Source organism: Bidens hawaiensis, unplaced genomic scaffold (assembly GCF_021521415.1).
Source record: "Bidens hawaiensis isolate Kalapana, Puna unplaced genomic scaffold, B.hawaiensis_p1.1 tig00010770_1, whole genome shotgun sequence".
NCBI classification, from domain to species: Eukaryota; Viridiplantae; Streptophyta; class Magnoliopsida; order Asterales; family Asteraceae; genus Bidens; species Bidens hawaiensis.
In genome coordinates, this window is record NW_027491826.1 from 433,462 (window position 1) to 505,550 (window position 72,089).

A 72,089-nucleotide genomic window follows, 5' to 3' on the forward strand; every position below is an offset into this window, starting at 1 on the left:
ACTTATTGATAAGGCGTACTCGGGAGTACATACCTTACTTGAGCAGAACCTTACTCGAAATAACTTAGAGATATTCTATTAACTCATCAAGTATACTCGGACCATAATTATTAAAGAATACCTTGCCCGGTCTTCCAATCACTTGGCTTCATGGACTTGGTTGACCAAACCTTACTCGGAAGAGTAAAATACTTGGTCTTGAAGAACAACCCTGCTTGACAAAGTGAACCTTACTCGGATATGCTAAATCAATGATCCTTACTCGGAAATCACTAAAAAGCATACCTTGCTCGGATATCCACTTAAGAAGACTATTTGAAGTAAACCTTGCTCGGGAGGCAAAATCTCGTACTCGGCTAAGTAAAAGCTTACTCGAAGGTCCAAGGTGTGCCCGGATTCAATACTTAGCAGTTTCTGAGGAGGTTGAGAAGATTCCAATATTCCATATTCTTCGTTTAGGTCAAATCTCCTCATTTGGATCAAATTCTTGACCCAACAATCTCCCCCTAGATTGGAACACCTCAGCTGACCCAAAACACTCTATGGTTACTTACACTTAGCAAAATACACATCAAATTTCATAATCAAATTACATAAGTAAAAATTACATAAGCAAAAGTTGTCCGAAGACATTACATAGCATAGCCTATTCTATCTATTTTGTCTTCTTCTTTCGTTGTATGCTGCTTGTCTTCTCAGCTGGATCACAGATGCTGCTCTTTCTCTGAAGATATTGAGCACTTGGTAGTGAGTGTGTCCTTCTGGTATCACCAAGTCTCTTATATCAGCAAGATCATCATTGTGTAAGCATGTCAGATCTGCATCCTTCTTGATTGTTGCCAAGGCCTTTCCATCAGAGTTCCTCAGCATATAGTAACCAGTGTCTTCTTTGTATTCAACTTCAGTAATGACACCGTTCTTCTGCACTGTGTAGTTTGGCCTTCTCATTCTTCTTCCCAATCTTATACATGTATCCATGTTGGACAGTGGATTCTGGTCTCGGACACTTATTTGGTAGTTCAATTCAGCTCTGTCCATTCTCTTTAGTTTTTCTGACCTTTTTGATCTGTGAAGTTGAATCATTCTCCAACTTCTTTTTTCTTTTAAAAACTTGAATCCCTTATCAGCTTCTTCATGTAGATACTTTGACAAGTCATTCATCTGTCTTCCTGCTGATCTGTCCCTGTTTCTGTAGTCATACAAGTGAAAAGACTCCATTCTTCTTAGCTATTCTTCATTATAATCCCTGAAGTCACTTCTGACCACAATCTCTTTCAATAGCCTGCTCTCCATGATCACTTTAAGAGAATCAGTGACTAAATCATAATACAGCTCTCTGGGTAGATCCATATCAGATTGTGGTCTTGTTCTGTGTTGTACTGAGCTGCTTGATTCTCCTCTTCCACCTTGACCTCTTCCTCTAGAAAATCTTTGATGAAACAGAGGTCTGAATGGAACTGATTTCTTGGGCTTTTGAGGTCCCAAGTTAAAGGTCTTCACATACATAGCTTCCACCATCTTAGTAGGAAGGTTGGCTATCTCCACCATGTCATGTCCTGCAGCCTCCAGTTCAATTAACATTTTTATCATTCCTGGAGTTCTTGCCAGTCCAGCAGGTACAAATCTGCCATCAGCATAATATCTGGGATTTTCTCCTTCCCTCAATGCCTTTTCCCACTCATCTTTTTGCAGATAGAAAAGAGTCTTCAAATCCTCTTTCTCCAAAACATTAAAATCTGCTTCAGTCATCCCTCTCTTGTTTATCATTATGTTTCTTAGGATGCTGATCATTTTCTCATTCTCCCAAGGCATGAATGGTTCATTATCAGGTTTAACTTCAGGCTGTTCTGGCTGAGGGATTGGAGGTTGATCAGTTGTCTTTTCTTGTTCCATCTCCTTTTCCCTCACAGTCCTGAGTCTTCTTGTTCTTTTAGCAGGTGGCTCATCAGATGTTTCTTTTAAGATTGAGCTCTCAGTATAGACCCTTTTTAATTCTTTCTCTTTCTTTTTTGGAATACTGGTCAAATACTGCCTCTTTACTCAGATTTCTTACAACCTCAGGCTTCATGCCTTTCTCAAGCAGGTATTCACACATACCATCATATTTCTTCTTTAATTCTTCCAATTCAACCTTATCATCCTGTTTTACAAACTTTTCTGAAACTATCTCTCTCACTGTTGTAAAGATCTTGAATTTGGTCAATAGTGTATTTTTCCAAGGCAGCTTCAGGATAGCCTCTAACTTTCAAATAAGTTTTATAATGCTCAGCATTTTTCTTTCTCTTCTCAACCTTCTTTAAGACTTCCTCTGCATTGATTTCAATGTTGCCTCTTTGAATATAAGTCTTTTCAGCTTGAGGGGTCTCAGCAATGGAGCTTGTACCAACTTTCTCTCCTCCTTGATCAGGGTTGTTATCACCCTCTTCATCAGACTCCTCAGAGTCATCCTCCTCATTATCTGATAAATCAATCATGGCATCTATTTTGGGTTCATCAGAGGCAGGATGCTCTGGTTCATCATCATTTTCATCTTTATCAGAAACATTAACATCAGGGACCCCTGGTAATTTTTCTCCTGGTTTCAGTGTTTGTAGGGGGATTGCCCTGATTGGTTCATCATCTTCTGGGGTCTCCACATAACATTTATTCTTTTCATCCCATATACTACTCCTATCAGCTCTTTCAGCTTCAGCCTGCTCAGCAGATCTCTTCCTTCTTTGATAAGTCTTTTCAAAACTTCTTTCTGGCCAGTTACTAGTAGGGTTCTTTCTCAAGTCCTCTTTTACCTGTTCAGCCCATTTCTTGGCAGCCATAGATGCAATTGACTCACCAACTTCCTCAGGAATAATCATGTCAGTATTTAGATTGGTTGATGGTTTAGCAGTCTCAGATTGTTGCTCCTGAAACTTGCTGACCACCCTTCCCAAAGAGTCATCAAACTCTTGATTTTTGTTCATATTTACCAAAATTTCAATCACCTATTGATCTGCCACATCTTGAAATATCTCTTTTGCTACATTGACTTCTTTGATCAATAGGTCCTGCTGTGCTAACTCTTCTTCTGTCAAGGAATGGGCAATTGCTTCACTTTCCATTGATTCTTTAATAAGTCTTTCTTTCTCAGCAAGAGCAGCAGCAGCAGCAGCAGTATCTACAAAGGATACATCCTTCTCAACATATACAATAGGTTCATCATCAGTTGCTAAACCTTTTCCCTTTTCTTTCCTTTTTCTCACCTCTTCTTCATCCTCTTGCTCATCACTTCCAAACTCATCAATCTCTCTAAATAAGTTTTTCAATTCAGATTCATGCTCTACCCTCTTGGAACTAGCTTCTTGATCATCATTTGGCTCAGTGTGTTCTAGTTCCTCAGTAGCAGCATTCATATTTACATTCTCCAGACTCATCTCCTCATCCATAATCTCTGTCAATTCTTCTGTTAACACATTCTCATCATCATTGGTTACTTCTTCTCTCACATCCATTACAGATTCATCACTATCATCATACTCATTCATGATCATCTTCAAACCATCAACATTTTCAACACTTACAGCATCAGGCATAATCACATCATTATCATCTATATTCTCCCCCTGTTTTGGGGCAGCTGAGGTCTTCTCAACCTCCTGCACCAGTGTGACAACCGGTAATTTCCCAAACCCATAAGCTAAGTAATCAACCTAATAATTAGGTGATTGTAAATATTAAGCGCGTGCATTTGTTATGTGCGCCCTGCGCGAGCGCGCCATGTTAGTCAGCGCGTGCAGTTGTTATGTGCAACCTGCGCGAGCGCACCATGTTAAGAACCAGCGTGAGCATATGTTATATGCGCCATGCGTGAATGATTTGGCTTTATGTTTTCATGTAACTTAAACGTTATGTTGTCTATGGGTTGACCATCCCGCATGATGCTAAGGCGGGTGCATCCTACATCGTTTATGCGCGTGCGGAAGGGAACTAACCTACCCGCATGGCGGGAACGTTGAGAGCTAGTTTGTCTGAAGCTCCAAGATGGAATTGACTTCAACATGACTGATCACTATGTTGAAATACCAAGACCACCTGGAGAATCTACAAATGAAACTCAAATGTCCCTAACTGCGAGAAGGTTACGCACCTACCCGCAGCAAAGACATGTCCTATACGCAGAAAGCTATGCGCACCAAGTTATACGCGCAGAACACTTGGTCTATTCTCCAGTTAAGGAGATTACTCCCGCCCGAAAGGAAACAGTAGCGTGTTTCAGAGATTTTCCACTTTTTACTGTACACTGACAAAAGTACCTGAAAAAGCACACTGTAACATGAAAAGTCAACTGTCAGCCACCCTATTCTCACCAACCCCAGACCTGCATGTTCTGTCCAAATCAAATCAAAATCTTTTATCCACCACTCCACTCTTAAGTAAATAATAATAACTTCCATACTTTATCATCATTACATTTAGATATGAAAAGATTTCAATCCCCTAAAGCAAGGGATTGTGTTCCCTTGAGTTTGCCTATAAATTTGTAGCCTAAATTATCACCCAAAACACACTTCAAAGAACTACAAACTTGCACTAATCCTTTCCCAAGCATCCATTGTTTCCAGCTCCGATCCTGTTACTAGGTAAGCCGAGAATATAACCTTGAGACCTACTATCCAACCCTTATATTCTCCTATTTCTTGATCTTAATATATATATTTGTTATTTAATCGTGTTCTAGACCTTCGATTCCGAGGCCAACACCAAGAAAACCCGAATCTCGATTAATCCCTTAACAAGAACCACAGGTGAGTCTCACAGCCCCTATTTTCACTGTTTTCACTGTTTTTAAACTGCTTTCGGGGCGAGGGACACGTACTTAAATAATGTTTTATCATGGTATACTTACAAGCTATGCAAGCGATTATGTGTTTAAGTTATGTTTCATGATGAGCAATGCAAACGGTTATCTAAGGTTTTCAATGTATGTGCGCTAGAACTCGAGTAAGTGATCACTTTACCATTGGAACTCTAAGGGTAGGGACTGCTGGTTTGATCCGCCCACTCGTAGGGGTCGCACCTCTTTGCATGGACGAGTGCCTGGCATGGGGCAGTACTATGGGGTTGAGCCCGCTCGTAGGGGTCGCGCCTCTTTGCATGGACGAGCGCCTTGTGTTCCGGCACAACGTCTGCGCGTAACCCGCGGGACGGTATCCTTAGCTCGTAGGGGCAATGCCTCTTTGCATGGACGAGCACAGTTTCTCAGAATTGTTCGCGCGTAACCCGCGGGACAGTATCCTTAGCTCGTAGGGGCAATGCCTCTTTGCATAGACGAGCATAGTTTTCCAGAAACGTCTGCGCGTAACTCGCGGGACGGTTTTACGTTATTTTAGCTCGTAGTGGCTGCGCCACTAACATAGACGAGCACCGTATCCAGAATTTGTTCACGCGTAACCCGCGGAACGATTTTTATCAGAATATTGTCAGAATTATGTGTTAATACGATTTTACCAAGCAGATGTTAATGAGGTTGCCAGAAATGTTTCAGAATGATTTTATCAAGTTACTAAAACTTGTGAACTCACTCAGTTTATACTGATTCAAATGTTTTTACGTGTCTTTCAGGAGATAACTAGGTAGCGCATGGAGTCACACTTAGAGCACCACACGCTGAACATCTAAAACAAGCTTTTTGGAAGATTTTGGTTTTATCCCCTCGATGCGCACGGTTACCCGCCGCGCAAGGGGATATGGCGAGGAAATCTTCAGTTTTATACTTGGATGTTTCTTTTTGAAATCTTTGAACAATGTAATGTGTTTGTAATAAACTTCTCATGCGCAATAAAAATCTTTGAATGTTTTGCAATGGCCCGTGCTTAATTATCAATCCCCACTCGTGCGCGCCCGGCTGTTTCCGCCGCTCAGGGCCGGGTGTGACAGATTGGTATCAGAGCACTGGTTATAGCGAACTAGGAAAAGAAGTTTTTAACCTAGACTATAACCTTTGGGGAATCGCATGAAATATTTTTCAAAGAATATTTTCAAAAGAATATTTTCAAAAGAAAAATCACACACGCACTTAGGAACACGGGTCACAGTGTCTAGAGATAAGAACATTATGTGCTCTAAGTACATGCGCTAAGTTTGTTATATTTTCTTTTTATGAAAAGAATGCCTCCAACCAGATCCAAGGGAATTACCATGACACCCGAGGAGCTCGCAGAAATAATCGCGCAGGCGATTGCAACGCATGAGGCCAGCAAGGCCGAATCTAGTCAGGGTCGCCAAGAGAACGAGACCCCAGAACCCGAATCAGGAGCCTTGAACAAAGGATGCTCCTATAAAACATTCATGGCCTGTAGGCCTTGGCCGTTCAAAGGCACCGAAGGAGCCATTGGGCTCTACAATTGGATTGACAAGATGGAGACCGTTCTCTCCATCAGCGGATGTAGTGAAAACCAGAAGGTCCTTTACGCGACCTGCATGTTCCAAGAAGCAGCTTCGTCTTGGTGGAAGCTCCAAGTAAAGACTTTGGGGCGAGAAGTTGCTCTTCACAAGACCTGGGAAGAATTGAAAGAAATGATGATGAGAAAGTTCTGCTCTCGCGCAGAAATTCAGAGCTTGCAACAAGAATTCTGGAACCACACCATGATAGGAACGGATATCGATGCCTACACCAATCGTTTCAACGAGCTTTGCCAGCTGGTGCCAGACATGGCAAACACAGAAGAAAAGAAAATCGAGAGGTACATCTTTGGGTTACCTCCTGTCGTTAGAGTCCCGCTCAACGCCGCCGCACCTCCGACCTTTGACGAGGCGGTTGCGCGAGCCATCACCCTTACAAGGGATACGGTTCGTGCGGGTATGTTGACCGCTCGCTTGAACGAGCAGCGAACCTCTGACTCCAAGAGGAAATGGAACTCCCACCGAGGGTCAGACTTCAAGCAGCCACCGCCCAAGAAGCAGGAAAGCACAAGGGTTTACGCGATTCAAGCCGCGGAACCATCAAGGAAAGGATACAGCGGGCCTCGCCCATGGTGCAGCAAATGCAAGTATCACCACGAGGGTGAATGCGCAAAAATCGAATGCGCCAAATGTGGCAGACCAGGACACAAGGCGATGAATTGTCGCATCAGAGAAGCTGGATCGAGCGACAGCTGCTACGCATGCGGGAAGCCTGGACACTTCAGTCGGGATTGCCCACAGAAAGGAAACCAAGCTCGCGGGAGAGCTTTTGTGATCGGCGCGGGTGAAGCAAAGGAAGAGCCGAATGTGGTAACCGGTACGTTTTTGCTTAACGGTCATTATGCATCTGTCTTATTTGATACTGGCGCTGACCTAAGTTTTATATCCCATGAGTTTAAAAACTCCCTGGGCTTAGCGACCAGTAGGCTAGACAAACCTTATACTATAGAACTAGCCAATGGTAGGCAGTTATGCGCGAATGAAAGGACTGAGCAATGTGTATTAGTCATGGGAGGTCATGAGTTCAATATAAACTTGTTGCCAATAGATTTGGGAAGTTTCGATATTGTGGTAGGTATGGATTGGTTGGTTGAGAATCTCGCGGAGATTGTTTGTCATGAGAAGCAGGTTCGGATTCCACTGTTGAACGGAGAAAATTTGATGATTCAAGGGGAAAGAAAGGGAGTTGCGACGAAACTGATTTCGTGCCTAAAGGCGCGCAAGTGCCTAAGGAAAGGGTACTACGCCTTCCTGGCGCATGTAATAGAGAAGGGAGATGAGCGAAGAATTGAAGACTTACCTGTAGTGCGCGAATTTCCAGAAGTTTTTCCTAAAGATCTGCCCGGATTGCCGCCACCGCGACAAATCGAGTTTCGAATTGATTTGGTCCCAGGAGCTGCGCCAGTAGCCCGAGCGCCTTATCGATTAGCTCCATCTGAGATGCAAGAGCTATCCAATCAGTTACAGGAACTTTTGGATAAGGGTTTCATACGCCCAAGCTTTTCACCTTGGGGAGCTCCAGTACTGTTTGTTAAGAAGAAGGATGGTTCGTTCCGGATGTGTATTGACTACAGGGAGCTGAATAAGCTGACAGTCAAAAATCGGTACCCCTTACCGAGGATTGACGACTTATTTGACCAGTTGCAGGGATCCAGTTATTATTTGAAGATAGATCTACGGTCAGGATACCACCAACTTAGGGTCCATGAGGAAGACGCGCCAAAGACAGCCTTCCGAACCAGATATGGCCATTATGAGTTCTTAGTGATGCCTTTCGGGCTAACTAATGCGCCGGCTATATTCATGGATCTGATGAACCGTGTGTGCAAACCATACTTGGACAAGTTTGTGATTGTGTTTATAGATGATATTCTAATTTACTCTCGAACCAAGGCCGAGCATGAGCAACACTTGAGGTTGATTTTGGAATTGTTAAGGAAAGAAAGGTTGTATGCAAAGTTTTCTAAATGTGAGTTTTGGCTTAGAGAGGTTCACTTTCTCGGTCACGTTGTAAACGAGAAAGGAATACACGTCGATCCTTCTAAGGTTAAAGCCATCGAAAACTGGGAAGCGCCAAAAACCCCAACTGAGGTGAGGCAATTCCTTGGACTAGCTGGCTACTATCGACGCTTCATTGAGAACTTCTCCAAGATAGCTCTACCTCTGACCGCGCTAACTCAGAAAGACAAGGCGTTTATTTGGGGCGAGAATCAGGAAGCGGCATTTCAAATGTTGAAACAGAAGTTATGTAGTGCGCCAATTTTATCTTTACCAGAGGGGACGGATGACATCGTCGTTTACTGCGACGCTTCACACCAGGGACTCGGATGTGTCCTTATGCAGCGAGACAAAGTTATAGCGTATGCCTCGCGCCAACTCAAGACCAATGAAAAGAACTACACAACGCATGATTTAGAACTTGGAGCGGTTGTCTTCGCGCTAAAGATTTGGCGCCATTACCTCTACGGTACGAAATGTGTAATCTTTACGGATCATAAGAGCCTCCAACATATATTCAATCAGAAGGATTTAAACATGAGGCAACGAAGATGGGTTGAATTGTTGAATGATTATGATTGCGAGATCAAGTATCATCCGGGGAAAGCGAATGTGGTAGCAGACGCGCTAAGCAGAAAGGAGCGAATAAAAACACTACGGGTCAAGGCCCTAAAGCTAACAATTCACGCAGAGCTCTCTACGCGCATCCGAGACGCTCAGCAAGAAGCCTTGAAACCAGAGTTTGTTAAAACTGAATCCCTTGGGGGTATGATTAAGAATTTGGAACTTAAAGGGAACACTCGATATTTTGCCAACCGCATATGGGTCCCTCTCAAGGGAGGACTGCGCGAGCAAGTATTAAACGAAGCTCACAAGACGCGGTATTCCGTACATCCTGGCGCAGACAAGATGTACCAAGATGTTAAAATGTTGTATTGGTGGCCCAATCTTAAAGGCGCCATCGCGACACATGTCAGTAAGTGCCTGACGTGTTCAAAGGTAAAGGCTGAATACCAGAAGCCGTCGGGGTTACTTCAACAGCCAGAAATTCCCATGTGGAAGTGGGAACAAATCTCCATGGATTTCATCACCAAACTACCAAAGACACCTGGGGGTTACGACACGATATGGGTTATTGTAGATCGGCTAACTAAGTCAGCGCACTTCCTGCCGATTAAAGAAACTGATAAAATGGAAAAGTTAGCCCGACTATATATTCGAGAAGTAGTTTCAAAACATGGAGTCCCAGTGTCCATCATTTCTGATAGAGATAGTCGGTTCACCTCAAGGTTTTGGAGATCATTACAAGAGGGGTTAGGTACTCGACTGGACATGAGTACGGCTTATCACCCCCAAACGGATGGACAAAGCGAACGAACGATCCAGACATTGGAAGATATGCTGCGCGCATGCGCGATCGATTTTGGAGGTAGTTGGGATACCCACCTTCCGTTGGTTGAATTTTCTTACAATAACAATTATCACACAAGCCTCAAGGCAGCGCCGTTTGAAGCGTTATATGGGCGCAAGTGTAGATCCCCACTGTGTTGGGCTGAAGTGGGCGACAAGCAAATGACTGGTCCAGAAGTGATCCAAGAAACAACAGACAAGATTTTTCAGATAAGGGATCGCCTTAAGGCAGCACGCGACAGACAGAAAAGTTATGCTGATATGAGAAGGAAACCGTTGGAGTTTCAAGTAGGGGATAAAGTACTTTTGAAAGTCTCTCCATGGAAGGGAGTCCCCCGTTTCGGTAAGCGAGGAAAACTAAATCCGCGCTACATTGGACCATTTGAGATCCTGGAGAGGATCGGTCCAGTTGCTTATAAACTCCGTCTACCCGCCGAACTCAGTGGAGTTCATGATACGTTTCATGTATCCAACCTCAAGAAGTGTTTATCTGACGAAACGTTGATTTTACCATTGGGAGAAATTCATATTGACAAACAGCTGCACTTCGTAGAAGAACCCATAGCAGTAACCGATTGGAAAGAACAAAAGTTACGCAGAAGCAAAATCAAGTTAGTAAAGGTTCAATGGAACTCGAGGCGTGGGCCTGAATTCACTTGGGAAAGAGAAGACCAGATGCGCACAAAATACCCACACCTCTTTCAGAACATGGCTTCTGCCAGCAACGTCTCCTAAATTTCGGGACGAAATTCGTTTAACGAGGGGAGAATGTGACAACCGGTAATTTCCCAAACCCATAAGCTAAGTAATCAACCTAATAATTAGGTGATTGTAAATATTAAGCGCGTGCATTTGTTATGTGCGCCCTGCGCGAGCGCGCCATGTTAGTCAGCGCGTGCAGTTGTTATGTGCAACCTGCGCGAGCGCACCATGTTAAGAACCAGCGTGAGCATATGTTATATGCGCCATGCGTGAATGATTTGGCTTTATGTTTTCATGTAACTTAAACGTTATGTTGTCTATGGGTTGACCATCCCGCATGATGCTAAGGCGGGTGCATCCTACATCGTTTATGCGCGTGCGGAAGGGAACTAACCTACCCGCATGGCGGGAACGTTGAGAGCTAGTTTGTCTGAAGCTCCAAGATGGAATTGACTTCAACATGACTGATCACTATGTTGAAATACCAAGACCACCTGGAGAATCTACAAATGAAACTCAAATGTCCCTAACTGCGAGAAGGTTACGCACCTACCCGCAGCAAAGACATGTCCTATACGCAGAAAGCTATGCGCACCAAGTTATACGCGCAGAACACTTGGTCTATTCTCCAGTTAAGGAGATTACTCCCGCCCGAAAGGAAACAGTAGCGTGTTTCAGAGATTTTCCACTTTTTACTGTACACTGACAAAAGTACCTGAAAAAGCACACTGTAACATGAAAAGTCAACTGTCAGCCACCCTATTCTCACCAACCCCAGACCTGCATGTTCTGTCCAAATCAAATCAAAATCTTTTATCCACCACTCCACTCTTAAGTAAATAATAATAACTTCCATACTTTATCATCATTACATTTAGATATGAAAAGATTTCAATCCCCTAAAGCAAGGGATTGTGTTCCCTTGAGTTTGCCTATAAATTTGTAGCCTAAATTATCACCCAAAACACACTTCAAAGAACTACAAACTTGCACTAATCCTTTCCCAAGCATCCGTTGTTTCCAGCTCCGATCCTGTTACTAGGTAAGCCGAGAATATAACCTTGAGACCTACTATCCAACCCTTATATTCTCCTATTTCTTGATCTTAATATATATATTTGTTATTTAATCGTATTCTAGACCTTCGATTCCGAGGCCAACACCAAGAAAACCCGAATCTCGATTAATCCCTTAACAAGAACCACAGGTGAGTCTCACAGCCCCTATTTTCACTGTTTTCACTGTTTTTAAACTGCTTTCGGGGCGAGGGACACGTACTTAAATAATGTTTTATCATGGTATACTTACAAGCTATGCAAGCGATTATGTGTTTAAGTTATGTTTCATGATGAGCAATGCAAACGGTTATCTAAGGTTTTCAATGTATGTGCGCTAGAACTCGAGTAAGTGATCACTTTACCATTGGAACTCTAAGGGTAGGGACTGCTGGTTTGATCCGCCCACTCGTAGGGGTCGCACCTCTTTGCATGGACGAGTGCCTGGCATGGGGCAGTACTATGGGGTTGAGCCCGCTCGTAGGGGTCGCGCCTCTTTGCATGGACGAGCGCCTTGTGTTCCGGCACAACGTCTGCGCGTAACCCGCGGGACGGTATCCTTAGCTCGTAGGGGCAATGCCTCTTTGCATGGACGAGCACAGTTTCTCAGAATTGTTCGCGCGTAACCCGCGGGACAGTATCCTTAGCTCGTAGGGGCAATGCCTCTTTGCATAGACGAGCATAGTTTTCCAGAAACGTCTGCGCGTAACTCGCGGGACGGTTTTACGTTATTTTAGCTCGTAGTGGCTGCGCCACTAACATAGACGAGCACCGTATCCAGAATTTGTTCACGCGTAACCCGCGGAACGATTTTTATCAGAATATTGTCAGAATTATGTGTTAATACGATTTTACCAAGCAGATGTTAATGAGGTTGCCAGAAATGTTTCAGAATGATTTTATCAAGTTACTAAAACTTGTGAACTCACTCAGTTTATACTGATTCAAATGTTTTTACGTGTCTTTCAGGAGATAACTAGGTAGCGCATGGAGTCACACTTAGAGCACCACACGCTGAACATCTAAAACAAGCTTTTTGGAAGATTTTGGTTTTATCCCCTCGATGCGCACGGTTACCCGCCGCGCAAGGGGATATGGCGAGGAAATCTTCAGTTTTATACTTGGATGTTTCTTTTTGAAATCTTTGAACAATGTAATGTGTTTGTAATAAACTTCTCATGCGCAATAAAAATCTTTGAATGTTTTGCAATGGCCCGTGCTTAATTATCAATCCCCACTCGTGCGCGCCCGGCTGTTTCCGCCGCTCAGGGCCGGGTGTGACAACCAGGGTTCGAATCATCAGTTCAGCATCAGCTAACCTTTTCAATAACATTTCATTTTCACTTGTTATCTCTTCATTCTTTCTTCTCAACTCATCATTCTCATCCCTAACCTCCTCAACTTGTCTTTTCAATTCATCATTTTCTAACATCAACTCAGCATTTCTTTGGAACATATCAACATGTGGACTTGTAGGGTTTGATGTAGTAAATGGTTCAAAATCAGGTTGGTTGGTGGTAGGTGTTTGTGGTGTTGGTGATTGATGTGAGTATTGCTGTGTGGATGTTTCTGGTTGGTCTAGGGTAAAGGTTTGAGGTGGTGATTGATGTGGTGGGGTTGGTGGTGGTGAGTGTGGTAGTGTAGGGATAGGTTGTTCAATTTCTTCTCTTTGCTCCCCCTATTCAGGTTTCATAATCTCCATCTCCAAACCATTTTCACCTTCATTGCCATCAACATCATCATCAGAATCTCCTTCATCACTGTCATCATCACCCCCTTCTTCCTCCTCTAAGCTCAGCTCAGGCACAGGCATTACAGCCAGATCATGGTTTAACAACCAAGGTAAAATTTCAAATGGAACACTTGCATCAAATGTATTAGAGACACCTGGATTTTTTATTCTCTTGTACGCATCAGGATCTTGCAGTTTATGTGTGTCTCCAATTGTTGGTAAATCTTTTAATACACTATTGAATATGATCTGCAGGAATCTTGGGTACTGTAAAAATCTCCTTCTTTCTGGTTTCTTTAGATTCCCCACTAACCCCTCAAATATCATCTTGGAAAAATTAAATGGCAGATCAAAGATTGTACCAACAGTGGCATTTGCTAGATCATGACTCATCAGAGTCCATGATCCCTTCCTTGGAGCAAATCCATGAATAATGTGGTGAATCAGAAATCTGTACAGCATTGGAAATAAACCTTTCTGAAACTGTCCTTTATGGACATTTCCTTGATACCCCATAGTTTCTTTAAAAATCTTCAATAAGTGCTTTGTATTGAAGTTTATGTGATTGTGATCATCGTCATTCAACCTTAAACACCTTCTTATCATCCTTTCAGTGATCTGAATCTCCTGTCTGGCCACGGTTGCTTCTATTCTTTTTCCATCAACATCTTCAATCAACTCTGCTGATCTCCAGAAATCCAATGAGTGATTTCTGTAGATAATCGGGCTTTCAATGAGTGCAAAATTGATGTTCGACCGCGCCATCCACGAAATCATTCGAGCCATTGGTGTATTTTCTGGTGTCACTTGTAGTAATGCGCACATATTGTGCTTCGGCTCAAAAACATACTTCGGCTCGTTGTCTGCCATAGCTGAAATTCACAAACAAACATATTCAAAGTGAAATTAGACATAAAGTTTAATACTTTAGAAAATTTCAAGTTATAAAAATGAAGAAGAAAGAAAGAAATCTTCAAGAACCTGTTCTTCGACAAATTAATAACCTAAACACATAAACAGAGTGTTAGTACTCGAATACATAATCAAGTCACATTACAATCTAATCGTGATCGGAAAACATAATATTTAATGCATACCGAGTCGGAATTAGAAGGCTGACAAAAATTAGGGTTTGGATTAATGTTGAATTCGATAAGTCGGTTATGTTTCTTAGTGAGGAAGGATTTGCAGTGGAAGGAGAGAGAGAAAGGGAAATAATGTTGAAAAAATTTGCCTAAGTCCCTCTTTTATACTTATTTTGAAAGTGGGTTTTAAATGCTTTTTGTCTTTTTGTGAATTATTAGCTGTCAACCAGTAACATTATCCACTTGTTATATTAAAAACATTTAATTTCATTTAAGTTTATAAGACCTTACTCGAAAAATTAATATATCCACAGTCTACTCGGTCTTCTTCCACTAACAAACCTTACTCGGTCAAACTTTACTCGCTCAAATTTTCAATTTAGAATATACAAAGTTTGCCCGAATTCTTTTATTTTCAAACCATGCTCGATCAAGTAAATTAATTTAAAGTTAAGACTTAATGAAGAAAGCTTACTCGAAATACTTGACATCTTGAGAAATTAATCACAAGGCAAATAATCAAATATAGTTATCAAATAAACATTCTTACTAAGAATCAAGTAAGATCCTCACATAGATTTCTCAAACTCAAATTAAAACTTATCTAGCATGAACCCTAATAAGAATCATAATCAAATTTTATCACACTAACTAACATATTCAGGTAACACATTCATTCAAGTATGAATCTAAGTAATATCATCATACCAACTCACATATTCAATCAACGCATTCATTCAAGTATGAATCTAAGTAATATCATCATACCAACTCACATATTCAATCAACGCATTCATTCAAGTATGCTTTTATACATAGTGTGCTCGAGCACTCTTTCAAATGTAAAGTGTGTTCGGACAACAATCTTATGTAAAGTATACCCGAATAACTTTCATATGGTACAAAGTGTGCTTGAAAAGAAATTCTAGAAGACAGAGTACTCGGAAAGTTAAAGTTTGAAATTACCAAGTATATTGAAGGAACACGAGTGTACCCGAAATATAAAGTGTGCTCGGTAAACAAAGTTTGCCTGAAAACACTTGTAATTTCAAATAAATCATAAACACACATATCACAGAGCATGCTCGGAATGAAATTAAACACATAAACATTTAAGTATGCTATAGTCTAAAATTTCATAGAGCTTGCTCGAAAATCCTAAGTTAGCACTAAGCTTGCTAGGATAAACACATTCAATCATCAGGTATGCCCTTGCTCGAGGGAACTTATCATATCAAACCATACCCGAAAAATGACAAACTTAAACAGTAACATCTAAGCGTGCCCGGAAAGACTAATAAGTCCCTCCTAACAACATATTCACACAAAGCTTACTCGGTGTACTTACTTAAGTTCACAAAGTTTGCTTGAAAACACAATCAGCATGTAACATGCATAGCTTACTCGAAACTAGCATATAACATGCATAGCTTGCTCGAAACAAGAATTTCTTGTTAAAAGATAGCTATTTCAACACATAATCATCTCAAGACTTCAAGCTTACTCGGGAAAGTGAGTGCAACAGTGTACTCTACCCGAAAAGTGTAAACACTTCAAAGTATGCTCGAAAATCAAAAAGTTAGTCAGAAATGACTAAGCTTACTCGGAAAGGTTGAAAACTGTCAAACCTTACCCGAAACAACATATTCACACATAGACAACTGTTTTGTACTCGGAAAGGTTAAACCTTACCCGAAAATACATATTCAAACAGTTTGTGCTCGAGAAGGTTATAAATCATCAAACCTTACTCGAACTTACATATTCACACATAATCAACTGTTTTGTACTCAGAAAGGTTAAACCTTACCCGAAAATACATATTCAAACAGTTTGTGCTCGAGAAGGTTATAAATCATCAAACCTTACTCGAACTTACATATTCACACATAATCAACTGTTTTGTACTCGGAAAGGTTAAACCTTACCCGAAAATACATATTCAAACAGTTTGTGCTCGAGAAGGTTATAAATCATCAAACCTTACTCGAACTTACATATTCAACCTATTTTAGGCAAAATGCAACACTTTTTGACTTAAACCACTTGTCAAAGACATTTCTAAGTTATGTATCATTTCAGAACATAGTTTAAGTGCAAATGGTGCATTTAGAGATCAAATTTCAGTTATAATTCATTTCAAAACAATTTCTTTATTAAACTGAAAAGATCTCAGGAATGGGATCATATTGACTAAGTAGCTATCTCATTACTTCACTCTCAGCATTATTATGACAACTTAGATAGGTTAACAGCAGGTATAAACTTAGCATGATTTTCATTTCTTTGGTGATATTATTAAAGTTCAATTTGAGCATAATGCAATAATGGTCAACACTATGCTATGATGCCTCATATCTCTTCTCAAAGCTTATTTGGCTTTCCCCAGATCACCCCAATTTGACTCCAACCTCCTGTATTTGGTCAAAAATAGTTTTTGTATGACAGAACTTATTGTATTTTTGCATTTTTAGATTCAAACATATATAGAGGTTGAACGTTGGACTTACAGTTAGCAACATGCCTTTCATTCAAGATGAGACAGATTTTGCCAAAATCTTTGTAGTTCTTGTTGTAACCCTCTTATTTGATAAAATATTTAAAACACTTATCAACTTTTGGTTGATTTATTCCTTCTTCCCCTTGTTTTTTGATATTTTCTCAAATTTTCTTAAAGCATGTTCTTTGTCATATTTAAAAATGTTTCAGTTTGGTTGACCAAATAACAACATGCTCATGTATGACTGGGTAATCACTTTTCTGCCATATCATTCGGAGAGATCTATCTTGAGACATGCATAACAACTATGCATCTCCACATATATATTAGCATTTACATTATGTTTATATCACCTTAGATTTTACATCATCATGGGAAAGTAACTATACATGTTAATGACTATACTAAGGCCTTTTTAGCCTATTAATTCCATATGATCAGCTAAGTAGTCAATGTACTATCATTTCCCATAAACACAGTTTAATATTCAATCACCCCAATATCTCTTTCTTATCAGGTTAATGGCTATCCTGTTTTGACCAAAAGTGGTCAATAGGACCAAACATACATATGAATATATGTCCTGTCAAAGTCAGAGTTATTGACATAGTTTTAAGTGAAGAAATAAGAAACAAGTCATAATTGCCCCAAATGCATTCAGTTTTCCGGTCAATGGCTATCCTTTGAATCTGTAGAGATTTAAGGACCAAACATACACAAGTGCATGTCCTTCTAACTGGGCAGATGACATAATTTTCAGCAAAAATAACTACTTGAGACTTTCCCTTTTAAAAGAAACCTTCTTTTAAGCTTCTTAAAAGCTTGAACTGAATAATCTTATCATATCTCTAAACCATTAATCAACTTGCTCATGTTTTGACCAAAATATAGTATTTATGCAAAATTCATAATAAATTTCATTGAATCACTTAATTTTGACATAAAACACATTTTGACACAAACAGTTGCATCACACACTCAAATCTTAATCATTCTTAATATCATCAAGAAAAACAGACTGTACTAACATTCAATGTCTATCCTATCTTAACAACTTCAGAAGATCAGATTAAGAACATATTCAAGTAACCATAAACATGTGATTACTCATGACATCATATAAGCATTCAGTTTCACCTTAACAGATCAAACTACTTATCATAACATCAGATCAGTTAACTTGATAGTCAAGAATTACTATCAATTTCAAGCAAATTGCACAGATAGTTACTTAGGCACCTATCAGTTAACATCAAACTTGTGACATACTCAAAACATATTCAATCAACATTCAGTTGAAACATATTCAATATGTGTAATCTCTAATAAAATAAACAGTTATCACAGAGAGACACACATACAAACAGTTAAGTTACATAATATTTAACATGCTCAGTAACAATTTCAGTAACATACTCAGTAACATATTCAGCAACATACTCAGTAACATATTCAGCAACATACTCAGTAACATATTCAGCAACATACTCAGTAACATATTCAACAACATACTCAGTAACATATTCAGCAACATACTCAGCAAGTGTAACCTCTAACAAAATATTCAAGAAGCACATAGAGGTACCCAACCAAGCACACATCCTTAATCAGATTTCATCAGAGTTGATCATCCCCAGGGCTTTCAAAAGAAAGTTGAATCTGGTTCTATCAAGTGGTTTGGTGAATAGGTCAGCCAAATTATCACTTGTATCAACTCTTTGCATTTCAATCAAACCTTTTTCACTGCAATCTCTGATGAAGTGATGTCTGATTTCAATGTGCTTAGTCTTAGAATGTTGCACAAGATTCCTAACGGTAAAATATGCAGCAGTATTATCAATCAGAATAGGGGTGTTTAGAAAATTCAAACCATAGTCCAGCATCTGATTTTGAATCCAGAGAACTTGAGCACAGCAGGCAGATGCAGCAACATATTCAGCTTCTGCAATGGAGATTGATACTGTAGTCTGTTTCTTGCATTGCCATGACACTAGCCTTTTTCCCAAAAACTGGCATCCCCCTGATGTTGACTTTCTACTCATATTGCATCCATCATAATCACTGTCTGTATATGCAATCAGATCAAAGGATTGGTTCTTTGGATACCAAATCCCTAAGTCTAGTCTTCCCTTCAGGTATCTGAATATTCTTTTAACAGCATTCATGTGGGAGACTTTTGGATTTGACTGGAACCTAGCACACACACACACAGCAAACATGATATATGGTCTTGTTGCAGTCAGATACATCAGAGATCCAATCTTGGCTCTGTATTCATGCTCATCAACTGACTCCCCCTTTTCATCAGCTATCATCTTTTCTTTGGTGTCCATTGGAGTTGAAGCAGTCTTGTAATCATGACACTTGAACTTATTCAAAATGTCCTGCACATACTTAGTTTGATGAATGAAGATCCCTTCAGCCTTTTGTTTAACTTGTAGCCCCAAAAAGAAGTTCATTTCACCCATGGAACTCATGCTGTACTTGGACTTCATCACCTCTTCAAACTCCAAACACATATTTTCATTTGTAGATCCAAAGATGATATCATCAACATAGACTTGTAAAAGCAGCAAATCTGACCCTTTTCTTTTGTAGAAGAGTGTCTTGTCAATGGCTCCCCTTGTGAAACCATTTTCAAGTAAATGAGTTGATAGCTCATCATACCATGCTCTAGGAGCCTGATGCAATCCATAGAGGGCTTTGTTTAACTTATACACCCTGTTTGGATACATAGGATCCTCAAAACCTGGTGGTTGAGCCACATACACTTCTTCATCAATCTTTCCATTTAGGAATGCAGATTTAACATCAAGTTGGAATACTCTTATGTTCTTTGAGGCAGCATATGCAAGGAAAATTCTTATGGCTTCCAGTCTTGCAACTGGTGCAAATACTTCCTCAAAGTCTATCCCTTCTTCTTGAAGACATCCCAGTGCTACAAGTCTTGCTTTGTTCTTAATCACCAAACCCCTTTCATCCCTTTTGTTTCTGAACACCCATTTGATTCCAATTGCATATCTGTCATGTGGCTTGTCTACAAGATCCCATACATGTAAATCTCTAAACTGGGCCAATTCCTCTTGCATAGCCTCTACCCAACTATTGTCTTTTAAAGCTTGAGCAATATTCTTTGGTTCTAATTGGGATAGAAAGCAAGAGTAAAGACAGATGTTTGCTATCTCAGAATGACTCCTTGTTACTCTTTCATGCAAGTCACCAATGATATTTTCAGCAGGATGATTCTTTTCAACAGTAGGAGTTTGTATTATCATATTTGTAGACAGATTTGTGTCAAGATTTGATTCATTAAGTTCAGTTTCTTCAATGACCAAATCAGCTTCTGCATCATGAAACTCTGGTGCTTCATCATTGGTTTGTTCTGAAGTAGATGCACCATTGTTTCCCAGATTCAAGCTTTGAAACAAGTCTTGAAATCTTGCTGTTGTTGCAGCTTCATCTTCATTTGATTGGTTGCCTATGTCACTCCTATTCTTAACATGATCATTTTGTACATTAGGACTGTCTTGACTCGTTATCTCCTGATCTTGTTCAATTGCATTGCTTGAGGAGCTCTTCACAAAAGTGTATTCCTCTTCTTTTCTAGCAACCTTCTTCCACAATTCTTCCAAGTCCAGTTCTTTCTTCTTATTCTCTTCAATCACACTGGTCTTGTAGAATGAATCATCAAAGTCTTCAGAATAAATCTTGAATGACTTTATTAGTCTCTCATGATCAAACAACCATGTTGCACCACTGACTGTATTGAATTGATTTTCATTAAAAATGATGTCAGATGACTCTATCACATTCATGTGATCTTTCACATAAACTCTGTATGCCTTTGAGTGAGTAGAATATCCAACAAAGAAACAATCTAGTGACTTAGTTTGAAACTTGTTCAAATAATCTCTAGTGTTCAATAGAAAACATTTGCAACCAAAGGGCTTGAAAAACTTGATGTAAGGCTTTCTGTTATTGAAAATTTCATATGGAGACTTGTTATGCCTTTTGTTTACAAGTACCATGTTCTGAACATAACATGTTGTATTGATTGCTTCAGCACAAAAAGTGACAGGCAGATTTGCATCAGTCAACATGGTTCTGGCAGCTTCTATCAAAGTTCTGTTTCTTCTTTCTGCCACACCATTTTGTTCAGGAGTTCTAGGAGCTGAGAATTGTTGAAATATTCCTTTCTTTGTGCAGAATTCTTCCATAACTCCATTTTTGAACTCTGTACCATTGTCACTTCTCATCATTTTGACTTTCTTATTCAGCTTGTTCTCAATCATTGTAACATAACCCATAATCAACTCAGCAGACTCATCCTTGGTACTTAGAAAATAGACCCAAGTATATCTTGAATAGTCATCAATGATCACCAGACAATATCTTTTCTTTCCAATACTTGGCACACTCATAGGACCAAAAAGATCCATGTGAAGTAACTCAAGTGGTTGATCAATTGAATTGATGAGCTTTGTCTTATGAGTAGACTTGTGTTGCTTGCCCTTTTGACATGAATCACAGTGATCATCAAACTTAAATTCTCTTGTAGGTAAACCAATCACATGTTCACCCTTGACCAGTCTATTCATGTTCTTTAAGTTTACATGACACAATTTTGATTCATTTTCAGTGGCTTTGGAAACAAAACATGCACCACCTCTTGAAATGGCTTCTTTCATATTCAACTCATATAAGTTGCCATTTCTGGGTGCCATCATCATAATCATCTCATGTGGAATTACAAATTCAAGTTTTAAGATGAAGCAATGAGAATCATCAAAACTAACTTTGTAACCCTTATCACACATCTGTGATATGCTCAGAAGATTGTATTAAAGTCCCTCAACATGAAATACATTATCAAATGACACCTTTCCATTTGTCAAGATTCCTTTACCCACAATCTTTCCACCATTTTCATCACTCCCAAAGGCAACAGGACCTTCATATTTCTCTTCATAGTTCACAAGTGACCTCTTGTCACAAGTCATGTGCCTAGAACAACCACTATCTATATACCATATGTAATTCAATGGAGTGGCCTGTTCCTGCACAAAAAGAAATTTGATTAGTTAAGTGATGAGGTGCAAGTTTCATCAACTTGCAACTTATCAGTGTCAATTTCAGTGACAGCCTGGGAAGTGAGTGTTGTAGATTCAGGATCTGCATGAGTGATTTCCAGATTATCAGAATAATCAGTTTCGTAGCCACATTCTCTTGGTGTTTTGAAAAGTGAAACTGAACATTGAGGCTCATCTGAGTCAGTGACATTCTCTTTCAGGACATAGTCCTTTGTTTCTGAGTAGTCTCTTACATCAGCCACAGCTTCAATGTTAGTTTCTGCTTTAGGTTTCCAAGTGAAACCTTGTGGTTCATATCCATGTTTCATCAAGAACTTCTCATCACCAGAAAGCTCAGTTGATTTCATTCTCTGATAAGTATCTTTTCTTCTTGTCTTTTCACTGTTTGATAATCCATATGATTCATCAGACTTAACTGATTGAATGTCTTGATTAATCTTCAATGACTGATTTTTCTTTTTTGTCATCTTCTTGTGCTTCTGTGGTGACTTACTTCTTCTTGCACACTTAGTCACATGTTTCTTTCCTTTGTTTTCAACATTCTCTTCATTAATTGTCTTCTTTCCACAGACATTCCCTTTTCCCAGATACATTTCATATTTCTGTTTGTACAATGCAAAGTCTTGACCATACATTTTTCCATCTGGTACATGAAATGGTTTGAGTTTGAATCTTTCATGACATGAATCTGTGTGGTGACTATATTCATCACATTTTCTGCACCAAACCTTTCCTTTGAAGACTTCATGTTCTTTTGGTTTCTTGAATCTTTCACTTGGCTTAGGTGTATTGACTCCTAAATTCTTCTGATTCTTCAAACCATCAAAGTCGATTGAAAAAGGAAAAAATTCCTCAATCTTGATGTCTTGTCTTTCAACATTGCTTTTGACAAAGACAATCTTCTTCATAATCATAGGTTCTTCATCACTGCTTTCTCTAACCCTTGACTGTCTTTTCTCATATTCTTCCATTGTCTCCACTTCTCCAACATCCAACACTTCATGACTAGAAAAGATTGGATAAACTGGGATAAAGTTTTCTGTATCAGTCTTTTCATTCACCTTCTTCTTCTTGTTGTTCTGCTTTATCCTATTCAAAACAGTCTTGCTTGGTGGTCTGACTGCATTGTAGTTTATCTTCCTCCTTTCATAGATATCAAAAGAGACATGTCCCCTTTTAATGTTATCATTTTGCTTCTTTGATTTTGGTGGGACTGGTGGATACATTGGAAGCTTGTCAACAGATTCATGTTTTTTATACTTTCCTCCTTTTTCAGCAGCTTGAATTTCCTTTTCAGTAATTTGATCACTCAAATCACTCAGATCATCTTGATCCAACTCATCTGAATCAAAGTCATCCTCAGAGACTTGAACTCCAATTGACTTTTCCATTTTCACTTCTTTCTTAATCACAAACTCTCCATCTTCATTCACTTCTACCTTTTTGTATAAATCAACAACTTCTTCCCTGTCTTGAAAGACATCGTTGAATTGTTGTAAATATGCATCTTTTTTTTCTTTGTCAATCTTTGGCATAAAGTTGTTGAATGGAGGTGGAACTGTTTTATACTTGTCTTGGTCTTTTACTTGATTCAGAATTCCACAAATGTTGCCAGTTGAGACCAAATTCTTAAGGAATTCAGTTTCAACCTTTAGTCTTGTGTTTTGCACCTTTTCTTCAATCAACATTTTCTTTAAACCATCAATCTCAGTGATGTATCTTGTTTGAGATCTATAAATGACCATACAATCATCTTCAAGGCTCTTGATCTTTTCATCACTTATCATCTCACTTGCCTCATACTCATTTATGATACTTTGTTTTCTGAAACACTCAACTTCCAGCTTGCCTACTTTTGTTTTCAGTTCACTAATAAGTTCATTCAAGTCAACTGTAGGAGCAGAGTGTACCTTAGATGAAGATGCAGAGTCTATGGCCATGAATGCCACATTAGCTCTTCTGATATCATCTGCTATATCTTCCTCATGGTTACTCCAGTCAAAGCTTCCCTCATGCTGAGTTGTTACTGCCACATTGCCTTGATTTCTTGGTTGATTTTGGTTTGCTGGAATGTTGTTAGTTGCAGGGTTTTGAACAGCTTGATTCTGAGTGTTGTTCATTGAATACACTTGATTCTGATGCATACCCTGCTGGTTGTTCATCTGAGGCTGATATTGGTTGTTAAAATTGGGATTGAAGTTGTTGTTTGGATGGAAGTTGTTCAAGTTGTTGTTGTTGGGATTGAATCCTTGGTTATTGTTGAAGTTCTGCTGGTTGTTGTTTCTTTGCACATTCTGCTGGTACTGTTGTTGGTTTCTTGGCTGTTGGAACTAATTGACTTGAAAGTTCCTTGGCATATTGCACTCTCTTGCAAAGTGTCCAAGCTGTTGACAGTTGTAACAGATAGCCTTGGACTTGTCAAATCCTATTCTCTCATTTGGGCCAGAAACCAGAGATCTACCAGTTCTATTGTACAGCCTTCTACTTCTCAATCCCAACATAGCAGCTTGCCATTTCAAATCCATGTCTTCTAAGTCATCTGCATCAATCTGTTCTAAATCATCTTGAACCACACTTGTGTGAATCATGTTCTTTGCAACAAATGCATTATATGACTCAGTGAACATAGAAAACAAAGCTTGTGTCTCATTGCTTTGAACATGTCCTGTTCCAAGGTTAGAAACATTTCCATTAGACACAGAGGCAGAGTCAGAATCATCAATCAATTGCACATTGAACCTTTGCTGATTTCCTTGAGTGCTTGTGCTACCCCCAATGAAAGATTTTGGAGTCACAACATTATGTTCAGCTGGTTCTTCTATTATGGGAATCTGCTGTTGGTTCTTGATAGACAGATTTCCCATTGGTGCAATCAAAGCATTTGAAACATGAAAACTTGGTCTATCTTCCTTGATCATCTCATTCTCAATCATTTCAAGTTCAGCAGCTTGAAGAAAACATACCACATCATCCAATTTCAATTCATTGAAATTCTGCTTTTGAAGGATGAATTTGCAAGCAGTATACCATTCTTTTGGCATTGAGTTGAACAACTTTGTATTCAAATCAAATTCAGTCATTACATAATCAGTTGTTCTCAACTCATTCACAATACTCAGAAAACGTTCTAGTATTGACTTCAACCTTTCTCCATCTCTATACTTGAACCTTTCCAACTGTTGCTTCAGTCTTTGCTTCTTAATATTCTTCAATTCAGTGTTCCCTTCATACATCTCAAGGATGGCATCATACATTTGTTTAGCAGTTGTGTGATGAGCCACCTTGGTCAGAATCTCCCAAGACAAACCTAGCTTAATCATAGCCAAGGCTTTGTCATCCACCTTTCTCATCTTTTCTCTTATAGCAGCAGTTGCAGTAGCATTTGCACCTTCTTCAACAGTAGTTTGTGGACCATTCTTGATGGAGTTCCACATGTCAATGTCATTGTAGCATACGGCTGCTTCAAAGAGTACCTTCCATTTGATAAAGTTTTCCTGTCCATACAACCTAGGTATCTTGTTAGTAGACACCTCTTGTTCCTCATATCCAGACATTTTGAGAAAACAAAAATCAGTTTCTTTGATAAAAATTTCAAAAATAACCAGATCTGAAAACAGAATGCTCAGATCTGATGTTTCTGATGTGATTAGAACAAGATTTAGATATAAAGATTAAAGCTTTAAATGAAACAAGGGAGAGAAAACACCGGTAGATAGTAGATCTGGAAGAACAATGAAAAACAGAGCTGCTGACGTCACAAATCAATCGAACAGTGCCTGCTTACTTCATTCTTCTTCAAATCTTAATCAGCAACAATCTTTCTAAAAATAGCAGTAATCAAGCTCTGATACCACTTGTCGGTCCCCTCAATTTCAGCTGGATCTTAATTAATCATGTCATAACTCACACAGATTAACGTGTTGACAAGAGAGTTAATGACGGGTTGCTGTATTTAGAAAGATATCCGTTTGTTAAAGGCGGAATCAATAACAAACATACGGTTGCAATGAGTATTCAAAGACAGAAGGCACACAAAGGATTCACTCAAAAGATTTCCATTTATATAACGTTAATCATACAAAAGGAGTAACCGATTTAGGGTTTATAAGGAATCCTCGGACAGCTGTTACACACACAAAATATTCTCAATTAATGTGTCGTGTGTTATCCGTATTGTGTCTGTCTGCCTCTTTTTTTGGCGGCGTGCCCTAATTATTCTATTTATAGGCCTGCCAACCTAGGACAGCTGTCATTCCTTTCAGAAACCCTATCCGATAGTACATATTCAAATTACATATTCAAAAATAAAAACTAAGTGTAAAACAAGTCTTCCGGGTAGGCTTTTCATTAAACTTCAGTCTCCGAGTACGCATTGTACTCGGCCTTCCTTCAGACTTGGTAAACATAGAAGTGTACTCGGGATCAGTTTCCGGGTAGACTTTACTTAAAGAATATTTTACCAAGTAAAATATTCACCGAGTAGACTTCAATCTTCTTGGACTTATCAAACTTTGCTCGACAAATCCTTACGAGCAACCTTGTTCTTCTATGATCCTGTTCGGCTCATTGTCAGTTGAACAACTTATTGATAAGGCGTACTCGGGAGTACATACCTTACTTGAGCAGAACCTTACTCGAAATAACTTAGAGATATTCTATTAACTCATCAAGTATACTCGGACCATAATTATTAAAGAATACCTTGCCCGGTCTTCCAATCACTTGGCTTCATGGACTTGGTTGACCAAACCTTACTCGGAAGAGTAAAATACTTGGTCTTGAAGAACAACCCTGCTTGACAAAGTGAACCTTACTCGGATATGCTAAATCAATGATCCTTACTCGGAAATCACTAAAAAGCATACCTTGCTCGGATATCCACTTAAGAAGACTATTTGAAGTAAACCTTGCTCGGGAGGCAAAATCTCGTACTCGGCTAAATAAAAGCTTACTCGAAGGTCCAAGGTGTGCCCGGATTCAATACTTAGCAGTTTCTGAGGAGGTTGAGAAGATTCCAATCTTCCATATTCTTCGTTTAGGTCAAATCTCCTCATTTGGATCAAATTCTTGACCCAACAGTATGACTAACTAACCTTGGAACAGTATTGATACTTTTCTTCTTACATGCCTCAGTTGGGCACTCAATAACCTTTTTTTCCTCGACACCATGAGTTTCATCATCGATTTTACTTTCAAATGTGTTGTAACCTTTTTGTTACAAGTGCTATAGGTGTTATAGTACCAGTCTAAACCAGGTATGAAAGTTACGACATTGCCCGTAACAACAACATATTTAACCTAAAACATGATAAAATTGACTGGTTATATATCCATATGTTGTAGATACAATATGACTAATGATATATTAACAAACAAACTTACCTCAGCAGATTTGTTGACCTCTTAGATGGTGTTAAAAACAGTCTGGCGCAAAAAATCCTCTTCAACATTGTTAGTATATTGTGCAGCCTCCAAGCGACGACTTGAGATTTCATCAGAGTCTTTGTCAATGATGCTGAACATAAAGAAAAATGAAATATAAATGATCAACATGTTTAAACATTTAAAAATAGATTTAACAAAATAATGTCATATTTCAGACATGGTACCTTTTTTTAAAATCCTCTATGTGATCAATGGCATTGTTGATGTACAAGGTACCTCCGTGAAAGGAAGAAGAAACATACACCCGTCCTAAGTAATAGGGAAGTAAAATAAAGAGTTATCAAAACTATAAGGCAAGTATAATGAATAGATGCTAATAAAAATTAAAACCATTGGAATAAGTGAATTTTCCCATCTGCAAAATCATGATAGCAACAACACCGTCTAAATTTTGAGACATGAAATCACTCATCTTCTCAGCATAGCTTTCCCACAAGGTAACAAAAATAGTACGCGACCTACATAACATAAAATAAGATTACACAATTATTTTTATATGCAATTAAGTAACATATTTTGAAATTTATAAAAGAGGGTATTTAAAGTAACTTACTCTGAGTCACGAACTTGAAGATTCATTTTCTTTTTCATTTGACCATTCTTTGTTTTGTGATCAACCATGTCAAAATATGTATAAACATACCCAATGATATCTACAAAATAAAGGAAAATAGCATGTTAGTGTAAATTATGTTATATAATAATAGTGAAAGTTACATAATATAATTTATTATTAATACTTACCAACAACCGAATTCTGAGTCAAAGAGTTGTTCAGAAGCATTTCAAAGTCAATGAATTCGAAGCCATAAAAAGATCCAACAGGATCATCGCACCTCTTAACAACAGAATTTTCATTCAGAAACACTTTTTGAGGATGGTTTGTCAATCGGTAGGTTGAAAGGCTGTTGCCAACGGCAAACTTGTGAATGGAAACACATTCTTTCTCAACCAAGAATCTTTCATGCTTCAATAAGTAAGCATTCATAACAGTTGTTTGAATCTTGGTACCCTGAAAAGGAGTGAAATTGTAAGTTGTATATTAAAAAAATCATTAAGTAACTAAATAGTTGAATGAAAATTTTATAAATTTCCTCCTCATCCATAAGGATCAATTCTACTACGTGAGTAGTATTAGGATGCTTGAATGAAGGTAGCTTCCACAATTTCACAATTCGAACCTTAATAGTAGCATCAAGAGTTGATACATTAAGTGCACTCAGCTTTGTAACGTCATAACTGTCAAGTAACCTGTATTCATTTTCCAAAGTTGTGTATCAAAATTGAATGAATTCATGTAAAGAAGAAAAATATGATATAATAAGTATAATATACCTGGAACTCATTTTTGGAGTAACACTGCCACCAATATTCGCCATATAGAAACCAGATGGGGATAATTATGTTTGTATGATGGTTCATATTTATAGGCATTCCAGTCAACTGCAAAATAAGATCGTGCAAAACCAACTTAAGTCAGTTAAGCTAAAAATGTGCAAAGAAACTGGATAAAAGCAGTTTTAATCAGTTTTTTAATAATAAAATGCGATAAAGTAGCTTTAAACAGTTATTTTTAAAAAAAATTGAATTAGAAGCTTGAGGATACTAACAAATCATGAATTTAAATTTAAATAAATATATACTATGTTTTGAAAATAAAACAACATCTATTATATCAATTGGAATTGGAATAAAACACTTACAATATATATTTTGGTATTGTTCTTAGAATAGTCGATGACTTATAAAAGGATAAGATAAATATAATATAATGGATTCGATTACAGATTAATATAAATGTAAACGAAATTGTAAAACATATTTATCTAATATTCTATAACAACTAACAATAGTATAACAGAAACAAACATGAAAAGATTCGATACAGATTTTTGACTAAACCCAAAACGCCTAAAAGAAGAACCGATTTACAATTTAAGCAAAATTAGAAAAATATATCCGATAATTTATCTATAAAAGGCCTGAATTAGGGATTAGGGTTTACCAAAAATATATCGAAAGCAATTGATCGGGACGAAGGAAGGATGATGCAGTCTTGTGTTGACGGCTACTGGAGGAGACAAAGAAGGGATTAGGGTTTGTGAACGTTTGTGTCTGTTATGTTTTATTTGAGGGTTATTTTTTATTTGAGTATTTTTTTAAAATAATAAATGATAATTTGTTTTGTTTAATCTGGGTGTAGTAACCGTCAAACAAAGAATTGAGAAGCATGCCACTTGTCAAAATTTAAGGGGGGGCTTTCTCTATATAACACATGTTCAAAAATGCTTTTCTTTTATTACTATAGATATTATAATTTAAATCCAATTTACACTTTAAACCCCTCATCTTTGAATCAGTTTATATATTGTTTTTAAACTTATAAATCGTTAACCCTTGAACTTTATAATTGTACATACTTGATTAAAACTTGATATGATTTAATATCTTTAGATTGTTTATATTTTATACCCCATAGTTTGGAGATTGATTATTTTATAAACTTTTAAGGCTCGGAGATTCGTCATTTGAACTAAACGAAATAGAAAGTGAACGAATAATTACTATAAATCGTCGTACTTTGATTTACATTTATATTAATACATATAAAAACCAAAAATTTAAATGGGTCGGGTTTGAAAAGTAACGAATGTTACATTATTCAACCCTACACCATACCCAACACCCCAGACCAACCTCAAACACAATATGTCTTCTCTTCAACCACTTCACCAAGTCCATCGATAACCCAAATGACCCCACCATCACCTTCTTCCTCTTCCCAATCCATTCCCGTCCCATCTCAACCAATTTAGCCCCCTCCCATATCCTCGTCACACTCAACGACTACACGCTCCAAATCCTGAATCTATAAGCCCAGACAGTTTGCAGATTTAAGTAACTTATCATCAAACCATTTACATCATGCCTTGTTTGCTACGCATATTCCCAAAGGCTTTAAACAGCCTCCAAAAATCCTAAATGGGTATCGGCATGAATGATGAACTCACTGCTCTCTGTAACAACGACACATGGGAACTTGTTAAACGAACCAACCAATATAATATTGTTGGCACTAAATGGATTTATCGTATTAAATATAAAGCGGATGGTGCCCTTGATCGCACAAAGCCTGTCTAGTAGCTCAAGGCTTTACACAAGTACCCGGGCTAGATTTTTCCCATACCTTTAGTCCCGTTTTTAAAGCCTCTACGATTCGAGTGGTGCTAAGTCTAGCTACCATTTATAGTTGGCAATTACGACAACTTGACGTCAATAATGCCTTCTTAATCGCTTATCTAACCGAAACCATTTACATGGAACAACCATCGGGCTTTGTAAACCCTCAATTTCCGAACCATGTGCCATCTCAAACGTGCTTTATACGGTCTCAAACAAGCACCACGTGCTTGGTTTCAATGCTTAAATATGTTTCTTCTCACCCTTGGTTTTCAATGTAGTCGAGCAGACCAGTCTTTGTTCATTTACAAAGTGAACAATGTTCTCTTATATCTTCTCGTTTACGTAGATGATGTTATTATCATAGGTAACAACAAAACGTGATACATGAGTTTAGAAGTCGACTAAATAAAGAATTCAAGATCAAAGATTTAGGTGCCTTGAATTACTTTCTTGGCCTTGAAGTTACACAAAACTCATCTGGCCCATTTCTTAGCCAAACCAAATATGCCCATAACATTTTGTCTTGAGCAAGTCTCCTTGATGCAAAACCCGTGGCAACACCTCTCATTGCTACTGATACATTTACATCAAAAGGTACAATTTTTCATGACCCCACCTTTTATCGCTTATTAGTTGGCGCTCTTCGATACCTCACCATCACAAGACCGGATCTCTCATTTGTCGTAAATCAAGCAAGTTAATATTTTCAAACTCCGACTACTACCCATTTTCATCTTGTCAAACGGATCTTACGGTATGTAGAGGGCACATTAACTTTTGGATTAGCATTTGACCGACCCTTAAAAACAACATTGGTGGGATATATAGATGCCGATTGGGCACGTTGCATAGAAACTCGCAGATCTACATATGGTTACTCTATCTATTTAGGAGGAAACTTAGTTTCTTGAAGTGCAAAGAAACAAACTGTCTCCCGCTCGAGTTGTGAATCAGAATATCGAGTTATGGCAAACACCGCGACCAAGATCATATGGTTAGCTCACCTCCTCCATAAATTACATGCACTGCCACCTGATCGTCTTGCCCTTTTATGTGATAACAAAAGTGCATTATTCTTAAGTCAAAGCCCGGTATCACATAAACGAGCTAAACATATTGATATTGATTATCACTTTGTTAGAGAGTTGATCCTTGTTGGTCGTCTTCACACAAAATTTGTTCCAACAAGCTCCAGGTAATTCACTCTCATCAACAAACCCAACCTAATCTAAATTCACTCTCATCCAACCCAACTTCAACCAAAATTTTGTTATATAAATATAATTTAAGATTATTTAAAATATATAAAAAATAAAACTTTAAATAATAAATTTACGAAATAGTAATATTATATTGGAAAGCTAATAAGGAAAAAAATACATATTTCTGAATAACCTCGCTTTTAATAAAATTATATCAAAGTTTTTAGAAAAAAAAAACATTGTTGTGTTTTTAGATTTTTTTTAAACTAACAATTTAAGTTATTAAACAAAAACTAATTTGTATATTATATTAATTGTTAACAAAAAATACAAAAGGATAAAAAAATATTAACCAGTAATTGTATGAAATATGACATAAAATGATTTGCAAACTTAGTTTGTTTTGATGAACTAGTTTGTAATAAATCAACTATAAAAATTAGTTTTCTTTTATTTTTAATGTCATGTGGTAACCCAAACCACCCTTTGGTTTACAAAGGGAGTGGTCTAACAAATTGACAACCGCCTAAAAACAGTACATACGTTGATTTGAATTCTTAGGTAGTTGTCAATTTGATGATTCATCATCCGAGGTCTAAATCATATAAGACTAAAGTCTTAAGCTGTAATATTATTATTAACACACAAAAGTGATCATGGAAGACTCCACAACATATGTTGATTCTCGGAAAGTAGTTTCAGTTGCGGCCGGAGAAGCTCACACACTTGCTCTCACCGGTAATCGAATATGTACTTTTGCTATTTAAAAAGGGCTGGTGCCTGGCGGCGCGAGCTTGGTGTCTATTTGCCTTCCATTTCGTTGTAAACACTATTTTTTTAAAATCCAGCTAAGTGTATTGATTATATTTTTATGTGTTAAGGTGATAGTAGTGTATATTCATGGGGAAGAGGAACTTTTGGCAGGCTCGGTACCGGTTCAGAGGCTGATCGCCTTTTCCCCACCAAAGTAGAGTTTAATTCAGCCGATCAGGATGAAACAGTTAAAATCGTGGGAGTGTCGGTCGGTTCTTATCATAGTCTTGTGCTTTCGGGTAATCTTTTTTTATGTTGTTGTATACTTGTATACACTTTTAATGGGATGGAGGAAGTATTTTTTAAGAAGCCTTGAACTAGTGGTATGTTATTGTGAATTGAAAGGATGCTATGAAACATATTATGTATGTATAAAATTAATCTAAATCATGGGTTGCTATATAGATGTAATTGAAATCATTCTTCTTTCTTTAATTTTATATTTTTGTTTTGATATGTCACAGATGATGGGTCAGTCTGGAGCTGGGGTCATAATACTTGTATCCTTTTGATATAATCAATAAAGTCCGTTACCAGAAAACTTACAGGACCAGTATCCTGCTAACTAATGAATTTGATATCGAACCGGCCCGATTAGTCTAACTATATAAATTATATATATATATTATTTATTTTTAATTAATCTTTCCACTATTCGGGTTATTCAAATCAACCTGAATCCGAATCGGTTTTCCACATTGTCAAATTTGAATAACTCGAAAACTAACCAGATGAACACTCTTAGGATCAAGAAAGACACAAAGCGCTTACCATTTCGAGGTGCAAGTTATATTTTTATTTGCATACTTGACATCAATATAGATGGTCAACTCGGGGTCAACGGAGAGAATTCGTTGGTTCCATCTTTGGTAAAAGGGTTCCATAGTATAAGCCAAACAGATGGATCAACAACAAAGAGCGAAAAAAGACTTAAGGTACCAACATTAAACAACAATCTTCATAACATGTTAAAAGTTGTAAATATCCATATTAATAATGAAATAACTTGTTGCAGATATCATCTGTAAAAGACGGAGGCATGATGTCAGTCGCAATAGATGATCTCAGGTCACTTTGGATTTGGGGCAACTGCCCGTCACAAGACACACCCAACGAAGGCGAAGAATTCACACTTCTCGCCACACACACTCCGCTGCCCGTTTGGGACTTCCATGGTCAAACCGTGGTCAAAGTAGCATGCGGAAATGAACACATTGTAGCATTGGTTAATTCAGATGTAACCCATGAAGGTGGTGGTGATCTTGTATGCTATTCATGGGGCAACAACAATCACGGGCAGCTTGGTTTAGGAGATACCGAGGTTCGAGCAGCTCCTCAAATGATTAGAACATTCAATACCGAATCATCGTGGGCAGCATATGAACTCGCGTGTGGGGCCTTCCACACGTCTATACTCGAGTATAAAAAAGGAGATGGTGTTTTTTTGAAAAGTGTGTGTTGGACTTTCGGGTTTGGGGAAAATGGGCAGCTCGGGCAGGGGACAAGTAAAAAGGCGTCACACCCTGAAATTGTTAAATCTTTACCGGTTAATGTATGGTTGATATCGGTTGATTGTGGTTTGTTTCACACGAGTGTGGTGTCATCGGTTGGGGATGTTTGGTCGTGGGGGATGGGAAACGGGTTGGGCCTTTGCTATGAGGAGAGTGAAGGTGGAGACGCGCTTACTCCACGTGTGATCTCGTGTAATGGTCAAGATGGGTCAAATGGGTCAAACTTTCCTGGCCCGATACAAGTGGCTTGTGGGGCGGCCCATACTGTTCTTGTTGCGGATAATGGGTATAAGCTTTGGTTATGGGGGAGGGGAAGAAGTGGGGTTCTTGGAAACGGTCAAGTGGTTGACTTTTTTGACCCGAATCTCGTGTTATGGCCACCATTAGACCAAGATTTTGAGAAAAACGAGCCCCAAACGATTAATGTCGGGAACAATGACGAAACATATGAAGAAAATAGTTCAAAAGACTTGACTGAAATTGAAAGGGAACTTTATATAATGGAAAGTTACGCTAGCATTCTTCATGGTTCAATTTTTGGGAGACCCTTTGAAAAGGCGAATGATATACCGGTTTCTTTGATGAAGTTGGGTTCTTTTGATGTTGGTAAATTGTGGGACGAGATGTTGGAGTCTTGTGATTCTGATACGCTTGTACAATTAGAAATGTTTTATCGTAATATGCTTGTTGGTGTTAAGGATAAGATTATGAAGAGAAAGATTAAGGGGATGGTTAAAGAGTGTCTTGAATCTTCAACACGTATGCATTGAAGATTTTTTCTTTACTTGTAGATATTATGTGTGAGAAATTGATGCATTTTGTGTTGTAATAAAATATGAATAATCTAAGATTGGAACAAAGTTTGTATACCATGGAATTGGAGTCTTGGATAACTTTGTGTAAAAGTTACGGTAAACCATTAAAACGTGAAGAATGACTGAATTATTTATGGCCTTATGGGTGTTTCAATATACACACCCCTAAAAATAGACTATATTATGTGTGCATTTGAATGTCTATCTTGGTTTTGGTTTCAGCTTGGTTTTGGGTATAATACGGCTTGGTTTTGGTTTCAGCGAAAAACCCAGGAGTATGTTAGCTAGAATTTTTTCGGGTTTCCTCGATTTAATTGAGTTAATTTTATTATAACAGAAACCGATTACCTAATTCCGCATTAGTTTAAAACCAAGCATATATGTAAACTCAGTTTGGTTTTAAATGGTTTGTTTAATCGGTTCTAATCAAATATTAAACACCCCCTACCACATTACCCAAAACCGCCTGGTAGAGGTGCACAAAACCAATTTTCTTAGCTAAACAAGATCGAGCTAGTAAGTTAGTAACCAACTGATAAGGCCTAAGGGGGAAAAGTCGGATCTGTTTGAAACCAGATAGGTTCGGTTTCAGTTTATAGATAAACATGTGGTAGTTATTTAACTAACCAATGGTAGTTAAGGGTAACTAACATAAGTACCTGAACCGCCAATTGCAGGGGTTGTGGCGCAACTTGTTACCCGTTTGTATGCCACTTTATTGTAATCGTTTTGAGTGTAATGATAAATGTAACTATTGTAAAGTCAAAATTTTAATAACCGACAGACCAAACTAGGTGGGTTGGTTGGCTATGTCAGAAAGGTTTTGGAGGTTCGGGTTAAGGATTTGCACCCATTCTATTTCAAAATCGTTTTATTGTATTAAAATGGTAAAGATAGTTCATTAATATATGTATAAATAACTTATAACAACAATTTTAAAATATAAAAATTAAAATTTTTAAACATACTATATAACTTTTAGAACGCCGGTCAAACTATTAGAGCATCTACAACAAAGGGAAAAACCCCTTATCTGGATCTACATGACACAATTGTAAAAAAGCAAGAAACCAACTTTATCATTATAGACATTAAAGTTGTGGCTAAAGACCTTTTCGGGACATTAAAGTTGTGGCTAAAGAACTTTTCTGCACACTTGTAAAGGACTTTAAATGTGGCCCACTTCACTTCCATTCGTAACCAATAAAATTAGTGTGATGTGGTTGGCCAAGAAGGGGGAGGGGGTGGTTGAATACGGCAAATGTTATAAACTAGGTAGTAACCCGTCACGTTGCAGCGATAGACACAAATTATGTTGGTATCAGCTAGGTTCGTACCCATACATACATAAACCCGAAAACACAAATTAGTAAACACCTGAATAGTAGCAGTGGCGAAGTTTCATTGAGGCCCGGGGTGGCCCTGGCTTCCCTGTTTTTTTTTTTGCGCAGTAGTTAAATATACCTGTTTCGGCCGAAAAATTTTATACGTAGTTTAAACTTAGCCTTTTTTCGGACGAAAATTTGAGCCCGGCCCCCTCCTCGTTTGTGAAAATTTGTATACATTTTGAGCTTGCCCGCCCCCCCCCCCCCCCCCCCCCCGTGCCCCAGTCCAAGCTTCGCTACTGAATAGTAGTGATACTAGTATAACATATACAAAATTTTTATATATTTGTAACAACGTTTATTCGGTATATAAAATACATCCGTTGCATTTGGTCGGTATAATCTATGTTTGTTATGTTTCGAAACTAAACCTAAAAAATAGTTACGCCAAGTTACCATTATTAAGACAAAAACATTGGGAACTTGTCCTAACTTGTTTAAATTGGGAAAAAAGTTGAGATTTTGGACGGTCCAGAACTTGAAAGGGAATTTGTCGGGCTGTCAGAACTTGAAAGGGAATTTGTCCTAACTTGTTTAAATTGGGGGGGGGGGGGGGGGGGAGAGAGAGAGAGATAAACTCTCTACAATGCGAAGGATCAGACTCTTGGGCAATATACATGTCTGGAGACCCGAGATGAACAAAATTCCTACTCATGCGGTGCTTGAAAAATGAAATTTATTGGTTCACGATATTGGGTGTGTCCTTTGTGAGATGGGTCATGATCATGTCAATACGGTTTGTTTGGTGGCGGTGATGCGGGAATTGTGAACATATAAGTCAATAGTGTAATATATCCATTATTTTTGGCTTTTCGGTTAGAGTTTTATTGTAGATACATAAGACTATGACCCGGTCCGGTTCTTGTAGTTTGCTTGTTTCTTATAAAACCGGTTATGAAAACATTAGTTGCAGGATCTCGTGCTTATTTTAGAAGCAATAAGAATTACTATGGTTGCATTATCACCTGTTACATCAAGCTTATGTCTTAGAATTTATCGTCAACTTGGCTACACTGACCAGTGTATTGGAGGACCAGACGGCCTAGATGACACCACCTATTTTATCATATACGTAACGTAATGTAATGAAATATTTTGGTTATTTTATTGTTTAATTCCCATTACACTTTTAAAATTTAATAAAGATAATATTCCAAATCTGTACTTTCCTTGAGTTAGTTACCAAATTTGACTTAATCTTAACACTCTTTAGTCCATTTTGTCACTTTGGTCCAATGAGTTTGTATAAAGAACGACAAGTATAACCAACACGTTTATTATCATCAACAACATTTTCTTTATTCACTTTATTTTTATTTTAAAAACAGCTACATACGAACTTTTATAGAATGTACATTTTCACTACATAAATAAACTCACTAGATTTCAGTTAACCACGGCCGTTTATGTTATTAGCATTTTAAAATTTAATTCATTATTCTTTAATAATTTAAAAAGGTTGTACTAAACATTTCCTATCTGAAGAGGTAGGGTCCCAAACTCACCCAAAGAAAGTAGAAGTCTTCGTCGACGGGTCCACGTCCGTCGCAGAACACTGACACTTGAAGAATTTGAAGAACATGCCAATGGCGAAGGTCCCACCCTACGCCAAACCTCAATTCTAGCATTCTAAAGGATATAACCTCCAAAATCGTCCTATGTATGACACAAAAGGGAAGTATCTGGGCGAAAGAGACCTCCATTCAATAGAGTGGCAATAACACATCAGTAATAGTACTACATAGTACAAATGTCACAATCACTCAATTGTTTTATTCACCAACGGTCTCTGGGCATGTGCGAGCCCTTCGATTGGTAGACCTTCTGACAATGCAGCTGACCCACTGTAACAACTCGGGTTTTCACATAATATATTAAATACCAATACCTGAATCGCTTTCGTTTTCGGGTAATTTTAATCAATAAAATATTGTATTTATCGAGTTATTATTATTATTTACCATATATATTTAATTAAACACTATATCTTTGGTTTAAATACAATTTATACCCTTAAAGTTTAGTTTTGACCTATTTTGTATCCATCCATAAAGCTCCCACCAGGTTGCAAATCTAGTTTAAACATTATATTATATTATTAAACCCATCCCCAAAACCAAAACCAAACCCGTGACTCGTATTTGATTAAGATTGACCCGATTAATTTTTCTTATGCCATAATCTTAGTTATAACATTGGAATTGATTGTGTAAGATCATCTACATGTGTATTACGTATATTATTGACATAATTAATTTGGGAATCAAGATCATTAGGATACGATTTGACATAAAAACAAAACCAGCATTACTATCTTCGCATTATATTATTTAGAAACGATTATAATCCAATTAAACTTGTTTATACATCGATCCCTGTATACCTCGCGACCGACGTCCGATCGCATGACAATGGTTTCACTGGCAACTCAATAATGGTAACCAACGCCCGATTCACATGGCACTGGTTTAGCCCACTCGTCATTACTTGTTTACAATGTTACATGCTATGGTTTAATTGTATATACTCACATATAACAGTTTTGCTCCTTATTTATATATTAATATATTGTATTCAAAATTGTGATTTTCTCACTCAACCTCGTATTGACAAAAATATATTTTGTACGCATTTGCAGGTTATCAGGTTGGTTGTTATCAAGATGAAGATCACTTAGAGAAGGCTTTTAGGATATAAAATTTATACAAGAATTATTTGATATCAGTTCGCGCCAACATTTACGCCATAGGTTGGGTGTGACACCCACTCCTTCTCTACCTCCCTTTCGGCTATAAATAGCACCCTACTCTCTCCACACAAATACTCTTTAGTGTTTGGCATTCTATAAATTCAGTCATCCATACTGATTCTCACGTCGGACAATGGTTACGAAAAGAACACCCCCCCCCCAATCTCCTTCTCGTAACGAGCTCATGGTGTTTCGTTTTGCAAGTTATACCGCTCATATTGGCCCCATTGGATACCACCTCCTCAGAAAGACTAACTTTAACCTAAAGGCTAAGTAATTAAACCGAAGATTGAACTAGTGTTTCTTCACGATCCTTCTCAATTATCTTTTGATCAATGTATCTTAGATATGGTCATATATATGGTATCTTTATACGTGTCCATATACCACCTCTATGGTATCGGAAATATTCTCTATTAACTATCGCTATATACTAATAGCGTTAGTCAGGATTTTTACGCTATAAATATAACTAAAAAACAAATTTCATAGGAAATGCGCTACCCCTGTACATCACAAGAACAGATCCACCCATGTCTATATATAGTATATACCACCAGCTATACGTTGGTATTCATATACAGGGCTAGCTCAACGTCCTTAGAGGCCTAAAACTAACTAAAATGTTGAGGCATTTTTCTTTTCTTTTCTTTATGCATATAGAGCTAGAGAATATACAAGAACTATATAATATGGATAATATGCACCGATAATGGATATGAAGCAATTCTCATTAGCTTATGGCCTATCATTGAGTTACTAATTCTAGAAGAACTCTAATTACAAAATCTCATAATACATAACTCTGATTTAAAATGGAGGCTCTCTAAAAGTGGAGGCCTAAAGCCATTGCCTCATTTAGCTTACCCACAGGACGGCCCTGTTCATATATACAAATCAAGTCACGTCATGAGTATAACAAGAATAGAATATATGTGCGGATTTAGTTGATAGAAATAAAAATATAGAATAATTAAAGTGGACGGTGCAATACACATTTACGTGTTACCACATATTAATTTCGTTGTTTCAAGTAACATCTATAAAGTGAATAACAGTTACATACCTGTACGTTTAGCCAATGACTTCAAAAACAATAATAATAAAATATAAACCAGACGTAACATAACAAATTGACAACCGTTCAAAAGCAGGACATATGTTTGGTTTGATTTGATTTGAATTAATTCATAGGTAGTTGTCAATTTGATGATTCAACATCCGAGGTATAAATCATATAAGCTGTAATATTAAGTTACTAACACACAAAGTGATCATGGAAGACTCCACAACATATGCTGATTCTCGGAAAGTAGTTTCAATTGCGGTCGGAGAAGCTCACACACTCGCTCTCACCGGTAATTAAACGGGCTAGCAGCGCATCTTGTTGCGCGCTTGCATAATAACGAATAATATGAAAGTTTATGAAGATAAAAAATATATGTAGTTTCTGTAATAATAAAAGTGTAATCATTTAATTTTTATTTGTGAAGGTGATGGTAGTGTATATTCATGGGGAAGAGGAACTTTTGGCCGGCTCGGTACCGGATCAGAGGCTGAACGCCTTTTTCCCACCAAGATTGAGTTTAGTTCACCTGATCGGGGCGAAATGGTTAAAATCGTGGGAGTGTCAGCCGGTGCTTATCATAGTCTTGCGCTTTCGGGTAATCTTTTTATTTTTTATGTTGTTTAGTATTTAAGAAGTCTAGAATTAGTAGTATGTTATTGTGAATTGAAAGGAATCAAGGATGCTATGAAACATATTATGTATAAAATTAATTTAAATCATGTGTTGCTATATAGATGTAACTGAAATCATTATTCTTCCTTTGATTTTATATTATTGTTTTGATATGTTACAGATGATGGGTCAGTTTGGAGCTGAGGTCACAATACTTGTATCCTTTTGATATAATCAATAAAGTCCGTTACCAGAAAACTTACAGGAACACCAGTATCCTGCTAACCAATGAATTACATATCGAACCGGCCCGACTATAAGTTTTATTATTTTTTAATAAAAAATACATACATATTATTTATTTTTAATTAATCTTTCCACTATTCGGGTTATTCAAATCAACCTGAATCCGAATCGGTTTTCCAAATTGTCAAATTTGAATAACTCGAAAACTGACCAGATGAACACTCTTAGGATCAAGAAAGACACAAAGCGCTTACCATTGCGACGCCTAAGTTATATTTTTATTTGCATACTTGACATAAATATAGATGGTCAACTCGGGGTCAATGGCGAGAATTCGTTGGTTCCATCTTTGGTAAAAGGATTCCATGGTATAAGCCAAACAGATGGATCAACGACAAAGAGTGAAAAAAGACTTAAGGTACCAACATTAAACAACAATCTTCATAACATGTTAAAAGTTCCAAATATTCATATTAATAACTACTTAAACTTGTTACAGATATCATCTGTAAAAGCCGGAGGCATGATGTCAGTCGCAATAGATGATCTCGGGTCACTTTGGATTTGGGGCAACTGCCCGTCACAAGACACACCAAACGAAGGCGAAGAATTCACACTTCTCGCCACACACACTCCGCTGCCCGTTTGGGACTTCCATGGTCAAACCGTGGTCAAAGTAGCATGCGGAAATGAACACATTGTAGCATTGGTTAATTCAGATGTAACCCATGAAGGTGGTGGTGATCTTGTATGCTATTCATGGGGCAACAACAATCACGGGCAGCTTGGTTTAGGAGATACAGAGGTTCGGGCAGCTCCTCAAATGATTAAAACGTTCAATACCGAGTCATCTTGGGCAGCGTATGAATTCGCGTGTGGGGCCTTCCAGTCTTCCACACGTCTATACTCGCGTATAAGAAAGGAGATGGTGATTTTTTGAAAAGTGTATGTTGGACTTTTGGGCTTGGGGAAAACGGGCAGCTCGGGCAGGGGGGCCCTAAAAACGCGTCACACCCTGAAATTGTTAAATCTTTACCGGTTAATGTATGGTTGATATCGGTTGATTGTGGTTTGTTTCACACGAGTGTGGTGTCATCAGTTGGGGATGTTTGGTCGTGGGGGATGGGAAACGGGTTGGGCCTTTGCTATGAGGAGAGTGAAGGTGGAGACGCGCTTACTCCACGTGTGATCTCGTGTAATGGTCAAGATAGGTCAGATGGGTCAAACTTTCCTGGCCCGATACAAGTGGCTTGTGGGGCGGCCCATACTGTTCTTGTTGCGGATAATGGGTATAAGCTTTGGTCATGGGGGAGGGGAAGAAGTGGGGTTCTTGGAAACGGTCAAGTGGTTGACTTTTTTGACCAGAATCTCGTGTTATGGCCACCATTAGACCAAGATTTCGAGAAAAACGAGCCCCAAACGATTAATGTCACGAACAATGACAAAACATATGAAGAAAAGAGTTCGAAAGACTTGACAGAAATTGAAAAGGAACTTTATATAATGGAAAGTTACGCTAGCATTCTTCATGGTTCTATATTTGGGAGACCTTTTGAAAATACGAATGATATACCAGTTTCTTTAATGACGTCGGGTTCTTTTGATGTTGGTAAATCGTGGGACGAGATGTTGGAGTCTTGTGATTCTGATACGCTTGTACGATTAGAGATGTTTTATCGTAATATGCTTGTGGGTGTTAAGGATAAGATTATGAAGAGAAAAATTAAGGGGATGGTTAAAGAGTGTCTTGAATCTTCAGCATCTATGCATTGAAGTTTCTTCTTTGCTTGTAAATAAATATTAGGTGTGCGAAAATGATGCATTTTGTATTGAAAATATGTATAATCTAAGATTGTAACAAAGTTTGTATACCAAGAAATTGGAGTCTTGGAATTATATGTAGATGATTATTTTATAAAGAGCGGAATTGTAACTTTGTGTAAAAGTTACGGTAAACCATTAAAACGTGAAGAATGACTCAATATGCACACCCCAAAAAAGAGACCATTATATGTGTACGTCTATCTAACTCATCACATCCGCTAGTCAATCAAATACTATTATATAGATGTATAACGTAATTAAACGACCATATACCTCTACATGGGCTTGTAGCCTTGTACCATGATCCATTCGTCCATCATGCTGCTTCAACAGTGTCGTATTTAGGAACATACAATGCCGTATATACACACACACATCAATATAAGTGACATCAAATCAATAGAGGTTGATTAATATTCATTAGTAACATGGCGAGAGTAGGGGTATTAATCATGTTAGGTTGATGGGTTAAAATGTGTAACCCGAGCCTGACCAATATTATTATTTCATGTCAAACACACAAATTCTGGTTGACCTCAAAACAACCACTCAAATAAAATAGACTTAATTTAGATTCGGTAGCTCAAATGAGTAATAAGAACTTATTTTTACTAGAAATATTAAAAATCTTGAAATTGGATTTAAAATTTCTATAGTACGGTCAGAAAAATGAAAAACAGGAAAACCAAAATATATTTTATTTTTTAAAATACTTAAACGGGTTAACGAGTCAACTCATTTTTATGACGGTCAACACAAAAACAACCAGCTTTTAAAACGAGTTGATCCTGTTTTTTAATCAATTCATGTTAACCAACCCAAAATATTCGTGTCGGGTTTGGGTCGTGTTTCGAAAGAGTTTCCGCCCGTACCCCTTACGGTATCTATCTTGATCCGTCGTCATTAAAACCATTCAAAACCCTAAAACCCATACACCACCATGCCGGGCCTCCTCACACCTTCCGGCGAGTCATCCTCCATTGTCCCATACTCTTCTGATACCAACACACCTACACTCTACACTCTTCACCACGGCATTAAACCTCCAATCTCACCTCGTCTTTCTATCTCATGGTCTCAAGGCAACTCCCTACGCGTAACCGTTTTCCGGTCACCGGAAACTGCCACTACCAGTAATGATACTGGAGGTAAAGTGGTGGAATTGAAGCTGAGCGATGAAGATGTGGATTCGGAAATTAAGGATGCTGCACGGTGGCGGAGGATTGCATATGGATCGGTGGCGCCGTTTGCGCATTTGCAGAATAAGAAGAATGCTATGCGGGCGTTGGCGGAGCTGAGGCAGTCGGTTTCGTATGATGGCGAGTGGTAATTGACTAATTGTGGTGTATATGTTTGGTTTAGTGATTAGGGTTTTGAAATGGTTTAATTGTAGTGTAATTGTTAGTGTAGGAAGTGTTGGTGGTTTTGGGCTATAGAATTAGGGAAGTGAAATCCCCGAATTTGAAAATTGCGTAATTTTATGTTCGATTGTTTATTAAATGAACGAAGGTGAACAAGGAATTATGTTCGATTAACTAAATGAGTGAACATGAACAGAGGCCATATTAGCTCAATTGTGTTTGTGAACGTTCGGCAAGGTGTTCTTTTACGCCCATTGATGTTCGTTGATGTTTATTTACCAAAGGTTTTTTTAATGTTTTTATTGATTTTTCTGATATTATCATATAGAGTTAAGCAAAATTATTAACTATAAAACAAAAATATGTATGTGGGTTATGCGATTGGTTTATATGCATATTAACATATGAATGTGATTGTTATAAAAAACATTAGCCGGACCGAACTTTTGACATTGACCATTCTTGGATAGCTAAAACAAATAAAACATTTCGTGAACGAACATGGACAAGAAATTTCTTTTGGATATATGTTCGTCAACCGTTTGCATGCGCGATAAAAGCTGAACATGAACAAGGCCTTGTTCGGTTCCTTTACAACCCTAGTTGTGATGCATTAGGATTTTAGAACAAATAAAATGATTAGGTTTTTCAAGTTATTTCTGATTGTGCTTATGATTCATCTGGAAGTGATTTCTTATAGAATGTTGTCACACTTTATGGAATTAGGTCAAAATATGTTCTCGAGTATAGCAAGGAAATAAATTCTCTTCTAGGAAGCAAGAAATCTGGTCCTACTGCGTTAATTGAAGATCCAAAGACAGTATTGAAGGTAATTCTGTTTTTGAATAGTTAAATTTGTAACATTTTGTATCTTTAAGAGCCATTAAATTATATAAATTTTATGATAGAATGTTGAGGCCCCAAGTTCTTTAAAAGCCGCATGGGAACTTCTGGAAATATTTTATGCAGATAAACAATCGCATCCTTGGATCCCGGAACAGCTTGTTGATTGGTTATCTGTAAGGATTCTTAACTTAACCCTAGTTTAAACACAGTTATTATTATTTTACAGTTAATTCATTTATGTTTATACTTTCATCAGGATTATGATACTCTGTTCTCTGGGCAAGTGCCAAGTGTTCATTTAAAACTGGTTGAGTTTCAAGCAGAACTTATTAATATGCAGGTTTGGAATTGATTATTTGATACTACATATAGTTAATACATTTTGTGTATAGTCTTTAAAATGTTAATATGCATATTATGAAATTTTTAATCTTTCCCCAGGCTGTTGAAAATGAGCCTGCATATTGGCAAGCAATATCTTCCGCACTTGCAGTCGGCTGGCTAGACATTGTGGTGAGCATAGATATTTGAATCACAAATCGTGAATAAACGTGTTGTTGACTTATTGTAATCATAAAACAAACATTTATAATGTCAACTGTAGGTGAAATTGTTGCGTTTGCACGGGTCTTATCAGCTTAATCAGCTTGGAAGTCGTGAGGTTTGTGATCAAATACATTTCTAGAGTAATAACTTACAACTTATACGTTGTTCAGTGTAGAGTGTATTAACTATCAATGCCATTTATATTACAGACAGAGAATGGACTTGTAGAAGCAGTTGCAGTTCTAGTATCAAAAATGCCACGTATGCGTGCAGATTTACCAGATGGAAAGTTAGGTGAATGTTATAATAACAAGTCTGATTTCATAAGGGTAAGAAGCTTAGCCAGTTTACACTTTACATTAACATTTTAAATGAAGTTTTATGAAACAAGTATATTAATATTTAATATCCGATAGGCATGGGAGAAATGGCGAGCACAGATAACCAAATTGGATTGCAGTGCATTTTGGCTGCAGTGCACTCATAATCAAACTAAAGAAAACCTTAAAAGTTTGCTTCAAATTTTGTTGGGAAACACAAGTACTTTGTCTAGTGCCACCTGTCACTGGGTTGAGCTATATATTGCTCACTTTCTATATGTCAGGCCCTTCACTGCGGTCAGTGATATTACTTTTTGTATCATAAGTTCATTTGACCAATCATTAACCATAAGTTGTTAATGATGTACGCCATCAATACGGTTATTATGTGTGCAGGGTTTAGAAAGTATGTATGTTCTAGCTCAAAAATGTGTCCAGTTGAAACCAATTTCTAATCCCCATAAACTCATGAGACTTATACTTGGGATTCTTGCAGAAAATACAGAGGTAATGAGCGGCCTAAAGATTAGGCCTGTAAACCAACCGAATGAGGCATGCTTGTGTTCGCTTGTTTAACTTTAACTAAGCAAACGACCGAACACAAACAAGTAAACGAATGGGGGTTTCTTGTTTGTGTTCTTTAAGAAATTGAACTTGTTCGTGTTTACGGCTCTTGAACATAAATGAACCGACATAACTGAACATAGATTAATGAACATGACTGACCAAACACGAATTAGAAGTAAACGTGAACGTCAAAACTTTTGGGCCTAAAAGCTTAACATGGCTAAACTAAATTGTGATATGTGATATTTTTAATTTCATAAAGTTAGAAAAAATTGCAGTGGGCCTAACTTTTTAATGAATATATAAACTAGCGTATATAAATGAACTTTAATAAACAGAATATAAATGAATGTAAATGAGCAAACGTAATAAATGGACATCACAAACATGTTAGAACAAACGAGACATTGTGTACATGCTCGTTCATTTAACTAAATGAACAAAATGTTTTGTTCATTGTTCGTTCGTATATTAAATAAACAAACTTCATGCTGAATGGTTCACTGAACGTTCGGCTCATTTACAGGCCTACTAAAAGTTGTTAATTTTATTGTAAATGTAACATGCTAACATCTTTAAATTAAATATTTTTCAGGTTGTATTGGCTGAGTGCTCAAGATCATTTGGTCCCTGGTAAAATATTAATAATGATTGTTTTCTTTTTATCATGAATTCTCCTTATAATTTTTTTTCCGGGTAGGATGATTGCTCACGCTACAGAGTTGCTGACAGCTGGCAGTGTTGAGGCAGAAATTCTATTAAAAGAAGAGCGTGATAATTTAGGTGGAATTAGCATAGAGGAATCCCATAGACTCGCTTATGCTCAAGTGTTAGCTTCTCATGCCTTAACTTGGCAAGTAAGTGCATGTTAATCTTTAAACTACTGTAGTCAATCATGTCAGGTAGTTATTAATTTATTGTTTTATTCACAGATCGCTCCAATATATTTGATATCTTGTGTGAAACATGGAATTGGATTGTTGGAAATCTTGTTGTACAAGCAACCCGCATATCACAGTCAAGTTCTTCTCAAAAACATTGAGATATGTCGTATGTATGATCTTGATACTGTGAGCTCCAACGCGATGAAGGTAATACTCGTTTCTGATTTACCATTTTCTTATAATTTATAAATTGAATAGTAATTACTGTTAAAACAGATTGCTGGTGTGCATCACTGGAAGCACGGTAGAAAAGGCGCGGGAGTCTTTTGGCTACAACAAGCCCAAGATGAAACTCGTCTGAACCGAATCGCTCAAAAGTTGTTTGATTTTGTCGGAAAGTCAATATCTGATGAGAGTTTTGAGGTATGTGTTTCAGTGTGTATTATCTACAAATTCTAAAAATTGAATAATTGATTGTTGGTATTATTTTTGTAGCAATGGGAAGGATTAATTGAATTATTGGGCTCTGAATCTAGAACCGCAGGGGGTCTTGAGTTTCTTCATAAGTATGTTTTGAATTTTAATAATAATTTTCTATTTTTTGTTTATCGTATTATTCTGAGTTGTATAATTGTATAATTGATGCTGCATAGGTATCGGGATTTCAAGAAATCTCTGCAGCAGGTTCAAGATGGTGTTTTAACCGATGCTGCTCGAAAAGCCAGTGAAACCTTAATCTTGGTATGCTTACTAAAACATTTTATTTACAAAATATCACATTATATAATGATATCTTTTGTCTTGTGACACATCAGCTTATGAAAAATCCTTCTACGCCTCAACGGTTTTGGCTTCCTCTTCTGTATGATTCGGTGAGTTATGTGTCAACCTTTTTTGTTATCGCCCTCCCATGTTTAGTTTGATAACTTATGTTTTATATAATTATATTGTTTTATTTGTAGTTGAAGTTGCTCAACTGGCGAGAGCGGCCGCTGCTGAACGTATCTCAGACTAATCTTTTATTAAATAAATTGCAAGAATTGTCGGTGGCGAGGCTGCGACCCGATTATGTTGAGGTGGGCCCGCCACCTCAGGCCCTGAGCTCGGTTAGGCTGGCTCTTGCTACTAATTTAGGGCGTGCTATTCTCGAGGAATGATTTTTGGTATGTTAATTATTATTGATTATAAACATCATTTCAATACTTATTTTCTCTGTATGAATATCAAGAATGTCATTATCAGTTTGATTACAAACAGGAAGAATCAAAGATGGATGAACGAGTGTGTAAACGAACTATATGACATCCAACAATGGCTGATGACTCATTTACTGTATCTTTTTAAGGATTTTGTAAACTTTAAGGTCTAATCTGGATAATTGATGTGAAATTAAGTGAGTTTTTGTAAATATGGGAGTTGTCTCAGTTTTAGATTGAGTTATATGATGAGGGATACTGTCTGCTATTTGTTGAAAGATCTACTTTAAAAATGATAATTTATGAACTATTTTATTTTGCTTTGTTTGTAGTTAGATCCATCATTCTATGTAGTATGTACATAGACGAGTTGGTAGTCTTACGGTATAAACGAGTTGAGTTTGAGCTCGTCTAGACTTTGAGTTTGGCTTGTTTAACTTACGAGAGTTTTGAGTTCAAGTTTGGCTTGTTTTGGGCTCTATTTAGTATGACCTCACTCATGAATTACATATATGTAATAGCATGAAAAGTCATGTTCTTGATTCATATCTTATATTGAAAAGTTAAATAAAATATACTAATATAAAGTTATAACATATTCAACATAAAATGTTTGTTTTATCATCACTTTTATTTAGTGATGACTGATATATACAACATAGAACACAGAAGATACCTAATAACAAGGTTTTCTACATGGTATATCAATGCTTTCAAACTGGACTTATAACGAACCGTTTGCCTTGACAACTTGGTTAACATGAATTAATGATTTTTTTTTTTTTTTGAATGTTCAAGCTTTCCTCCTACTATTTACATTATACCGCCAATGCCAGGAATCGAACCCTGGACCTCTCACCCAAAGGCCAAAGCCTTTACCATCCCACCAAAGTGGTGATGGCAATTAATGATGATTAAATGGATGGCTTTTAACATATAATTTTTAAAATTCACTTATGAGGTTTTTAAGTTTATATAAATGCTAATTATTTTAAAATTTTAATTATTAAGAGAGTATGTTGAAATCTGCATTTTATTTATCCTTTTCCAACTTCTAATTATCGTAATAATGGTTTTTATTTTTGGCACATTGTATTCCCTGTAGTAGTTGTACTATTGAGACTTCTTGGACTTTAATAAGATTCTATATCAACTCCGACAACATTGATTATTTTCAACAATATATGCTTCCTCCAGTTACTATCATACATCAATTTCATTCTTTATTAACTGAACTGTAATGATTACATCGGAACAGAAGACAAACGGACAGCCGACTGTTTCGCTACCCACTTTTGAATTGCAAAAACCAATTATCTTAAAAACTACATTGACAGCTTTTGGAGTCATAACATTACTATGCATAACCAGTTGAACTCGGCGCTACATTTTTTAATACCTTAAAAGATTTATTAATTTACAAATGGTGAAAAGTTAACGGCAATGATGGCTATATTTGTTTGATGTGAGCGGGTAGTTGAACCCAGAATTGGAATGAAGGGGGTGGCGGCGATGTTCCTGCTCAACTCGGGATACCCCCCCCCCCCCCCCCACCCTTTCACCCTAAAAGGAAAAAAAAATCTATTTGAGTGTGTTTCAATGCAACTTTTTAAAAAGTCATAATTTCGTAACTTATCAAAAGCTCCTTATTTACACTTGAAACACAGGCTTAGAACACTGCCAAACACCTTAAAAATTAATAAGTTATAAAAAGTATGAAAAAGCAATCCCAAACACCAAGGTAATAGACTAATTACCATCGACCTATTGCAAAATGTGTCAAATTTTGAGTAATTTAAAGAGTTAACACACCATTATAGTAAAAAAAATCACAATGACGTTTAATGACCTTAATGTACAAAAGGTAGCCTAGTGGTTTTTTCGTATATTTATTTCATAAGTTGACGTGTTTAATTCACACGAGGTGAATTGACAATCGATTAACTGAACACGAATGAAACACATAGAATATTTGACACAACTCATCAGTTTTATTAATCAAGAAATTAATTCAAAACTTGATCAATTCTCCGTTAATCATAACATGAATTCTTTAGGGTTATATAGAGACTCAGTTACAATTAGAGACATAACACAAACTCCATTTTATCTATTAAATAAAAATCTATCTCTATCTAATAAATAAAATTGATAATTATCTATAATTACAATAATTAATTAATGAAATCATTTTATTAACTCAAATCAGCCCCCACCTTCCCAGCCTATTACTCTACAACATTAACTTTATCAAAATTAATTTGAGAAACTTTTGTTTTAAAAGAATTTTTTAATAAAAAAACAAAAATATATTGTTTTCTATAGTGTTAACCCACAAATTATTATTCTTTTACTTTCTTACCTCACATGTCATGTCATACTCATTAAGTTAATAAGCTTTTTATGAGAATCGAAAATAACTTCAACAATATGTATTTGCACGTATCTATTCTCACTAAATATACACACTCTTACACAATTTTTTAGGTCTATTTTAAAAATTAGTTTAGTAAGTGAACATTTGGCGTAGTGAGCACGTGTAAAAATCGACTCTAGCACACCAACTATATAAGAAATTGAGAAGTTCATAACATGAAGAATCAGGTTCGTTCATTTTATCATAGAACACTTTACAACACATGTGAGGTTCGTTCATTTTATCATAGAACACTTTACAACACATGTGAAGTCTATTACACGAAAAAACGAAACATTTTATGTGATCATGTGCAAATTAATTAAGTAAAACTATTATTGATTCATAGAGATTGATTGATGTGGGGTATGTTAACAAAGAAATATGGTGTATCTAGTATCTTGATTGTCACACATTATGCTAGAGTGACAAAAATATCTAGGGCAGCTATTACATTGTCAATAGCAAAGACTTTCACTACTATATATTCTAATTCTAAAGCCACGAAAACGATCCGACAAATGTCGTATTTGAGACTTATTTTATGTTTGTGGCTTTGCTTTGTTTGCATTAAAAAACTTGGGACCCTACCTAGTTGTACTAAAGAAAACTGAAATATGTAATTACAATATTTTGTTGTACTTACTAATGGATAAAGTACACTCAACTTGAGGCATCTTTGGCCTATTGCATGCATATTTGGCTATTTGCATGCCCAAATAACATCAAAAATTCTCAAAATGTCCATTCTAAGCAATGAAACCTGAACCCGATAAAAAAACCCGAAACCCGACATAAATGGGACGGGTGATACCTGACCCATTAGGGTTTGGGACGGGTTTGAGATTAGTTTTGAAATTTTTCGCGGGTTTGGGACGGGTTTGGGATTTCTAATATACCCGATTACCTGACCCGATTACCCGATAACATAAACCCATTTACCCGATTATATACCCGATGTACCCGGTATAACTTATTATATTATATACATACGATATTCGAAATATATTATTTGTCGAAACTTGTTTATGTCAATTATTTGAGACATTTTATGTTTATGGTAACCATCTTTGTAATCGATTACTTATATTTTGTCAAAACCCGGTAGAAACCTAGCGTGTTTTGAGCTAAGCATACCCGACATGTATATTATCAACACCCGATAAGAAACCCGAAACCCGATAGGAAAACCCTTAACCCGACGGGTAATTACCCGATTAAAACCCGACGGGTAATTACCCGATTTTTCTAAAATTTAGTCGAATAGAGTAGATTTTTTTCAGGATTTTGTTTTGAACTTTATATTAATATAAGGGATTACTCCATAGAATAGTAACCAACTTTGTAAGTTGTTCCAATCAGGTCACTGATACAAACTTTTGTTCCAATCAGGTCACTGAACTTTCATTTTTGTTCCAATCATAGACATTTTACCTGAATAGCAGATAATCTAGGTTTTTTTTAATTTTCAATGTTTTCACTTTGCATAATAACTTTTAAAGGTTACGAAAATTAGTAAAAATGCGAAATATAATTTTAAAATTCTGAAAATTTGCAAAAAAAAGTTCGGAAAATTGAGGTTCGGGTTAGAACGGGTCAAGGTCGGAACAGGTCAAAACGGGTTTCGGGTTAGTTTTATTTTTGTTTGAACCAATGAATCAACGCGTTTTCAACACGTTACAACTCGTTTTAACAGAAAATGCCCGTTTAAGCGATTTTTTCAGTTCGTTTCAGCACTTAACAGCTCGTTTAAGCGATTTTTAATTTCGTTTCAGCACTTAACAGCTCGCTTAAGTGATTTTTCAGTTTGTTTCAACACTTAATAGCTCGTTTAAGCGATTTTTAGGTTCGTTTCAGCACTTAACGGCTCGTTTAAGCGATTTTTAGGTTCGTTTCAGCAATTAACAGCTCGTTTAAGTGATTTTTCAGTTCGTTTCAGCACCTAACAGCTCGTTTAAGCGATTTTTATGTTCGTTTCAGCATTTATCAGGTCGTTTATGTGATTTTTCAGTTCATTTCAGCACATAACAGCTCGTTTAAGTGATTTTTCAGTTCGTTTCAGCACCTAACAGCTCGTTTAAGCGATTTTTCAGTTTGTTTCAGCACTTAACAGGTCGTTTAAGCGATTTTTAGGTTCGTTTCAGCACTTACAGCTCGTTTAAGTGATTTTTCAGTTCGTTTCAGCACTTAACAGCTCATTTAAGTGATTTTTCAGCTCGTTAAGTGTTGAAACGAACTTAAAATCGCTTAAACGAGCTGTTAGGTGCTGAAACGAACTTAAAAATCGCTTAAACGAGCTGTTAGGTGCTGAAACGAACTGAAAAATCGCTTAAACGAGCTGTTAGGTGCTGAAAGGAACTGAAAAATCGCTTAAACGAGCTATTAGGTGCTGAAAGGAACTGAAAAATCGCTTAAACGAGCTGTTAAGTGCTGAAACGAACTGAAAAATCACTTAAACGAGCTGTTAAGTGCTGAAACGAACTGAAAAATCACTTAAACGAGCTGTTAAGTGCTGAAGCGAACTGAAAAAATCGCTTAAACGAGCATTTTCTGTTAAAACGAGTTGTAACGTGTTGAAAACGCGCTGATTCGTTGGTTCAAAAAAAATAAAACTAACCCGAAACCCGTTTTGACATGTTCCGACCTTGACCCGTTCTAACCCGAACCTCAATTTTCCGAACTTTTTTTTACAAATTTTCAGAATTTTAAAATTATATTTCGCATTTTTACTAATTTTCGCAACCTTTAAAAGTTATTATGCAAAGTAAAAACATTGAAAATTAAAAAAAAACCTAGATTATCTGCTATTCAGGTAAAATATTTAGGATTGGAACAAAAATGAAAGTTCTGTGACCTGATTGGAACAAAAGTTTGTATCAGTGACCTGATTGGAACAACTTACAAAGTTGGTTACTATTCCCTTATAACTAATTTTACTTCTATTTGGATTTCCTTTTATAACTTTTAAAATATATACTTTTATAAATTCCGAAAATACCGTTCTGACATGCTTGTTTTGATTTACGTGCTAACATAAAATTTACTTAAACATGCGCAGGATCAAAAACCATATATGCTTGCCTATGTATACCGACTACAAATAAATATATAAATAAACAAATAAGGAGATTTTATAAGGATCTTATGATGTTGATTTATTGATATATGAAAACTACCGCTAAGAAGTTTATGTGGTGTTTCCATTTAATTATTCTTTAAGGCCTTCTGTTGAAATTCGTTCGTCTTGTTAGAATTTGTACTCATCAAACACTAATAATTATCATATATTATAGCCTCAACTTGTTCTAAAAGTTTTGCTATTTAACTAGTGTCATATGATACTCTAGTCAGGGTGGACCTACTTTGTTCTAAAAGTTGGCCGATATTAATCCAAATTTTGAAAATAGTTGTCAGTTTGTCACCGGTCTAAACTTTCAAACTATTTTGTTTTCATTGGACCTTCGTTATAAAAAAGTTAACGACGTTAAGTTTTTTCCAAATTTCAAATTCATGTTTTAGGGATTTTGATTGGAATGCGAATATGAATCGATTGATGTAAAACTTAATTCGAAACGGTGCTCGAACAGCTTGATTTTTGCTAATTAAAAGTTTAAACACCAAAAATTGAAGCATTCTTTAATCGTTTGGACCACCGTTCGAGTTAAGTTTTACATCAATTGTCACACCCCAACCTACGGCGGAAACGTCGGGGCATGGACTGATTGTCACAGCTCGTAAGGTTACTATCACGCAATTATTAAAATTCAAATATCTATTTATTTAATTCAAATATCACCATTATTCGTTACAAAAAGAAATTCAAAGTAAAACAAAGCATCAAATAATTCAAATGACAATTCATAGTCTCAAAATAAACTCTTCTAGAATTAATCCTTAAAACAATCCTTCTAAGTCCACACTTCACATCAAACGGTAACCTGCATATGCGTTAAAAATAATATAGTTTGTCAACACGAGGTTGAGTGAGCAACACACCAGTTCAGTTATACATATATAATAAAACACGTAGCAGTCACGAGTCAAATGAAATTAACAAATCAACCAATGAGAAAATAAAATGAGATGTCGAAAAGCACAAGGCTATAACGACTAGCGTACAATCATACTATTTCTGAGATTATGCTGGACCTCTCTAAATGCAGTTCACATTGAACACATAAACATATAGCAAGTATGACATGAGATTAGTTAACACATAAGACAACAATTGCAGTTTTGTGTATAGATAAAGTGTGAAAATATAATAAGTTACGCATATGTCCTCAAAAGTGATAAAACGAGTAAAAAGGGGGAATGTGGTACTCCCCTCAAAGACGAACAAGGATGATTAAGATAGTGAGAATGAGAAAACGAATCACACGCGAACAACGTTAAAGCCTAAGAGAATAAAAGATATACTTGAGATAAGGATCACGATACGAGTTAAACGATACCCATTTAGTATTATAATAATATTATGTTTGTAAGGATTTATTATTAAACCGTTATTTTTATTTAAGAAAACATAACTTAATAAAATATCATCCTTAGTTTTTATAAATAAAGTTACTTGATTTATATATATATTTATTAAAACGTTAGTTTTTAAGTATCTTTATATATGTGTGTGTGTATATATATACATATAAGTGAAAACATGCATGTCTTAGAGAATATGTATATATGAACGAAAACGAGTGTTATAAAGGTCAGTTTTTAGTAAAATAATTTGTTTATACATTATTATTATTATTAAAAATGAGTTTTTGATTAAAAGGAATAAAAAGAAGTGTTTTTCAAAAATATGGGGTGAGGGAGAGTCGAACCCGCGACCTCCGCTCCCAAACCCATAAGTTTTACCCAACAAACCAAGTGGTGATTTGCAAGTATAACTCTGCTCGTTTAAAGATAAACATCACTGGTTCAGACCCCCTTAACCAAGAACCCTAGAAACCTGATATGCTCCAATCGACTAGAATTAATCAAAACCAGCTTAGGGGTTTTGTTCCCCTTGCAATCGCGACCCAAAAAATGTAATTAATTACCTTGATTGGTGAGCAGAAGAGGGAGAACGAGAGAGAAACAGAGCCGACCAATATGACGCGAAGAACGGGTTATGAACGAGCAAGATGATTCAATTAAATAGAGGGGTTTCGTCGGTAACCTTACAAGGAAGACATCTATGAAATTAATTGCAATATAATCAACGTTTACGCGGTTAATGTCTGTCAATTAGTGTCGGCTAGGTTTAAAATGGAAAAACGAGTCAAGATGGTAAAATTAACATAATTAATTCGTCGGTGAGACCGCGCCTAACATACATAAACGATTCCCTAATTTATAACTTGATTACAAACAGATTTGGACAGCCAATTAATTGATTGATTGAATTCGGGTCACAAAGATCTTGAATATGGGTCGGGTTTTGGTGATGGATATCCATTTTGTAATATGGATTTTAACAGTATTATGAAAATAATGATTATAACTCAATAAATGCGGAATTTTATTAATTTTAGAGCCCGGACCTGTAAATTGGTCGGATAACGGTTACAAATGATAAAGCGGGAAAACCCGAATTGTTACATCAATCAATTCATATTCTCATTCCGATCAAAAAACCTAAAACATCAATTTGAAATTTGGAAAAAACTTAACGCCGTTAAATTTTTTTTAACGGAGATTCAATGAAAATAAAGAGTGTGAAAGTTGGGATCGATGATAGCTATTTTCTAAGTTGAGATTATTATCAGCCAACTGTCTTAAGTTTTAATTACTAAAATCCAATTTGCCTTTATTTAATAACAATAATGTTATAGTAAAATGTGAATTTTTTCATATTTGGTAGGTTAAAATGTATAGAGAAGTTACAATTAATTTGTCTTCATATTTTTTAAAATATAGCCAAATCAACCTATATTAAATTTTTGTTTTTCTATTTTATCAAATTTAATTTTGGTGATTGATCAATATCATTTTTTTCTCGCAATTTGAATTTCATACCTTTATCCAGATGATAGTTCTTAAATTCAATAGCGTCGCAAATTACATAGTACATAAATGAACAAACACATGAATAAAATTAAACACACACAATTTGAAATACCACCTACACAGTACATATACGAACTTATAAAGTGTAAGGCCCCGGCCCCGGTGCCTTACATTAGATGTTTGATTTACTCATAAAGACAGTTCTAAATATCATAGTGAATAAAAACTTTCGCGGAATAATTAAAACTTCAATCATCATTACAAAATCTTACATGTCTATTAAGTTCTACCATCACAAAACATCATAACTTTCAATCTTCAGATGTTAGCTTCTTTATTCTTATGCCATGTGTGCTTCTCAAGCCAACTGCTTCATCATATTTGCTTACGTGCATACTAAAAATCAGATATACTGAGTGAGTTCTAGTTTAACAGACAAAATGCCATACATACACATACTTACACATACGTATCCGGAGATACACATTACTTACATAACCTATTCATCATTCTTTCATGGGAAAATTCTCAAAATGATCCAAAACAAGAGAGAGAGAGAAAAATGATCCTAATTAAGTCAAGATTCCAAAAACAACCCAATAAATATGTACTGAGGCGACGAGTTGGGAAAATAAACGACGGGATTTTTTAACCAATCAAAATGTGACATGTGTAAAGGTTCTGACACACCAGACGAGATTTTTAAAAATCTCGTCTGTTCCGACCATATTTTTAACTTAATTAACTTTTTAAAAAACCGTCTCTCCAGACGGTTTTTTTATGTTTCTCGTCTGGTCCGTTCATATTAATTTTTTCTTGAGATTTGAGTTTTTTTAATTTCGTCTTGGTAGACGCATTTTGATTGAGTTTCGTCTTTCAAGTTCATATTCCAAAGTTTATTATCTTGTAAGTTCAAATACTTGAAGATAAAAAGGAAGATGAATCAAATACTTGAAGTTAATTACTAATTACTCCATTGTAAAATCACAACTCACACACATACAACATATTCTTCGTATACATTCTGCAAAACCTTGAAGTCAACAATGGACAATCTTTCATTGTGCACCTTCGATCATACTCGAGTCACAACACCGTCATCTACACTGGAAATGTTACATAATCATAGGAATAACATGTTGTGTCAAGAAAGGTAACATATTAAAGATTTAATTAAACCCAGTTCGTTTACTTGAAGAACTTGAAGATAAAAAGGAAGAACATGAAGATGAAGATGAATCAATACTTGAAGAAGTTGATAGTTTAATTTAGGAAAGAGGGGTCTACCTAAAACATAATTAAAAATACCGTCGGATTAGACGGAATAATAAAAGACATTGTCGGTCAAGATGGAATACGAAAAATCCTATCAATCCAGACGATATTTCAACATTTATAACCACCAGATAAGAAACTTTGGAATATGAACTTGGAAGACGAAATTCAATCAAAATGCGTCTACGAAGACGAATTTAAAAAAGCTCAAATCTCAAGAAATAATTAATATGAACGGACCAGACGAGAAACATAAAACAACCGTCTGGAGAGACGGTTTTTTAAAAAGTTAATTAAGTACAAAATAGGGACGAAAAAGACGAGATTTTTAAAAATCTCGTCTGGTGTGTCAGAACCTTTACACATGTCATCTTTTGATTGGTTAAAAAATCTCGTCGTTTATTTTCCCAACTCGTCGCCTCAGTACATATTTCTTGGATTGTTTTGGGAATCTTGACTTAATTAGGATCATTTTTTTCTCTCTCTCCACTTTTTGATCATTTTGGGAATTTTCCTTTCTTACATTCATACATTCATATTTACTTTCATAATTTCTCATCTTTACTTACTATACTTTACTCATACATAACATAAAAGAGCTTTTCGCCCTATAACCTTTGCAGATATTATTAGGGTCTGTAACACTTTAACATTCGCATATATTATTAGGGTCTGCAACCCTTTAACCTTTACAGATATTATTAGGGTTTGCAACCCTTTAACTTTCGCAAATATTATTAGAGTCTGCAACCCTTTAACCATACAACCATACATACATTCTACACACACACACACACACTCATACATTCATAACATTCTTACATACATACGACATTCAATAACACACACTTACTAGTTAAAGCAATTTTATTGACTTATCACTTACGAGCATGCACACAGCCCAGAAAACATAAATAGAGAAAGGGGCTAGAAACTCACATGAATCCTGTTACGTTCAGAGCTAATGGTAACTTCTTTCTTCAATTGTGCACAGACAACTGTTTGACATATATATTTGTTAATTAACCGTGTAACTAACTAATAGAATTAACTAAGTTTGTAATATAGTTAACTAAACGTACTTGATAAGCTAGGCTCATTTGTTTAGTTTAATTGATCTAACGGGGTTACCTTGATTAACGAAGGTAGTTACTATCTTCGTTCTACTTCTTACGTTTATTATTATATCTTTTGATTATTAGATTCGTTTATCTCATTCATTAAGTATGCCCTTTATTTAATATATATACATATACTTCTTTCATTACCAACTAACTTATCTCTTAAAAAGTTAACGAGACTTAACGGAGTTGACGAGATCAGTTAGTTCGGGTTATTATGTTTGAATTAGCTTAGGTCATAGTGGACTAGGCCAATGGCTCCTAAGTGTGCTTGATCAAGCCCGAACATCTCATAAGGACAATTGGGCTTTAACTTGCATCTAAGCCCATGGTTCTCTGATTTGCATGGAGTTTTCCGATTTGCATGGAATTCTTTGATTTTCATGGATTTCTCTGATTTGTATTGAGTTCTCTGATTTGCATGGAGTTCTCTGATTTGCAGTGAGTTCTCTGATTTTCATTATGTTCTTTGATTTGCATGTAGTTCTCTGATTTGTATTGAGTTCTCTGATTTGTATGGCAAACCCAAATCCATTATCCATCTCGCAGAAATGTTTTGTAAGAATAGGGATTCAGTCTCCAACGAATCAACCACCCAGCTAACTTGTCCGGATGTTTATTCCTTCATCCCATCTCTTAATAAACACATTCTAGTTGTTTCCTTTTCCCTCTTATCCTTATTTAACCATTATTATTCATATTATTATTATTATTATTATTATTATTATTATTATTAATCTTATTTACCAAACAATATACACTATTATAATTATTATAAACCAAATACCAAACTTAGTTAAATTCAAGTTCCAATCTTTATCTTGGTTTATAAACCCCGGTTTTATTCTAGATCTAGAATTCATAAACGAGCTAAACTTAAACATATGAGCTTATAACTTAAAACATACCTGTAATCGATCTAGATCTTTAACGCTTTCCTTATTGTTTTCCTTGAAATGTCTTGAACTCGTTCTTGCGAAATTCTTGTATTCACAGTGTGTGTGTGTGTTAGTGAATATGATATGGTGGCTACGGTTAAGGAAGGTTTAAGGTATATATATACCTCAAGCCCCATGGACCCTTAAGCCCTATCTCCATTCTTTTAAGTCCATAAATTTCTAAGCGCAATACCGTATTTCTTATTTAACATAATAAATAATAAATAATAACACCCAATAATAATAAATCCTTTATTATTATTATTATTATTATTATTATTATTATTATTATTATTTGTAACACCCCGTAACCGCAGCGGAAACGTAAACGGGATGCAACAGACACCTCTGATATCAACCACATTGTTTATAAAGAAAACTGAATACATTAATATACTTCAAATTACATTATCTCATATTTCATTACCGTCTAGGTGATACACACATCATACAATACGATACATAATTCTATTTATTATAATGTATCCTAACATCCCGCACGCAAATCTTACACACATCAAGCACTTAGCACTTAAGCAATCACTTCATCTTAATTGTACCTGAAAAGCATGTGAGAAAACGGGTCAACTACGAATAGTTGGTGAGTTTCACAATTTGAGTAAACCATGATAAATCCATATCATAATATAATATTATCGATGTAATTATGCTGAGCCCACAAGTGAAACCTCTGACTATCACACACAACCCCCGTGGCATATCCCCCGCCCACGGACCTGCCCAAACCGCTATGTCTAACATTACATAGCAAAATAAATAACAACAAAATAGACATGTGCAACTGGCTGGGAACATCAGCAAATCCATGCCGGACCAGTTGTGTTTGTCAGACCAATAGTATTATCCACACTCTACCGGCTTTCAGTTAATCACTCGTGTTCCGGGGCGTTAGAATGTTAGCAACTCAGACAATTACCATCTTAGTACATTTCCGTACGATTCCCGTACAATAAAAAAATATATAAATCCACGCAAATCCGTGCGTTCAGTATGTACTTAAACATTTCAGTAGTAACATGCTTCCGCCCCGAGAAAATATTCAAAAACAATTCAGAAAAAGGGGCTCGGGAAACTCACCTTAGCACATGCAAACAGGTAACAACAATCATTATCAGTTAACACGTCCAATCTGTATTATGATCCCTACGATCGTTATTATACAATTATTGTTTATATAAACTTTAACCGTGTTAACCGGTACATCTGGGGACACTGTTAACCCAGTACTGTACCCGTTCCGGGGGCAATGTTAATCCAGAAACACTTCTAGGGACATCTGGGGACACTGTTAACCCAGTACTGTACCCATTCCGGGGGCAATGTTAACCCAGAAACACTTCTACGGACTCAGATTGTGATATCGTTTAGAGTTCACTAGTCAAATTTCTATTAGTCGTTTTTCCCGTTTTGCGTGCCTAGCACGGTTATCCGTTTATTTCGTTTCAAAAATGAGTTTGGTCACACCCGACCCGAAAATAGTGGTTGACTGACAATATAAGTAAATTTGTGAAATTAGAGCTCGGTTTAGACGCCCCGATTGGCCGCGGGACCCGTTTCCGTCTTTAGTGCACCGGAAACTGTTTTATCGTTTAAAATTACCCAAATCATCCGAATTATTTTCGGATAATTTATTTTTACTTGTTTAACTCAGTTATATGAAAATAGTTCATTTTTAGGGTTTTTATACACCAGTCAGCTCGTCTACCCGAACTTTGCTGGTTTACGCGTTTTATATTATAAAAGTTCACTTTTATTCCAAATAAATATCCGTTCATCCTCGGATCTTGAGATTTTGTACAAATAACATTTTGACAGTGGGGAAATTTATAAAAATATTTCCAGAATTAATTTTTATATTTAAAATTTATTTATCTATTTTTAAACACCATTTAAACACTAAATATGTCGTAAATACCAAACGACCTTAGAAAAATCCCAAATTTTTCCTAGATGACCCCTGCCATCCACATAGTCCCCTGTAATTTTTCCAGAACCAAAATCTCTTTTTACATGCCATTTTCACTAAAACTGAGCTAGAAAACCCTAGAACTCATTTAACCGAAAAGCCTACTTAGACTTCTCCAACTGACCTAAAATTTTGTGTGTGACTTATACATTTTATAAAAATCTTATCTGGAATTTTCCAGAATTTTTCATGATATTTAACTATTTTTCACCATTTTTAGCAAAAACCGAGCATTAAATTCACCAAATATTCATCCTTTATCCAAAAATTACCAAAAATTCAAAGAACTCATATTTTCATGTGTAGATCATCCCTGTAAAATTTCATGACCTAACTCTAAACCTACCACAATCTGTCCAAAAATCCAATACCGAACATAAACCGAATATACCTTTCGATCTCCGCCACTACAAGCTACAAACTCGTCTTTCTGCCTTATCTACCACTAAATACAGAACCTACAACCAACATACCACAATACCAAGCAAGTTACACTCACGATCAAGCCTCTTACACTATAGTTTCGGTTATTGTTTCAAAACTAAAGTTTGAACCGTAAAAATTCGTTTTTGGTTCGTTTAACTCCTTTCTTGGACCAAGATCCCTTGTATAACCCGTATACATCACTTGATCATGCAAGAATCGGTTTTCATCTTTGAAACCTCATTTTCTTGCAAATAAACTCAAGAAACGAAGATGGAAACGTATATAACCCGATCATTACCTTGTTTTCTTGCTACAAAATCTCGGTTTTAGATCATGAAGTTGAGAGAGAAGAAGGATTGTTGAATTGTTTGCTAGAAAAAAATAACAAGACAATGGGGTGACCCCCCTTATTGCCGATCGGAATCAAGGAGGGTGGGGTGGGACCCACCTCTCCATTCTTGGCCACTCATTTGGATATTCGCAATCCGGATAATGTTTTGGATAATCTGGTTCAGTTCGTTTTTCGGTTAAATGTTTAATTCGGCTTAAAACAAGGCTAAAACGGTCGTTTTTCGGCTAAAAAATGAAATTTATATAAAACCGATTTAAAAACTTTATAAACTTAAACCATGACATTTATTTGCTTGAAAAATCATATTATTAATAATTGCGCATCTTTTTCGGCTTGATTGATCGTCTCTTGCTCGGTTTGGTATTGAAGGTTTCGTTTAATGTACCGACGTACCATTAAATCGAAATTCTTTTTCTGTGCTTCAATTCACTTATCCCGAAGCTTTAATACTTCGTAAACATCACTAAATGTCATAGATATCGTCTATAATTGAACCCTCGATTCGTTCGGGTTTCAATAACTATCGATCGATTAATCGCATGTTCAATACGATGAATTATATATTCACGTACAATCAATACAGTGAACCATGTATTCTCGTATATTTACTAGGGTAATTCATATACCCGACATTAAATATAACGTAACTATTGTCTACCGGTTAGGGTATACATGGTTTAGTCGGAATCGTTACATTATTATTATTATTATCATCATCATCATCATCATCATCATCATCATCATCTTTGGGATGTTACATACAGTACATAGATAAACCTATACACGATAAAAATCACACATACGTCATTGGAAATACCACCTATACAGTACATATGAACCTACGCACGATAAAAATTACACATACACAATTCAAAATATATACAATACATGTATGAACCTACACAGTACATAAACGAACCTACACACGATAAAAACTACATATAGATAATTCAAAATACCATTTATACAATACATATGCGAACCTACACAATACATAAATGAACCTACATAGTATGAAATAAACATTTTTTATTACATTAAATTATATGTAATAAATAACGAATAATGTTAATAACCTATACTTGAAAAATTTTCGCATACACATTCTTGGTGCCACTTGAATAGTGTATATATAAACCTTACCACAGTAAAATCTTCAAAATTACAAGTTTGCGATAACTTTTCTAATCCATTGATTACACAGAATCAATGGTTCGAATTGTTTTCTCACACTTCTCGCATGATCCGTCCCCTATCAGTAAACATGAGAGGTGCTTTAGTTTTTCATTCAAGTATTGTATAACTAGTTTTTATCCCCCCCCCCCCCCCGCCGCATAATGTGTGCCTTTTTACAATTTTCATCTATGATATTTTCGTTTCTAATATTGAGAATGTATTCTTTTAGATTTTAGTTATTATAAGAAGTTAATAATATACTTGAACATATTTTGATTAATTTATGGTGGGCTATGTTCATTTGTGGATGAAACATTGAATGAATTATCTTTTTTTTTGAACGGCCAACTAAGTAACGCCGGGTACCCCGTACGCGGCCCCCATTGGCTAAAGGTAGCCCGAGCCGGCCACTAGTCCGGACGGACGGAGCCCCTAGCGGTCCACCCGTTGAGGGATTCACCGGATAAAACCCGACCCTCACGCCCGCCAAACGGCACGACAGCGAGGAGCCGGTAAAACTGGGTGAGATCAGGACTCGAACCCTGGCAAGCCAGGGTCATCCCTCATATCTCCCATATAAGTTGGTGGTAGTGAGGTTTGATCCCCCTACCTCTCACTTGTAAAGTGAGTGCTCTACCATTGAGCCACAACCAACTTATTATTGAATGAATTATCTACTTAATTTTTATATTTATTCGTTTATGTTCATTTATTATAATTTGGTATTATTTTCTGAAACTTTTTATTTAAGTTAAACTTAAAAGAAGAAAGAATCGCTAATGTAACTAAATCGATATTGAGAGGAGGTGGGAAACGACCAGAGAGCTTTTAGAAGTTTCGTTTATATATTTTTAAGATACATGTTTTTTAAAAGACAATCTAACATATTCGTAAATACTTCTATAATCACCTATACAAGCACCTTGCAAAATTTGAACTCTTCACCGACCCTTAGGATAGAGAGAAAACACCTTATTACCATATTATTAGAGCATTCTCATCCCCTCCACCATCTCTAAATTCAAAATTAAACTAAAAACACTACATTCATTTTTAATTAAATAATATATGTTTTACACATTTATCATTATCTTTCATTCCTCCTCCACTCACAACCACTTTCAATAAATTTAAAAATATTATGGGGTGACACTTTTCAAATATACAGGATAATCACTGCATTTTCTTTCTTCTCCACTTATAAAATCCTAACTACTTTCTATATTATAAAAACCTCCCTCATAGAAAATTTAACTTGATACACAACCCAAATATGCTTGTCTTCCCTTTTCAGATATGTTAGTGACATTTTTTTGTCCCTATTTTAATTTATACTTTTATAAGAAATGAAACACTCGTTTTCAAAAACAAAAGGTATAGACTAATAACAATAGATTCTAAAAGCCTAATGATAACAATATCTATCAAACATAGAATGATGAGGGCAACTTGCAATCCCATTATATTTCCTTGTCACATAATATATTTAATAATCTAGAATGAAGGTTTCGTTGACCTTCTTTTGGGAGACAAACCATAATAAAGCCATAATAGTTGAGATATTAGCCATAATTAATTTTTCATAATGGAAATTTTACACCTATTCGGTTTGTATTTATTCCTGCTTTTATTAAAATGTTGACATGACATTGACCACGTTAATGCCGACGTTCTCATTTCTCATTAGAAAACATGATAATCGATAATGCAACTTATTGACCCTTCATGATTGATCCACGCTTAACTAAAGGTAGGCCATAATCTTACCTTAGCATGTGGTTTTGAGATAAACTTATTATCATTTCTTAATAACGTTTGGAATCATCGTCGATACCTAGGTGAGTCCACATGAGATGGAATGTCAACCGTCCATACTGATTTTAACGCTACTTGCTTGACTCACCTAAAAACACTATCAAGGAGTAACACACCACTGTGGGAACACCCTATTTAGTCAGGTTTCGAACTTGAGACTTTAAGATACCGCAGTCTTGTAATAAAATAAAATTAGCTTAAGATTTAAAATACGACAAAAAGCCTACTGTGTCAGGTTTCAACAAAAAGCTCCAATATGGCAATAATGATATGATATCACATGACGCAAAACGCTCCTCATAGGGACTCCATCCACTACACACGGTCTAATAGGTGCATGTGTGTTCTAAGTTGCTTTCTCGAATATGTTGACATAAACGCTATAAATGGTAATCCTCGCTGTCCTACCGAATCGACGAATGAATTGAACCAGGGGTGACAATCTTGACCCAAACCATTTCATATGAGTCAGTTGGCTGTTTTAAAAGTTATATGGACTGGCTTGGGCCATAGATTTTAACTAAACGAGTCACTTGAAATTCCACATTCTTATAAGAATGTAGGTCAAAATGGTCGACAAATTTGAAGATATGAGTTAGTGTCTTAAGGAAAAGTGGCAGGTTCGGGTTGAAACGAGTTTTGAATTGGAACGAGATCGGTTAAGGTTTTGTCTCGAATGAGGTTTCGTGCCGACACGATTTTTCTCACCGGACGAGTTGAGTTTCGGTTTCTTTCTAGTTTTCGCATTAGACGAGTCGATTTTGGATTCGTTTTCGGCCTTTTGTTTCGCTTTTGTCGGGTTTTTTCAATTTCATTTCTGTTCGGTTTCAGTTTTTTAGTTTCGTTTTGATAATTTTCGCTTTCGATCAATTCGGTTCCGTTTTGGTTTTTTGTTCCGTTTTCGTCGACTTTTCGGTTTCTGTTAATTTCTTGAGATTTTTTTATGAACGAAGACATCGGGGGATACATTTTAGTTTTTTTTTTTCGCTTTTTATTTATATTTTGAGTTATGATTTATTTTTTTGATTTTTTTGAGAGATTTTTATCTTAATAAAAACTTTAAAAAAATTCAAAAAAAACTGATAAAAAAATCATAACTCAAAATATCAAAAAAAACAAAAAAAGGTAAAAAAAAAACTAAAAATTTCGTCCATTGTCTTCGTTCGAAAATTTTTTTTGACCCAATACCTGTTTTGACCCGTTATAACCCAGACCCATTCTTACTTGAACCTGTTGACCCTAACACGTTCCGAACCGAACCAAAACAACCCTTTTAATGACCATTCCGACCCTAACCAGTTTTAACCCTAACCCGTTCTAACTTATAACTCATTTTGACCTAACCTAACCCATTTGCCACCTTTATTCTGAGCTGATTGGTGTTGAAAGACACATGATCTATGGTTATAAAGACATAAAAGATGACTTACATTTCTTTGACCTAATTAACCATTTCTTTAAATATGTTATGAAACTTTTGATGATACATGAAAACTAGGAAACATGAAAAATAAGTAGAGAAAAAAGCAACAAAACCTGAATAAATATTAATTGGCGGTGAGCATGAGCCAGGTCTTAGCTGTCAAACCCGTTAGACACGTCAAACTGAACAATTCATACCCACTTAGAATACAATAGGTTCGGATTCTGGACTTTCAAGTATTAGAATATCGGGTATGGGTATTTAAGAATGACTTTGCCATTAACCAGGATCGGGTCCGGGCCGGTTTTGAGGGGTAAGACCCCTTTTTTGATCACCCCTAATATATAAATATGACCTAAATATATTAAATTATAGGTATTATTATGTGAGTTTTGTCAGAGTCGTCTTCGACAATTTATATGCTCCGACCGAGCCGAAATAAAAAAAACTCATAGACCCTAACGAGTAACGAAATAATATAAGAAAAAAAAATTAGACCTTATGTAAATGGTTTTTTGTACTTTTTGTATAAAAATAAGTGAGACTAAAACCTACAATCTTTTGGTTGGTAGTCATACCCGTTTGCCGTTAAACCAAACTAGTAATTGTATAATTAAGTGCCATGACTGGTCACCCGCATCGCCCTCAGCCTGCCCCAGCTGACTGGCTCTGGAGTTTGTTATCTTGTTACAATTATTCATCGCAAAATGATATTTTTTTATGATACACAAGTGAAAATGGCTGTGGCCTATGATACACGAGCGAAAATGGCTGCGCAACTCCCGTATCATATGCATATACGTATGGCTATGGGACTTTGAAGTCGTACGTACGCAGATGAATTTGTAGTAACTTATTTTCAGTATAACTACAAAATTAGTTTCGCTTTTCATAAATTTTAGTTAAAACTTTTGAAACCAGAATACGTAATATCACTTTTATACAAGATAAGTTTTTTTATTTTTATTTTTATTTTTATTTTTACTTTTAAATCAAGAATGGGTCCCTAAGATCAACCAGATTTGACTTGTAGAAAGTGATGTTGTCGCTAAACTGGCGATGTGTCAAGACATGAGAATGCCGACAGTCGCTATCAGCAGGGTCACTATTAATCTGTACGTTCAATCCAACACACATCATGTCGTCCACACCTACGAAGACATGCAAAGAACAAATAACTTAGTGCTTACATGAGCAGAAGACATAAAAATCAAGTAAAAATAATATTAAATATAAATAATAAAATTCCAAAAACAAAAATACAAAAATTGGTAGTGACATGGGTATAGACATGGCCGTCCCCGAGAGCTTGATGGCTTTCGTGAGCTTTGCACAAGCTATAAAAATGGCCCCAAAATTTTAACATATATATAAAAAATCATAATAAAGTGATAAGTATATAAGTGTAATAACGATGAACACAATTATATTGTAGCAAAAATATATGTATTATAGATGGTTACTTTTACACAAATCTTAAGGGCCGCCTATCATTTTTGTGAGCAAAGGTCTCCATAAACTTGTTATTATCCATACTCTTTAACGCATCTTGTTCTCAGTAGCGATCAGTGCCAATCCATTAAGTCTTTCTTAAAATATTGTGTCATCCAAAAATTTAAAAATAAGTGTCAATTCTTCCTTTACTAGTACACCACTCATATTAACTTGTGTTGGGTTATATATCTTTCTCTAATAGTAATATTTTCTTTTCCAATTCCCTTAACTGATATATACTTTCCTTAATATATTTCTACATATTATATGTATACTAATCGGCAAACTTCATCCTACTCACAAATTACAACTGTTCATGACATGTACAAGTTTATATGCCTATGGAACAAATATGTTCAGCTCCTAATTGCCCCTGATTTTAATGATGTTCATTTTCTTATCTGCATATGGCAATACATGTAAGTGCTCATGTGGTCTTTTACCCTGCTATGTTTTGTAACTCTCACACATTGTACACAAAAGTCAAATGATCAAATATGTTTAATCTACTAATATTCATATTCAACCGAAGGCAGTAATAAAGGACTGATATCCATATTAAAATCAAGTTATTTAACATATAAGAACTTTCAGAAAAAAGAGGTGTTCTTATCTCTTAATTGAAGGAATAAATGACATTAACATTTGCCTATATTACAAATATATCATATCATTCATTGTGTGTTGAAAGTGGCATTCATGAAGAAAATTTTAAACGTTTTCTAAAGCAAACATGACAAGGGACGGATTCACGGGAGGGTCAGAGAGGTCAGTTGACCCTCCGGTGGCCAGGTCTACGTTAACCTGTATATCTGTATAGAAGAATGATTTTTGGTAGCTTAACCATTCAAAATGCATCTACAAGATCAATTAAACCAAAGAAAAAAATGAGTGAAATAGAAACTTCAAAAAGCTCAGGCGGCGGTTTATGGTAAAGAGAAGAACCAGAAGACATATGAAGAAGAAATGGTTGTAGGATTTTAATTTACATATAAAACTAGGCAAAGGTTATTCACACATCTTTTTTTTTGATATTCATATACCCTTTAACACACATTTTATCTATTATATACACCCTCTCTAAAAAAGAGAAAGGGTATATAAATAACACATCCCTAAAACTATTATTTTATTAATGTGTCAAAGACTATGAATGATTGAATGTGACCCTTCCTGCCCCTCTTGTTTTATTCTTTCCATAATGTTTATTTTTTTTAATTCTTTTCATAATGTTTATTACAAAAGTAAACGTAAATTTGGTTCTCACAATATTTGATTTTTAATTATTTATTGTTAAGTTTTGACTTACGATATTTTTAAGGATCAATTAATAAAGTCGGACTATCCATTGAGCTAAAGATATAACTTTCGTCAAATATTTATTATAAAGATATTTTAGTTAAGGTTATTTAATAGTGTTCGTCCATCTATGTTAAGTTATATATGTTTGTTTGTGTTCATAAATATGTCGTTTATACTACTAATGAATGGGGATAGACAAAAACGGACACTTTGTTTTCCTAATGAGCGAACACGAAAAAAAAACGCATGCCTTGTCCGTGTTCATTTTGTTTGTAAGAAGCCTAATTACGACCCCCAATTGAAAAGTTCTAGCTTCGAAACTGAACATGACAAACACAAAATATAAGAAGTTAATGCTGTGATTGATTCACGTGACTTTGTTGATCAAAGGTTTTCACACGATATCAATCAAAACTATGTGACATCTACTATGAATTAACAACTTTCGCTCGCGTCCTGAGTTAAAAACTTACGCTCCGCCGCGAAGCGCAGGTGATAATACTAGTATTCCTCTAATAACTTTTATTCAATTCCTTTACTATTTATATATTACCTTTTGTTGGTTGAATTAAAGAAATAATCAAAGTCGTATTGACACAAACTGTAAGGCCCCGTTACCGGTGCCTCATGTTGGACGTTGGATTTACTCATAAACACAGTTCTAAATATCAGAGTTAATTAAAACTTTCGTGGTATATAAAAACTTGCATTAAACATTCATAACATTTCATAACTTGTCTTAAATAACATTTTGTCTTTCAAATTAAACATCAATAAAAATAAACATCTTGAGTCTTCAGATGCCAGCCTCTTATTCTTCTGTCATGTGCCCCCGCTCAAGCCAGTTGTTTCATTCTACTCATCTGCGTGCATACTAAAAGTCAGCTACGATGAGTGAGTTCTAGTTAATCAAGCAACATACAATTAGTTCACAAACTTGTACACATGCCCGAAGGTATGTACACCATTCATACTTAACCTGTACATATTACTTTCTTACATACGTTCATACATTCATTCTCTACACATTCTTTACCTTCATAGTACATACATAACTATCCATACAACTTAAAGAGCCTTCCGCCCTATAACCTCACATATATTGTCAGGGTCTGGTCCCTAACATCACAGATATTATAAGGGTCTGGTCCCCATCATCACAGATATTGTTAGGGTCTGTTCCCTATGCTCACAGATATTATTAGAGTCTGGTCTCTATCCTCACAGATATTATTAGGGTCTGGTACCTTTTCTTCCGTGTAACCATACCATACCATACCATACCATACCTTTCTTTTAATTATACACATAACTTTCACACATACTTTCCCTACTTTCTATACCATTAATATAATTATCACATTTATCATCATGGCATACACTTACCACGTAAGTTAAGTGTATTAACAATCACATCGAGTATGCACACAGCCCCGAAAACATAACAAGGAAAATGGGGCTAGAAACTCACCTGGATTCTGTTACGTTCTCCGTTAATTGTTATTACTCTCTTTAACTGTGCTCGGCTAGTTGTACATTAATTACATGTATCAATAATTGTCCTATTCACATTATTCAAGTTTCAGCCAAAAATGGCTAAGTCTAGTCTATTCTAATGGTCTTAAAAAGTATCGTATTAATAAGCATGATCTTGTATTAGAATACAATATACTTATAATATAATTTTATCATTAAGGTATTCAACTGACTTGATGTTAGAATACACATGCACTTGCATGGATGTGTATATGAACATAACAGGTAGTCATTATGCATGTATTCGGATGCA

The 72,089-nt window shown here is 36.2% G+C and overlaps 2 protein-coding genes and 1 pseudogene across 4 annotated transcripts; all 3 read left to right on the plus strand.

Annotated features, from left to right (window-relative positions):
• The first annotated feature begins 33,381 nt into the window (after window positions 1–33,381).
• Window positions 33,382–34,961, plus strand: LOC143536257 (ultraviolet-B receptor UVR8-like). The gene is made up of 2 exons (XM_077030288.1): window positions 33,382–33,585; window positions 33,666–34,961. The coding sequence occupies exons 1-2, from the start codon at window positions 33,382–33,384 to the stop codon at window positions 34,929–34,931; spliced, it is 1,470 nt and encodes a 489-aa protein (XP_076886403.1). The 3' UTR covers window positions 34,932–34,961.
• A 5,395-nt stretch (window positions 34,962–40,356) lies between these two features.
• On the plus strand, window positions 40,357–42,810 carry LOC143536273 (ultraviolet-B receptor UVR8-like; annotated as a pseudogene). The gene is made up of 5 exons (XR_013135861.1): window positions 40,357–40,468; window positions 40,604–40,774; window positions 40,973–41,008; window positions 41,343–41,455; window positions 41,537–42,810. The product of XR_013135861.1 is annotated as an ultraviolet-B receptor UVR8-like (transcript).
• Window positions 42,811–43,768: 958 nt separating this feature from the next.
• On the plus strand, window positions 43,769–48,855 carry LOC143536274 (nuclear pore complex protein NUP85-like). 2 transcript variants are annotated; one of them, XM_077030309.1, is made up of 18 exons: window positions 43,769–44,187; window positions 44,949–45,051; window positions 45,131–45,241; window positions 45,325–45,408; window positions 45,510–45,581; window positions 45,673–45,729; window positions 45,824–45,943; window positions 46,031–46,231; window positions 46,331–46,441; window positions 47,097–47,134; window positions 47,202–47,358; window positions 47,434–47,592; window positions 47,662–47,808; window positions 47,881–47,951; window positions 48,039–48,126; window positions 48,201–48,257; window positions 48,348–48,548; window positions 48,628–48,855. In XM_077030309.1, the coding sequence occupies exons 1-17, from the start codon at window positions 43,802–43,804 to the stop codon at window positions 48,540–48,542; spliced, it is 2,157 nt and encodes a 718-aa protein (XP_076886424.1). In that variant the 5' UTR covers window positions 43,769–43,801; the 3' UTR covers window positions 48,543–48,548; window positions 48,628–48,855. The 2 variants fall into 2 exon arrangements, with proteins under 2 accessions (XP_076886424.1, XP_076886422.1); XM_077030307.1 differs by having other exon boundaries at window positions 48,643–48,853.
• Window positions 48,856–72,089: the final 23,234 nt, after the last annotated feature.

Excerpts from the sequence above, each read along its gene's own strand:
- LOC143536274 (XM_077030309.1), top strand. The coding sequence starts at position 43,802 with ATGCCGGGCCTCCTCACACCTTCCGGCGAGTCATCCTCCATTGTCCCA. Across the intron at positions 44,188-44,948 it reads GTTTCGTATGATGGCGAGTG|GTCAAAATATGTTCTCGAGT; the intron begins GTAATTGACTAA and ends TTATGGAATTAG. Across the intron at positions 45,582-45,672 it reads TCGGCTGGCTAGACATTGTG|GTGAAATTGTTGCGTTTGCA; the intron begins GTGAGCATAGAT and ends TGTCAACTGTAG.
- LOC143536257 (XM_077030288.1), top strand. The coding sequence starts at position 33,382 with ATGAACACTCTTAGGATCAAGAAAGACACAAAGCGCTTACCATTTCGA. Across the intron at positions 33,586-33,665 it reads AGAGCGAAAAAAGACTTAAG|ATATCATCTGTAAAAGACGG; the intron begins GTACCAACATTA and ends AACTTGTTGCAG.